This window comes from Rhipicephalus microplus, chromosome 9 (genome assembly GCF_043290135.1).
Source record: "Rhipicephalus microplus isolate Deutch F79 chromosome 9, USDA_Rmic, whole genome shotgun sequence".
In the NCBI taxonomy this organism is placed as follows: domain Eukaryota; kingdom Metazoa; phylum Arthropoda; class Arachnida; order Ixodida; family Ixodidae; genus Rhipicephalus; species Rhipicephalus microplus.
Window position 1 is genome coordinate 23080015 of NC_134708.1, and position 72089 is coordinate 23152103.

The following is a 72089-nucleotide window of genomic DNA, read 5'->3' on the forward strand; positions in this document are numbered from 1 at the left end:
TCTAACCATTTTAAAAATTTATTACATATACAATCTATATAGAATCACTTCCATCTACTTATTCCATCTACTTATTAATCCCCCTGAGTGGATCTGAGCCATACATATAAGCCATCATCATCATCATCACCCGGTACGCAAATTGCCGGCTCGAGGAACTCGTTTCACTCGCTGATTGGCAGTTTTGGTATCGACGTCACTTGCACTGTGCCTTGCGTCACAGTCTCAAGAAGACATTTTGAAGCGGTAAGGAGAGCAACGGTAAATACTTACAGTGGCCATTTTCAAGCCAAATAGCCTGCTTTGGCTCTCGTGTCCTATGTCCGCCATGGTGGAACACTGGTTAAGGTGTTCGGCTGCTGGCCTGAAGATCGCCGGTCCGAGAACAGCCACGGCCGTCCCATTTCGGTGGAGACGAAATAGTAGAGAGCCGTGTAGAGAGCGAGGTGGTCAAATTTCTCGGAGCCCTCCACTACGCCGTCTCTCTTAACCACATCTTGGGTTTACGACGTAGGACTCCAGATATTGTTGTCGTAATACTATTCGCCTATCGCCCGCGGTATTCGGTCTTCCGATAAAGATTTCGGCACTGGGAAAAATAAGCAATCGTGACATTTTCATAACGATCACTCATCGAACTTACGCTGTGAATAACGGCCTCGTGGTGAAAATTTGTGATGGTAAATTACGGTAACACTTTATTTGCGGGATCTCCCTATTGCTATCCTTACCCACAGCCCTGCGCAGAGAAGCAGAGAAGGGGAGGGTGCGGGAAGGGCTCACTTCCTCCGCATGTCTACCCTTTCTTGTTTACCCTTAGGCGTGCGCGCATACCCCTCCCCCCGTAATAGTTTTGCGCTTCGTTCTGATCGTGATGACGTCAGTGGGGGAGGGAAGTAGGGTGAGACTACGTTCCCCTTCCTTCATACCGGTTGAACCCTGAGCATGCTGATCTCCTTATCAACTGTGTAACCTAAATGAGCTTCCAGGCATACTTCACCTGCGAATATCGAGAAAACCAGTAGTAATTTATCTGTATTGCGGCTGAGCTTTCGTTTTTTTGTCATTATTTCAGGCACTTTCCCGGTTTTCCGAACTCGCCTGTTCAAGAACACAAGGGACCATATAATAACGGCCTATCGATGAGCCAAATAGAATCCCTGATTGAAGTCGTCCTTGAAATAGGCAACTTCACTTTTGCTACGGACGGTGTTGACGGGTGAGTGCGCTGCATCAAGGACCGGGCAAAACACCTCGTTCACAAATGTTATGGTTTAATTGGCTGGCGTTTTACGCTAATGATATGCCGAGCGACGGGATTGGCTGCAATCGCGACTTTATACGTGTCCACGCGCTTCGAGTTGTCGAGTGAGTCGCTCTCGTGCTGCTATTTGCTGTCTTCCTAGTTAGCTCAGTTGGTAGCGGGACCGTCTCGGAAAGGTGCTGGTCACTGGTTCGAACCCTACAATGTGACGAATTTTAGGGTCAAAGCCTCTTAGCGCCGAGCCTGGTTGTGCACAATGAAAACACGTGCGCAATGAAAACATGTGTGAAAAACCGACTTTATGTGTGCATCAATCAGGTACATGACAGCACAATACATGATCACCTGAGCCGTCCGTGCGTCGCGCTTGCCCGTGCGCGCTTTCCTCCATCTATCCATCCGTGCATCCGTCCACTTGTCTGTCCATCCATCCATCCATGCGCCCCTCCGTCTGTCCGTGTGGCTAACCATGTGACAGGAACGTTGAGTCTACTTAAGAAAGTAAATGTAACTCTTTCAAGATAGTCAACGTGCTTCAAAAAGGAAATGCTGCTCATGTATCACATGTGTAAAAGAAGAGTCAGAGCTTTTAAGAGGGTTTCTGAAAAGTCTGTCAATTAGGACCTATGCTTTACAACACCGACATTGCATTCGACAATCTATTTTGCGTTTTGATTGATACTTTTTATTGAAGCCCTTCTATTCCATCTCATCAGAATAACCCCAGCCTTATTTGTTTATTTATTTCAGGCACTACAACGTTCGCATAACGCCGTACATAAAAAAGAGCAACCGTCATCGCATTGCGTGGGATGTCCTCCTCACGGGGAGCGGTGAGTTCTAAGTGACAAACATTTTTTGACAACTTGAACTGAAGAGCGTAGATACGGCTTCTTTTTGCCACGAAAAAAAAGAAAAGCTGTGTGGCTGCCGAACTTGTTGAAAGGATTTCGCAGATTCAAATGAAGTTAGAAGTTGTTTTTGTTTTTCAGGGAGGTAACATTACACACTAGCTTCTAAACAAAACATCTTGTCTAAATGGTTACAATCAAGGGTGGATACGGCGGAGAGGGTTTAAGATATCCTAACACCCCCCTCTTTTTTAAAGATCTATACCCCTCTATAAGAAGTTCTTTAAGGTATTCCCATGAGCTACAGTCCCCGCTCTCTCTTCCATGCTGATCCTACCACTTCTACGCCCCTCTTCCTTCCGTTTCGATAATGGGACGAAACACAAAGTTGACCCTGATTGCCATTATGAATGCTTTGTTGCTACATGGGTTGTTCAGGAGAATATACCGTACACATCAGAGTACACGTACACTGAAATCAGAGTACCATTACCATGCACCTAAAAGAATGATTAGAGTTGCTTACAATTAGTTTCCGTACTCGTGTGTTTAGACAGCCGGTATCGCTTGGCAATAAAGTGCCATTCTTGTTACGAATACATATATAGAGTGGCAATCTGTTGAGGCAAAAGCCTCTTATGGCTCATACTCGCGGTGAGCGTCCGTCCGTGCTCTGGAACGGCGACAGCTGAGGCCTCTCCCTCTCACACTCTTTCAGCAATGACATGATAGCAAGGCGGCGCATAGCAACAGTTGCGCCACCACAGCCCCTCTGTCGCTTATACTATTTCATTAATCACGTCATTACTAAGAAAGTGTAAAAAAAAAGACACGGAATAGACGTTCGAACAGCCCCAGGCTTTCGCCGAACACAGTTTGGAGTTTACAAGGTGTCTTTCACTTTTCTTTATAAATAACAATTTTTTCGGCGCTGTTTTACCAGAGGTGCAGGAGGGGTGCAGCTTTCCTGCCGGCACCAACAGCGGCACCGGCGTGAGCAAGACTTGTTACCTCAAGCCACACGAACGCAGGGTTCACTACGGGGACACGTTTTCCTTCCGCATCCACCTCCTGGAGTATCTGCATCTGGTGCGTATACGTATTTGATTTCTCTAAGATTCATTATATACCGCACTTTCTCGCGTGTAACCCACCTCTGCATACGGCAGCCGACTCCAAATGTGACCCGAGGAAAAATGCAAAATGAACAGATTCTCGCGTATTGCCGTGAAGCCATCCTCTTTGCACCGCAGCAAGCTTTGCTTGTGAAGCTACCTTGCAGATTAACCGCGACGTATGACTCTGGCACCCTGACTTCAGTTCCAAACATGCTGCTCCGCCACAATGGTCTAGTGGCTAAGGTACTCGGCTGTTGACCCGCAGGCCGCTGGATTGAATCCCGGCTGCGGCGGCTGCATTTTCGATGGAGGTGGAAATGTTGTAGGCCCGTGTGCTGACATTGGTTGAAATTTCCGAAGCCCTCCACTGCGACATGTCTTATAATCATATGATGGTTTTGGAACGTTGAACCCCACATATCAATCAATCAATCAATCAACCAATTAATTAAATATTCGATCGATCAATCAATCAGTTACGAACATTCTCTCGTGTACCATGGGTCTTAAAGGGCATACTGAAATTAGTAAGCGTGTATATTGTGTCTTTTGTTCACTGCAAAAATAATGGTATTCTGTCTTGCTTGCTCTGGTTTGCATTATCGCCGCGATCACAATTACTTTAGGTTCACGAATGGATTGCGCGCTATGAGCATGACGTAGAACTCTTGATAAGAAAGTGAGGAGAGCCGAATTATGAAAAAAAACACGTAGTGGTAATATTTGAAGTTTGACGTGCCCAAAGTACGATATAATTACGAGGCACGCCGTAGTGAAGCAGAGGAGTATAGGCAAAAATGTTTTTTTTTTTGGGGGGGGGGATGGGTAACCTATATGAAATGTTCATTTTTCGCTCTCTATGTCATGGTGAAAATAAATTCGGGGGGGGGGGGGGGGTTCTCGGGCCGGCGTGCCAATGCCTGGTTACTCCCTGTAGTGGAGGACGGCGGAAATTTGAACCTTATGGTGTTCCTTAAGGTGCACCCAAACCGAAGCATACTGGCTTCTAGCACATCGCCTCCCTCGGAAAGCGACGGCCACGGCCGGAATTTTTGGGTGCACGTTAAAGAACCCCAGGTGTTCGAAATTTCCGGAGCCCTCCACTACGGCGTCTCTCATAATCATATGGTCGTTTTGGGACGTTAAACCCTACATATCAATCAATCAATATAGGAACAGTCAGTGGTGACAGCGCATCGTACAGTACTCACAGATTGCAAAGTAAGAAATTTTAAGGCCAGGTAGTGCACGTGCTTTCGTTTCTGGCGCCTACAGTTTGTGCCATATCAGAATAATTTAGATTCGAAGCCTTACATTAGAGGCAACATTGCCTTCGCCGGCCAGATGTACTGCGACATAACACGATTATTGCCCACGGCAGTGGTTATAAAAAAAATTATGGAGCGTTTAAATTAGTTGGTGCTTTACAATCAATACAGCGAGGTCTCTAAAAGTGAGTCAGACAGTCCATTGCGTTCACTAATTTACAATGCGTCAATACGTTTTACTCTTTAAGACAGTTCAACCGTGCTTACATGAACTGTGCAGCAGGTTCTAAGATGGAAACCCGAAAAGTTTGCAAGTCTTATGGCCATTTCAACACTCGGCCAAAAGTAGAAACTTCTGAGACAATAGCGACAAACATTTATTTTCTGGTAAGCAGGTTTCTTTTAGCAGAGCAAGGGACACTTCAGCTACGAACTCTCCAGCTAGCGGAGCTTTTTTTAAAAAAAAACAGGAAAAAACGAACGTATAGAGTACACCGCGTTTTTGAGGGCATTCCTTTTGCTGACTTCCCGCAATCGCCATCGAGGATAGCGCGTTGCGGGATCAGTCAAGCATGGTCCGCACTAAATACCTATCTAGCGTACATATGTGCCGTTAGCAATGTATCTATATATGCGGACAATACCAGTGGCTTTTGTTTTGTTGTTGTTCCAGCTGCGACAAGTGTACGAAACGTTCACGTTTACCTTCAAGGTGGAAGTCTACCGCTCCCCTGTGGCTTGCAAGTAAGTGAGTCTGACTCTGCATAAAGGTATCTTGGTGTCATCATTCACGGTCGTAGTGCAAGTAATGTGCATGCTTGGAAAATGAACGAACGAATGAGTCATATCACGAGTAGAAAGGAGACAAAAAAAAATCACAGAACATGCACGGAGTGAATGATGATGAGGGGGGCGAAGCGTCCGTCCGTCTGTCCGTGCTTCTGTCTGTCTATGCGTCTGTCTGTCCATGTATGTCTGTCTGTCTGTCCGTCTGCTTGTCTGCCCGTCCATCTGTCTGTCACTCACACTAGCGCCACCTGCTGAGCGAGTTATATAACTAGGTGGTTACGAACCAGTCACAAACACGCATGGACAGACCCATTGCTTTAGGAGTTTCGCCCCTACAATCTCAGGAAGGACGCTGTCTCAGTTCAAACTTGAAGCAGCGCGAACGGCGAGGACTGTCCGCCGTGATGGAGCAGATCGGTTGCTCACTAGAAGATCGCAGGTGTGAACCCGGCTGCGGTAGTCACACTTCGATGGAGGCGAAACGCCAAAGGCCCGGGTACTGTGCGATGTAAGCGCACGTTGAAGAAACTAGATGGTTGAAATTTACAGAGCCCTCCACTCCGGCGTCTCTCATAATCATATGGTGTTTTTGTGACGTTAAACCCCACACATTCATCAATAAATAATCAACATATATAAGATGAAAACTGCATGCACGAAAATTCGTGTATGTTTTTGTTCTTTAGATTCATGTTCACTGGCGCAGAAAACTACGCAAATATCTTTTTTTTTCGATGAAGAAGCGCAGAGGAGGACACAAGACACCCCCCGCCCTCCACACACACACACACAAAAAAGACGCAAACACGAATATGCTCTCCAATTCAAACCAGGGCACTGGTTTCACTCTCATGGCCACTTCGGCCGCATTTTGATGGGTCCTAAATGCAAGGAACCGGGGGATTAGATATAGGGGCCCGTGAAAGAGCTTCGGAAGATCCGCCGTCCATCACTATGTAGTCCCTCATAACCATGTCCTTATTTAGGCACATAAAAGCCCAGAAATTATTAATATTATTGTTTATTCAATCCAAACAAGAACGAGGTATTATTGTCGCAGATTGGCCCTCTTGCACCTGTCGCGTAGTTCCGCGTCGGCTAGCAACTAAAGAACCCACAAAGTGCCTTATGCATTCACTTTAGGCGACTTTTTTTTTAATGCGAATGCATTTCTTAGTCGAGGAATGTCAGGCGTCTGGCGGTGTCCACGCGCCAGAAGGTGTTATCTCTCCGATTTCACACCCTCTCCCGTAGCAACAGCTGCGGGCGTGCGTGCTCATCCTCGCCCCTGGCAACCGGAGCAGGTGGTGCGAGAGAGTGTAGGAGAGGGTAGGTGCAGTGCTTCGCCTCTGCTTCTCTCACCGTTCGCTCTCTCTCCTCCCTGTGCCCTACTCTCCTGTCCGCTCGCTTGTACGTTTATATATAGAGTGAAGCGCGTACCTCACTCTCGACCGTTCGCTGGGTGATGAATACGTTAATGAATGGTTATACAGTAGAAATCCTCCCCTCGTCATTAATATACGGCATTAAAATTACTACGCCATGTACTCTCGGTGGAAGAAATTGCTTTGCATTTTCTCACGATATTCTTCGGGTAGGTGGGGACAATTCTTTAGGGGCGAAGCTCCTTAAGGCGTGGGCTGCTCGTCCCCTGTATGTAGACACCTCTCGTTTAGTTGTTGCAGTGTTCACTAGATGACGGTACCTTCTCCTGTATGTAGCTACCTCTCGTTTAGTTCTTGTAGTGTTCACTAGATGGTGGTTCTTGCAGCTGATGATGAAAAGATGCAAGATGTTATAAACTAGATGGCGGTACTTGTAGTTGATGAAAGATGCGAGATGTTATAAATTAGGAATGATGTCACATATGGCGCGTGTCATTGGTTGAAGGCAATCGTTCGATTTAGTGCGGTGACGTACGCTAGGGGGAGCGATGTAATAAAATCGTGTGGGCAAAATGTACAGAGAATTCGTGGTTTACCAGGTTTACCTCCGGAGCTTCGCCCACTCGTCATCATTCACTTCGTGGATATGGTGGCACTCTTTTTCACTCTCAGCCAATATATTGGTCCTGCGGAAGCGTACTTCGATAGCTATGTGCACCTATAGGTGCCTGGTTCTGCACAGCCTCCAAGATCGGAGGTGCCTCACCTGGTTTCGCATCGCATCCGTGATTGGACTAGTTTTGACCATGCCACTGTTCCACGTGATGACGTAATCACGTGACGCCAAGTCACGGAATGACACAGTAACGTCAAAAGTTAGCACCAGGAAAATATGTTCTTTACTTTCGTCTTAAAAAAGAGAACGTCGTCTACGTTACTTATTTTTCGATAAATTGCGCAGTCATCAGCGAATATGCATACCTTTGACGAGATGTTAGCTGGCAAATAATTCATGCAAATTAAGAACAGCATGGGCCCCAACACAGAGCATTACACTAAACATTTCAGGCGCTCGCCCCAAGTGACCAAGAAACAGACTGAACAATTCTTTTCAGGACCAAGATAACCTTATCAAACGAAAGCGTTCGCTCTCTTTGTCACCCTCACTGTCAGAGCTCACGCACTCCGAGGATCGCATTTCTGTCGTCCAGCGCCGTACATGCGGCCGCAAAATAGAGTTTTAGTACTGCGTACGCTGCGTACGTGGCGGCGTTGCGTACTTAAGGACGCCACGTTTTTTGTAGTGCGCATGCGCAGACCGCAACGCGCACGTATCGCATTCCGTACGCAGCCGCTACGTACGCACGCATGAGATGCGTGCGTGCGTACGTATGAGGTGATCGCGCCGCTCTCGAACAAGTTCGCGAAAGCGCGAGACTTCGTTTTGCAAAATGGTGGCATCGAAGGCAAGCACCGACCGGCTCTGTGGCTTAAAATATGGCCATAATCTGGCTATAACATTTGGATTGGCTCACATTGGCTGTAAACAACACGTGCTTCTATTTTGATCTGCCAGATGGCGCAACACGCTTCACGCTCATTACGTACGCGGGTACTACAGCGTACTAAAAGCCGATTAGTGGCAAACGACGCACGTAACGCAAGGCGCTTGCGTGATGCGTACGTAGCACCATTCCGCAGTACTAAAACTCTCCAATGATACGGACCATGCGAGCGCGTGCCACAATAATGACTGTCTGCGCATTCTTGCGGCGAGCATCCTGCCGCGGAAATCAAATGCGCGGTCACATCTGTGCTCTCGGCAACGTACGGCATGCGGTCCGTATATTGTGCATGACCGTAGATGAATGGCTAGCTATGTATCATTTTTGGGAGCTTGTTTGACAAGCGTCTTATATGCTTTCGCTTTGTCTGGCGGCGGCGGTGGCGTCTACACTTCTCCGGTGATTTCAGAAATGCTCACTATAGACACCCGGAAATGCAGTTTACGAGATCTGATTGTAGCGCCAGAACACGTAGCCTATAGCGAGTAGGCGCAGCAAAACCGAATTTTCGAATGCGTAGCCTAGCGAGTAGGCGCAACAAGACCGGACTTGCACGTGCAAATCATTTTTTTTTAGTGGTGACCAGGGGGGGGGGGGGTCACTGCTGATTATCTAAGCGCCCAGAAAGCGTTCTTTGAAAACGTGCCAAAAGGGGCACTGATACGTCAACGTGTCACTGTGATAAGCGAGTGTTTTATTTTCTCAGTATCCCTGGCGGTCGGTACCAACAATGTTGAGGCGGCCCAAAGAGCTTCGTCGTGCCGTCTAGTTCACTGTCGGGTGCCTATGGCGCACCGCCGCTCAAAGCATCGCCTCTCCGGTGCTTTCAAGAACGCTCCCTTGATGGGGCGTCGCCGCAAGTGCCGAGAGCTCACGCAGTGAACGCTATTCGTTAGCATTCGGCCGCATGTAGCGTGGTGGTCTCGCAACGCGGCAGTCACTCGGGCTCGCCGGCAAAACCCTGTGGTGTACAGCCCAGGGTTTATAACAACGTTGTCACGTCTATACATGATGGTAGGAGATATGTACCGAAGGTTGGTGGGTCACCCGACCATCTCAGAGGAAACCTCATCTAACAGTGATCACTTTGTGGATACGGCGGTGATTTATTTTTACGGACAAGCCATTGTCGGGAATGAACGAGTGTATGTTTTTTTTTCCATTTGTCGCAGAGGAAACTACTACGACAAGTTCCAATGCATCAGCTCGAGGACACTCGTTCTGAACTTCGATCCGACCAACGTCCTGTGCTCGCACGTGCCGCTCATGATGTGCTTCGGCCCCGTCACTCTCCTCAACATCACTTTGTTCGCAGCGCTCGTGTACATCTGCCCGCCGATACCCAGGTATCTATTCAATTCATCTGCCTGGTGAAGCCACCCTGCGCATGCGCTGTAACTCGGCTGAAACTAAGTTATGCGGTACTTACTCATCCTACAAAGCGACATGGTTCCTTGATTGATATGTGGGGTTTGACGTCTCAAAACAACCATATGAATATGAGAGATGCCGTAGTGGAGGGCTCCGGAAATTTTTCACCACCTGGGGTTCTTTAACTTGCACCCAAATCTGAGCACACGGGCCTACAACATTTCCGCCTCCACCGGAAATGCAGCCGCCTCAGCCAGGATTCGATCCCACGAACTGTGGGTCAGCAGCCAAGTACCTTAGGCACTAGAGCATCGTGGCGGGTCGACATGGTTCCTTATGCATATTCGTCTAAGATGACCAGAAGGCGAAAGCCATCTTGAAATGGAAAAAAAATGTGGTGCAAGCTTACAACTGGGAATAAACAAGAAGAGCTTCAAAGTTTCAGCTTCTCAGTTGTATTCTTGCGCCAGGTCTCCCTATAAATGATGCATCAATTGGCCCAACATAACCTGCTGTTAATGCTGTTAAAGCCGTCTTTCTATATTTTTATGGTCCACGCACTGATCCATGGTTGTAACTAAGGTGGAGTCGAGGGGATTGTGACACACTCAAAATTTTTTCGTGCTTTAAATTGTCGGGTGATACCGAAATATTTACGGTCCTTCACATCGACCACCAGATGCCAGAGTTGGACGTTATACTCATAAGGAATACTTGAAAAAGGTTTCTGGGTCTCGACCGAAAGCCGTCTGTGCCTAAGGTGGTTTAGTATTGCCTCCGGGATCGGGGCCTTTGTAAGCTTTCTGCACCTCTCGCCGTTTTGAATTGTATCCGAGATCTACCTTTTTAACCAAGCTTTTATTTGATTGATGGGTGGAGCTTACCGCCCCAAAACCACCATATGACTATGAGATGCGCCGTAGTGGAGGGCTCCAGAAATTTTGACCACCTGGAGTTATTTATGGTGCACCCAAATTTGAGCACACGGGTCTACAGCATTTTCACTTTCATCTGAAATGCAGGCACCACAGCCGGGATTCGACCGCGCAACCTGCGGGTCAGCAGCCTAATATTTTACCCACTAGACCACCACAGCGGGGTGCTTTTAACCAAGCGACGATATCACACGGTGATGTCACAAAATTTCGGCGATCTGTCACGTCCTGATGACGCCATATTGTGACGTCGTCAAATGATGATGAATAATATATCACTCGTGCTGACGCCAGCATTCAATTTTCGCGTATGATGCGTCACCTAATGCTTTCTTCCCAATAATGATAATTCATAATGTTTATTGGGCCAATAGTAGGATATGATCATGTCACAAAACGAGCAGAACCTTGCGCCATCGCTCGCGTCGGATGCCAAACTTTCTTTGTTTTCCTGTGGCATTGCATTACCAGCAGCTTTGCTGACAGCCTAAACAGTTGTATACGTGGTGATAACCAAGCGAAGCAAATATTGCAAGGCTTGTGCGTCTCCGGAAGTCATGCACGCTAAGGTAAGGCCTATCTCAAACCCCGTGTTAGCCGTATAGATAGCGGTGAACCGGGGTTGTTGGATGCATTTATGCACATCGAAAAGGATTTGTAATGCAGGAAACACAGGCACGAAAGTTCTATGTCATCTCTTGTCTTCTGTAGGGTCTGTGTTTTGAGTAGAAACATCTGCAGGTCAGAAGCAAATTGTTTCTCACCGGTAGTTTTCACCAGCGCTGTACTGAGTGTGATACTCCGGCGTCGTAAGCGAGCGTGTTTTCCTCTTCCCACGTAAGTTAGTGAGCTTGAAAACCTTTACAGCATCCGCGTTCCCATTCGTATACACCGGTTGAACGCGCTTGGAACAGATTGAAGTCCCGGTAGCAGTAGACCCGTCATCGTTACGCCCTTTTCGCGCAGGTTGGCGCCGTGGAGCAAGACACCTTGTCAATTCGAGGACATCCTGTTCGCTTACGTGGTACGTGAATATTTTTTTTCGTCTACAGAATGCAAGAAATACAGCATATGTCGGAAGCTGTGGTTGGTTACGGTGCATGGCTTCTGACCTGACGGCCACAGGTTCCATCTATGTCGCGGCGGTCACATTTCCATGGAGGCGACATTTAGTAGAGGCCTGTGTACTATGTCATGAGAGTGCACGTTAAAGAGCACCAAATGGTCAAAATTTCCGGGTCGCTCCACCAAGTCCTCTCATAATCGTATATATTGCCACATGGTTTGCTTGGGTGAGATCGAAGAGTGAAAGAAGACAAAGACGATCTCTCTGAGCCGCTGCTTGAGTAGTCGACTAAACGAGCCCATTTGTTATCAAGTTTGTCGAGAGTAACGGGACAAGACTGGTGGAGTTGCTGTGTACAACGTCTCGCAATCCACCCGATGCCCAAGACCCCGTCCAGCAGCCGGAACACAAGCCCTGCACTCGTGGACCCTCCTGTTCATAGAGTAAGCCGCCGCCAACGAGGCCTACCGCCTGAGACACCAACCACTGACGCAGCGACTATGACTTCGACAAAAGATCCCATGCAAGTTCCGACACCTTCCACGCCGATCTACTGCACCGTCCAGAACCCGCTCATGCCTAGCCCCTTTCACGGAGAGCAGCATGAAGATGTTGACGACTGGCTGAGTGAGTTCGAACGTGTCGCAGCGATCAATTACTGGGATGATGCCGCGAAGCTCTGGAATGTGTACACGTGCCTAAAAGACGGTGCCAAGACGTGGTTTTTGAACAGGGATGATGTTCTGACATCTTGGCGCGAGTTCCAGCGTCGCCTCCTGGAGACCTACAGGAGTCCCGACCGCCGCGAACGGGCGGAGCGTGCACTTCAATCACGCATCCAGACGCCCAACAAGACCGTCTCGATGTACGTCGAGGACATGACACGGCTTTTCAAGCGAGCGGATCCTGCTATGGCGGAAGAAAAAAAGTTGCGTCACCTCAAGCGTGGTGTGAAGGAACAACTTTTTGCTGGTTTGGTGCGTAGTCCCCCCAAAAGTGTTGCTGAGTTCCTTACTGAAGCGGCAACAATGAAGCGAGTACTGCACCAATGGTCTGCCCAGTTTGACCGTCAAGTGAATGCTGCCTCAACTCCCGAAATTTTCGCCACCCCTGGGAGCAAGAGCCCCGAATGGATTCGCGAGATCATTCGATCTGTCGTCCGGGAAGAAATGGAAAAGATGTACGGGACAAGGCAAATCGATGTTGGTTCTATCACCAGTGTCATCCGCGACGAGGTCCAGCAGGTGCTGCACGCCCATCGTTTTCCGCCCACGTCGGTTGATTCGGAAATGGCTCCTGTGTCTACTGACAGTCGCCGTCGTACGTACGCGGAAGCCTTGCGATCTGCCACTCCTCTTTCGGGTCAAGGAGTCCCGATTCAGCCAGTGCCGCACGTCCCGATCCAGACAGTGCCGCACGTCCCGATCCAGACAATGCCATACGTCCCAATCCAGACAATGATGCCGTCAGTCGCGATTCAGTCAGCGCACGCTGATTTGGACATCGATAGTCGCCGTACACCGACGCGCAAGTCTGATCTCTGGCGTACGCCAGACAGACGACTCCTCTGCTATCATTGCGGTGAGGCTGGTCACATTTACCGCGAATGCCCATACCGGCAACTTGGACTGCGCGGATTTTCCGTCAATTCCCCTCGCCCCCGAATTGGTGAAAGGCCAAGGGATATCGAAGAATATCTCGCGCAACAGCGTGCACCCTTTACACGTCGGCAATCGCGGTCACCATCTCCGAGGAGACCCGCAGCCACTGGGCCACGTTTTGGGGTGACGGCACGGGAACGCTCCCCGAGCCCTCGTCGGGAAAACTGAAGGCAGCGGCCTTCGGGGGCAAGGTCGCTGGGACTCAAAGTGCGGAAGACCTCCCATCGATGCTTGCACGCAACGCCGAAGGCCATTCGTCAGAGAATAATCGCAGTGCCGAAGAAACGCCGACATCCGCATCTGAACTTAATGACCGCGTGTCGCTCGACATACCTGTGCTGGTTGACGGTCTTCAGGTCAGTGCATTGGTAGACACTGGTGCAGACTATTCGATCATCAGCGGGAGGCTAGCGAAAGATCTCAGAAAAGTGATCACGCCGTGAAATGGAACGCGAATTCGAACAGCTGGAGGACACGTTGTAACACCGCTGGGTCGCTGTACCGCAAGAGTGAAAATTCGTGCGTCAACGTTTGTGCTCAGCTGCCTCATTCTTCCCGACTGTTTGCGTCAGCTGATTATCCGCATGGACTTCTTTCGGGAATACGGCCCCATCATAAATCTCCGTGAGCGCATCGTGACCTTCTCGACTCAAGGCGCAACAGATCGAGACGCTGATAACTGCCGTTGACTTGCGCTGCGTGTTGCTGACGACAGTGTGACGCTGCCACCTCGAGCAACTGTTCCCATCGAAGTCACTTGTAAAGACTTCCAAGACGGCGACGTGGTGGCTGAAAGCAACTTATCACTTCTGCTGCTCCAAGGTGTATGCGCCGCCTGAAGTGTTGTGCGCGTCCGTGACGGACAGTAAACAATACTAGCTACGAACTTCAATTACGAGCACCGGCATCTTTTTCATGGAACCACCCTAGCTTATGGAGAACCTGTTTCCGACGTCACGGAGTGCTTCGCGTCCGAGGAAACGCATGAGGATAAGGAATTTATAGACCACATCGACATTAATTCGACGCTGTCAGACGAGAGAAAGGCTGCACTTCACGACCTTTTAAGGGAGTTTAAATCTTGCTTCGCCTCTTTTTCTAAAGTCCGTCAAACACACCTTACGAAGCATCGAATTATTACCGACGATGACGTCCGCCCCATCCGGCAGCAGCCTTATCGCGTTTCTGCCGAAGAACGCGAGGTTATTCAGACACAAGTAAAAGAGATGCTCGATGACGGGATTATTCAACCATCCAGCAGCGCTTGGTCCTCGCCAGTCGTTCTAGTAAAGAAAAAAGACGGAACGCTGCGATTCTGTATTGACTACAGGAAGCTTAATAGCGTCACAAAAAAGGACGTCTACCCGTGGAAACGGGTAGACGACTCCCTCGACAGGTTACGACGTGCGAAGTATTTTTCGTCCATCGATCTAAAGAGTGGCTATTGGCAAATTGAAGTGGATGAACGAGACCGAGAAAAAACCGCGTTTGTGACTCCAGACGGACTTTACGAATTCCGAGTTGTTCCCTTCGGCCTCTGTTCTGCACCAGCCACTTTTCAGAGGATGATGGACACAGTTCTCGCTGGCTTGAAGTGGCAATGCTGCCTTGTCTACCTCGATGATGTGGTCATCTTTTCCGAGGGCTTTGAAGAACATCTGAAGCGTCTGAGAAAGGTTCTGGAAGCCATTCGCACAGCTGAACTTACGCTGAAACCTCAAAAAATGCCATTTCGGCTATGAAGAGCTGAAATTTCTGGGACATGTCATTAGTGCAGATGGAGTGCGACCAGATCCAGACAAAACTGCTGCTGTCGCCGCCTTCCCTGTCCCATCAGATAAAAAAGCAGTACGCCGTTTCTTCGGCTTGTGCGCGTATTATCGCCGATTTATCGCGAACTTCTCTAAGATAGCTGAACCTCTTACGCGACTCACCCGAGATGACGTGCCCTTTACTTGGGGCGCAGAACAAGATACAGCGTTCACGGAGTTACGACAGAGAATGCAAACAGCCCCTGTTCTTGCCCATTTTGATGAGGATGCTGCTACAGAAATTCATACAGATGCCAGCAACGTCGGACTTGGCGCTGTCCTTGTACAACGACACGGCGGCGTTGAGCATGTGATAGCTTACGCCAGTCGTACTCTTTCTCGAGCTGAGACCAACTATTCTACGTCAGAAAAAGAATGCCTCGCAGTCGTGTGGGCGACGACCAAATTTGGGCCTTACCTCTACGTTCGGCCCTTCAAAGTGGTGACTGACCACCACTCGCTCTGCTGGCTGGCAAATCTCAGAGATCCATCCGGCCGTCTTGCACGGTGGAGTTTGCGTTTGCAGGAGTTTGATATTACGATTGTGTACAGGTCAGGGCGCAAACATGAAGACGCCGACGCGCTTTCTCGAGCACCTGTGGGGAACGCTGTCAGGGGCTCCGAAGATGAAGATGCCTTTCTCGGAGCAGTTAGTGACTCCGAATTTATGTCAAAGCAGCGGGCAGACGATGAATTACGCCCAGTCATTGATTCCCTCGAAGGCCGCAACTCTCAGGTCCCTCAACACATTGCTCACGAACTGTCCTCTTTTTGTCTAAGAAGATGCATTCTTTACAAGAAAAACGCCCGTGGTAGCGACAAAGCCTTCCTACTCGTTGTTCCTACCGACATGCGTGATGAAATCCTCCTGGCGTGCCACGACGAGCCCACGTCAGGACATTTGGGCTATTCGCGAACTCTCGCCCGAGTACACCAACAGTATTACTGGCCGCGACTATCAACTAGTGTACATCGATATGTGAAAGGCTGCCGTGAGTGCCAGCGCCGCAAGACTCCGCCTGTGAGACCCGCGGGCCTGCTCCAGCCGATCGCACCACCACGGACACCGTTTGACCTCGTGGGAATGGACCTTCTCGGGCCCTTTCCTTTGTCGTCCTCTGGGAACAAATGGATTATAGTTGCGACAGATTATCTTACGCGTTATGCTGAAACAAAAGCGTTACCCCGTGGCACGGCCCCTGAAGTCGCGCAGTTCTTCGTGCACAAAATCGTCCTACGGCATGGTGCCCCGTCATGCGTGATTACGGACAGAGGGACGTCGTTTACAGCACGAATGATGGAGGACATTTTTAAACTGAGTTGCACAAGTCATCGAAAAACAACGGCTTATCATCCGCAATCCAATGGACTGACAGAGAGGCTTAACAAGACCATAGCGGACATGCTGTCAATGTACGTGGACGTACAACATAAAACCTGGGATGAGATTCTTCCATACATCACGTTTGCTTATAATACGGCAACGCAAGAAACAACGCGATTTTCGCCTTTCCGACTTGTTTACGGACGCAACGTGCGAACCATGCTCGATGCTATGCTTCCGTGCGACGAAAGCAATGAACTTGCTCAAGATGCTGAGCAATACACTCAATACGCCGAAGAAGCTCGTCAGCTAGCTCGCATAAACACCAGTCACCAACAAGATGCAGACGCACGACGTTACAACCTCCGCCATCGAAATGTCACCTACCACCCTGGGGACCGAGTGTGGGTATGGATCCCTGTCCGGCGACCAGGCTTATCCAAAAAACTCCTAAGCCGTTATTTTGGACCGTACAAGGTTCTTAGACGAATCACAGATCTTACCTACGAGGTATTTCCGGACGGCGCAGCGTCTTCTCGTCGACAGCTTTGGCCCGAAGCCGTGCATGTCGTTCGGCTGAAGCCCTACTTCACACAGTAGCCCTTGTGGTTTCACGTGCTACGATATGCCGTGACATTGCGTTGCTGCTGCTGTTTGTGTTCTCCTGTGTTTTTATGCCCTTTCTTTTTGCGCTTGGCGGAAGCGTTGGCGAAACTTCCTCATTTGCGCTGCGAGTAGTGGCACTCTCCCTCGTTTGGTTCTCTATATCTGCGTGTGTATACCTTCATTTTTTTTTATTTACGAGCATCGAGTCGATGCTTTCAAAGGGGGGGACTATTGCCACATGGTTTGCTTGGGTGAGATCAAAGAGTGAAAGAAGACAAAGACGATCTCTCTGAGCCGCTGCTTGAGTAGTCGACTAAACGAGCCCATTTTTATCGAGTTTGTCGAGAGTAACGTGACAATATCTTGATTTTGAGGCGAAAAACCCCAGATACTACTTTACTAAACAGCGTACGTCCAGACTGTGAAATAGATATGCAGCAGCCGAATCCCACACCATAGGTGCCATGTCCTATGCACGAGCCTTGAGAGTAAGCGTTTTTTTTAAAGCAAACACAAGTTTTACTCTTGAAATATGTGCGAAGTTGCAAAATCTAGCGCTTAGACGACCACTTTGCTGACTTGAATGAAAATTGCTGAATTGGAAAGAATAAACTGTCTCCTAGCGACTGTGAAAACATGAGTTTGAATTAGGGTGTCTGGATTTGGATGGTATGGTAGGCAAAATTGGCAAACGTTCATTCTGTCTGCCTACGTTTACGTAGAGCTCTCACGTTATTTGCGTACTTTGGAGACAAATAATAAATCACAGGTTCTTACGGTTGTTTGAAACGTTCGTTTCAACAGCGTTCTTTTTCTTTTTTCTAGTGGACAAAATATATCCTACGTTGAACCATGACGCTTGCCCGTGGTGTGGTGGTCTGCCAACTTTACACTACATATCTTAAAAGTGTGGCCGAAAGCCAGAGAATTTAAAATCATTTTAGGCAACAACGTTGTAACCACTTGGGAGCAGTGGATGACATAACTTCCCAGCTTGCACGGAGAAGTGCACCAGCGCTTCCAAGTGACGTTAGGAGAGTGGCACAAGCCAGTGGGACCTGTGCTTGGAGGCTCCAACCAATGTTCCTTAGAGTTCCTCCTTTTCTATTCTTTCCTTTGAAACAAAGTTTTGTGCTTCTTCCTAGAGGAACAAAAAAGCGGACGAAGGCCTGAGAGTCTCTTGTGCTCGACTGGTGCTCAGAGAGATGTGCTACCTCATGCTCAACGTTCTTGGAAACATCCACATTGCGGCGCTCGGCATGTTCCAGGTGCTGCACCCGTTGGACGACGCAGACGTCTTTGGTAAGGACACTCATTTTGTATTGCATGAGTACCGTGGCCTTATGGGGGAATTGCAAACACTTTGGACTAGATTACTAGCGGATTCAATTGCGATAGTGGGGGAAATCCGGTGGCTGGCACAAGGAGCGCCACCCGTGGTGGTCACTCTACCCGTGGGTGCCGACAGAAGCAAGATGTGTCATCCCGATATGGCGTGCGGTTGCGAAAGCGATGTCGACTATTTTGCCATCGCGCTTATTACTACTTCCGGTCGACATTGAGTTAGAAAGAATAACAGCACGTACGATACGGATAACGAGAAAATTATAACACAAGAGCTAACTAACAACGTTTTTTGATGTCGATGCAATAGACTTGGACACCTCGTTAAACGTGAACATTGACCGTTGGCGTATCACGTCAGTAACGTCAACAAAAGTAATGCGTAAAATTTTTCATCACCTGGTGACGTCATCATGACGTCAATATGACAGGGGCGTAGACATGAATCTTTTTTTGGGGTGGGGGGTGGGAGGCACGTTTTATTTCGACAGGCAGATGAGGTCCAGTGTGGCCTTGTGCTCTGTCTGGTATGAAAAAAAAAAGAACGTTTTGGGGAGCACAGAGGCTTCCAGAACAGATGCTTCAAACATTTTGGCCTCCCGGCCATGGCGGCCGGGATATGATCCAGTGACTTGCGGGTCAGTAGTCGAGCACAACATAACAGCTAAACGACCGTAGCGGGCCCTTCAGTGTTTTTCTAAGTAACCTTACAATGGCTTAACAAAAGAAGTTCGTTGCCCCACGAATTGACTGCCACAAAAAATATTTAGACTTTGCCATGTACAAATGGAGTTAGAGATATTTTTTCGCATGTTGTAATGGTATCTCTCTTCTCTCATCCCAACGAGTGAGCTGGAAACTAAGGGAGAGATAGCTGAGGGTAATGAAGGCTCGTCACCCGCGCGTCATGATATCAAGCACTTAGCTTTTTTTTTCTTTGAACGCACAGCTTATGTTCTGTGTGATCGCGCGCGTGGCCTCGTGGCGGCCTCTCGAGGCGACCGCAGTAACTACGCAGCCCACGAGGCTCAGATCAGCCAATGACCGTCAATTCGGTTATATGGAGTGATCCTATGAACACACGCATACATTTGTTGAAAAGAGGGGGGGGGGGATTTCTAGCCGACTTTGAGACTTATGTGTGAATTCTAGACCGCGTGCTGCGCTAAAGCGTTTGGCTGGCGTGTTCTCGCGAGTCCCGACTACCAACGGGCAGCGTTTCCTTATAATTCATGCGAAAAAGCGTTCCAGGGCCCTTTTATATTGAAGCCGAGTCAAAGAACTCTTTCCATAATTCACGAGTTTCCCTTCTCGACAGTGCACATTTGCCCAAATAATGGCAGCACCTGTCGTACTTCAAGCGAAGACGAGGTCCTATGAACGTGCTAGGGCTTGTATACAGGACTGTTCATACCAAGAGAGCCCGCTCTACATTTTTCCACGCCATTGCGTAAGCGGACTGCGCTTGAATAGGCTATTTACAGTGAGTGACTGGCGCCATTAGTTGTTCAGAGCGAAAAAGCTAACTTTAGAATAAAAAAAAAGCGTCTATTAGGTGGCCGCATTTCTGCGAAAATCAAAACACCAGACGCAGAGAACGTGCTCGGAACAAACTAAGCAATCGACGTTGCTAGCGAACGTTTGAGGTATGATTGCATTTTATTTTCTCGCCTTACCTTGATATCCTGCTGTTCGCGCGTTACGCGCAGAAAGTGCTACGCTAATCACGCTGGTCTTTTTTTGTTTTATCTTACAGACAAGATCAGCGCCAAGGACACGTTTACGAAGATACAGTCTGTATCTCAGGTATAAGCTCTAGTCTGAATCACGTAATACTACGTTAGATATGAATATTCGAGCTTTCGATCTTGTGTAATTCCACTGTCTGATAATAACATTCCAGATATGATTGCTGCTGGGGCTTTGTTATGTATCTTACATTATTACCCACCCTATAAAAAATGGCGGGGGGAGTATGAAAGGAGAAAAGGTAGTGGACGAGACGAAGGGTGGCATATTATTCAAATACTTAATTTTTATGCTCACAGAGCCAAAAAAAAAAACAGCTCCCTCAGACTCGCTCAGAAAAAGTATTTTTCTCTGAGGGCTCGCTTAGTCTCGGCAATATTTTCTTCAACGGGACTCATTCAGACCCAATCTCACCAACTTACTGCTCATACGAACTTACTCAGACTTATGACTTGTCCCGAGTCTGGGACCCTTTAGGTGAGCCTGAGTGAGTTGACTAATAAGACTGTTGGCGTAAAACTGCCTTGCAGTGTGGCTTGAATGAACCCCTCGGGGGTTCTCCGTCCATTTGTTTCGGAGTACATGGCTGTTCTTTTGCGCTTAGCCCTAATGGGAATGTGGCTGCAGGGACCAGGATTCGATCCCATGACCTTTCACTTATAGCATTGCAACGGCGCAGTCACTAAGCCGCCACGGCCTGGGCAGGTTTGAACTAATAATGCTAAGCCGTTATTTCTGTACCGCTTATTATGTTATTGTCTGGCGGCTGCAGCATTCAGGAGGGGTGCGAGACCAGGTGATTTCGTCATTTTTGGGTGTCTTCTAATTGCGTTACCACGTATGAAAAGTGCCTCAGGAAGGAAGTCAGAATACGTATAAGCTACTAATTGCTCTTTAACTCGAATGTGTGTACTAAGTTCTGGCGTTTCATTTCGGCAAGTGCGTTGCGGTGTGAGCATGAAAGCGCGAGAGAATATCCGAGTTCAGGTTGCGCTTGAGGGCATATGTCGAAGCAGTAATTAAAGAAGGTGGCACGTGTCTTTCTTGGAAAGTGTTCGTTATAAGTGTACAATAAGTACAATATTAAGTGTTGAACAGGTCACAATAGTGATGGGTATGTCATAAGTATACAAACATTTTGCAAGAAACAAACATGCATATAAACTGCTTAGCTCATCTGGACTCAAGTGCCATGTGAACGCGTATTTCTTCGTGGATTTTGTCACTTACACTGCAACGCGGATTTGGAAAGAAAATACCCAATCTACAACTGCTTGACCAGCTGAAACAAGGAAAGCGATGAAACATTAAACGGGCACCTTTTCGGGCACACAAGGCCTATTTTTAATATGTATAAACTTCTATCTGCAAAAAAAAAAAAACGCTCATTTCGTGACGAGTCATTGGAGTTTATAACCTTTATGAGTTTCTTAAAGGGGCCCTGCAACACTTTTTGAGCATGGTCAGAAAACGCGGCCGATCAGTAGTAAAGGCTCTCGACAACACTAGCACAGCACGCTGTCTGGAAATTACAATAAATTATCGAAATCAGCTCAAAATTACTTTATCTTCTCTTGACAAATCACGTTATATGCCCAAACATCACACGTCAACGACCCATCTATTAGCTACTGGCTGATTTAAACATGGTGCGCTTGTTCGTTACAGAGATCGCCATGGGAGGCCGCTACTTGTCCACGCGTGCGCGCGCGATTGCACTGAGAAGCCGCGCATTCGAAGAAAAAAAGTGCTGAAGGTCGCGAAGCACGCGGCACGTTTTTTTTTTATGTGGCCCTACCACCCCTCCCTGCTTAGCTTCCATTGCTTTCGTCGGGACGAAAGAAGAGAGAACGCAATGGCAGCGGGCAACAAACCTTTGTAACTCCACTCGCACTGGACGGATTCTTAAGACTTTTGCGGAGTTGAATTCGTGAGGCAATAAGCTCTTCCAGCGAAATCATTTTATGTCTATTTGAAAAAAAAAATGTTTAAGGGCCCTTTTATTTGAACCAGCTGCTAGCCACGTAGACCATTGGTCCAAATATTTTTGTACGCATTTTGTAATTAATGTTTAATGAACTCATTTTGATTTCACTTGATTCGAATCGCTCGCAGGTTGTGAGCAGCGAGCGGGCGTTCGTGGAATTCGCTCGAGGGACGGTGGCCACGCTGTGCTGCCTCAACGCCCTCTTGTGGGAAGCCTTCCTTCGTCTCGTCGTCGGCAGGACGAGGGCCAAGCGCTTCCTCTGCTCCGAGTACTACCGCAAGAAGGCCGAGCACTTCCAGGAGCTGTACTTCAGCTGCGAGAAGAACCGCTGCTCCTGCGTCCTCACTTCCCAGGACTGTCTGTGAGTGTGCATAGCCATTCAATACTTTCGGATACACTGAGTACCCTTGGCAGAGTGTACGTTAGACGCATGGTACAGGGTGAGGGCGCGTTAGACAGGGACACAGAATAGGGACTTGTTGGGCGAGCGGGCTCAATCTTAATGAGCTCATGGTGCGAAAAAAAAACACGAAAGAAGGACTGCGTCGTAGTCCTCCTGCTTTTTACGTTCTGTTAATCGTCGACTAATAGAACGGCCTGTCCAGCCTATTGCAGTTGTCCTTCTTTCGTGTTTTTTTTCGCGCCATAAGCTCATTAAGAATGAACCAACTTGGCCAACAAGTCACTCTGCGGAATTACACTACTAGTTCTTTGGGCTCTTTTCAGTGTCTAAACCTGCCTTTGCGCTTGTCCATCTTTTGTATGTGTTTTTTTGGCCCCGCCGCAGCGGTCTAGTAGCTAAGCTACTCGGCTGCTGACCCGCAGGTCGCGGGTTCAAATCCCGGCGGCGGCGGCTGCATTTCAGATGGAGGCGGAAATGTCGTAGGCCCGTGTGCTCAGATTTGGGTGCACGTTAAGGAACCCGAGGTGGTCAAAATTTCCTGAGTCCTCCACTACGGCGTCTCTCATAATCATATGCTGGTTTTGGGACGTTAAACCCCACAAATAAATCAACCAAATCTTTTGTGTTTTTTTTTCGCGCCATAAGATCGTTAAGACGGAGAAGAGGCTTGACGCGCACGAGCGCTGACTTACAACAGTATTTTTATTTTGATACAAGCAACCACACAAAAACCACAAAATGTTGTAGGTCAGTGCTTGCGTGTGTCACACTGTTGTTCTCGGTCCTCGTCTTAGGCGCTTTCATTCTGTATCTTGTCAAACCAACAAGCCCAAACAGCCAGCCTAGTTAGACGCACCCACTGGGAAAAAATTTAAAGCTAAGGCCACATTATGAGACAGATATTATCAATTTCATGGCGGAAATGCACTGTCGTTGCAATTGTATTTTTAACAAAACGTCTTACTACCCATTTGCACTAAAGAAAAGTAAAAGGAATGAAAAAAATCTAAAAGACATCGCATTCATCGAAAAGAGCCCATATTTTGAAGCAAGCGAAATTTTCGGACGCATAGGGAAAATATTTTATCAGTGAGCCTGAGACAGGCACGAAAAGAAAGCATACAGGACGTTCTAGGGATCGTCCTGCACGATCGTCCCATGCACTTGTCCTGTGCGCGTCCTTTGTGCTCGTCCTGTGACCACCCCAGCGTTAGTCTTGTGTGCTGCTCTCTCTATCCCGGTCTTACTCTCACTGCTAAAATGTTTGCAATTCAAAACCAACAAGCCCAACTTGCAGTTCCAGAATGAACGACACTTTTGAAGTCACCATTGTATTTCAGATGTAGCTGCATGTACCCAAGCACATCTGTGTGAATGATATTAGAGACATGAAAGTAATCGTTAGAGTTTTTGTTTTGATGTCTTGAGAAAATAGTGTGTGTTTGCTGCAGTAATTTCACTCACGTAGTAGAATTATGCTACAGAGACACGAGGCAATACAATGGTGCTGTTTAAAACACAAAAAATCACAGCATATTCACGGTGTGAGCGATAATGAGTGGGGCGAAGCTTTGGAAGTTTTTTCGGTAAGCCGTTATACGTCCGTATGTCCGTCCGTCCGTCCGTCTGTGTTTCTGTCTGTCCCTTCGCACCTGCTGAGTGAGTCATCGAATTGAGCAGTCAGGTACGAGCTAGGAGGGACAGACTCACGGCTTTAGGAGCTTCGACCCTAAAACACCTCCTGCATACATTGTCACGGGAACGTGACGTGGACGAAGGGAGCAGACCGTGAATTCAAGTTGAAACTGTTCATTTGACCAAACTTGTGGTCTGTGAGCGGAAAAACACATTACAGAGTGATACACTTCGGCACTGACAACGGCGAACAGAGCGCGGCCGTCGATCAACTGATCATCGTTCGGACGCGCCCTGTTTTATACATCAGACGTTGAACTTTCCAGGCTTATCAGTGGTGGTCGCAGCAACTCTGAAATAATCATGAGTGTTCACTTCTTGTGCGCACTTCTTGTTCACAACTAACTTGAATAGTCTTGAACACTGAGACGTAATCTGTGCCGAGGATTACTCATACACTTTGTGGGTTTAAACCGAGATACTACCAAAATAGCACTTGTGGCAATATTGTCATGAGTGCTAATTGTTTAGCTAATTGATTGCTATGCATTGTGAAAGAAACTCAGGCGTGCAAGCGGGTACAGTAGTGAGCCTGGCAGCTGGAACTCCCAGTGGAAGTCTATCTACACGAAATTATCTGCGCATGCTCGTCAGCGACAGCGCCTTCCTTTAATCTTCAACCGTGCAGGCCAGGTATACGTGAGAGAAATGTTTAAGCAACGCAATTCTTCTTCATACAAGGCAGCGGATGTCTAGTTCACCCACACACTACCACTAATAATGACAAGCCGGGCCTCAACCTTTACACGCGCGTCTTCGTTCTCGTGTCTTTATAAAACGGCACGTCAATCGAGCATTGGTATGCATTTGCAATAGAGAAAATGCTACGAAAGACTACATGGTAGTCCTCCTGCCTCTTACGTTCTATTAATCGTCGACTTATAGAACGACCTGTCCAGCCTATGTAAAGATGTCCACCTTTTAAAGAAACTTGATAAGGTAGACGCCCCGCCGCGGTGGTCTAGTGGCTAAGGTACTCGGCTGCTGAACCGCAGGTCACGAGTTCGAATCCCGGCTGCGGTGGCTGCATTTTTGATGGAGGCGGAAATGTTGTAGGCCCGTGTGCTCAGATTTGGGTGCATGTTAAAGAACACCAGGTGGTCAAAATTTCCGGAGCCCTCCACTACGGCGTCTCTCATCATATGGTGGTTTTGGGACGTTAAACCCCACATATCGATCAATCATTATTGATAAGGTAGACCAGCCTATACTGTGTTTCGCGAAGTACATGTCTGTACCAGTTTATGAGTATTTAACCTCGTCTGCGTGTTTGCGAGGGGACGCATATTTTTTACGGATAGGGCGATGTGATTGGCACATAGCGCCAACGTTGGGGATGGTTCATCGCGGGAGAACGGTGAAGATTGATCGACCGTAGGTGCACAGAACATTAACAGCAGATGTTTTCTGGGGCTGGGCTTGATGACACATGAGGGTCCACGCCGCTAATGCCATGCTCTTGTTTCCAGATACCCCCATAGATGGCGTTACTAACTTGGTCGTGGACGAAGTGGTAGCGACACAGTGGCTGTGTTCCAATTCTAAGACAGAGTCGTAGACAGTCTACGGAGACAGCTTAAAAGACAACACTGAGTCTAAGTTGTCTGAGAAATGGAACATGTCTGGACGGTTTCTACATGACGAGACGCCACCTCGCGTCGAGAAGAGAAAGCTAAAATAAACAATTGTAACTGTTGATTCCTTAGCTTATTTCGAGTTAAAATATGAAAAAAACTTGAACTTTACTCACACTGACTGTGTAAAGAAGTGTTTGCTTGGGCGAAGACGACAATTCCGGCGAGATCCGAGCTATCCGAGAAATTTGCTGAGCCGACGTCTTGTTTGCACAGCAAAGTAGCTTGCATCGTATTTGTCTACAATGCGGTCTTCTAGAAGCTGACCATTTGCCGGCTACGTGAGAATTGGAATCGGACTGTAGATGGCCGCCGTTCACTTAGCTGTATATTTAGCAGTCTACGGTGAGTATTGGGTACACTCAGTGAATTGGGCGAGGGTGGCTTGATCGTGAATAAGGACTAAACTCACCATGGCAGCGGTGGGCGTGGCAGGAGCCGCTGCAGTTTGCTTTCCCCTGCATCTCTACTTTCGAAGTAGCGTAACTACAGAGAGCCACACAAAATCACAGAAAATTACAAGAAAGTATACCATCTCCCGCTAAAGGGAACCATTGTGGATGCGAAGTAGCTGAGAGATGGTTCGCTTTATAGCGGGAGACAACTGGCGCTGGCGTCGACGCTGGCGCTCGTCGTCGCGTTGCGCAGCAGAGTATGAGGTGCGCGCTTTCTGTCATTTTACACCGTGGAACTACCATGTCGCTCCCAGTGTAGTATGTAGCCATCGAGCCACCCGTCATGCGCCCCTCTCTGTAGAGTAGAGGATTCCTAGATGAGAGAGAGGGGGAGGGGTGCGCATGCGCGGTAGGGGTGTGGGCGCTACGTGAAGGGAGAAAGGAAAATGCGTAGGATAAGAGAGAGGAGGGCACGCCTATGCGCAGTGGTGGGCGGACGCCACGGGAAGGACGAGGGAGGGACACATCCCCGCCATAAGATGCTTCACATCTAGAACACAGGACACTCTTAGCTCATCTGTTTTTTTTTTTTGCAAATTTCACACTGGGTGTAATTGCCACTATCCTGTCTGCCACTAGCTGCTATCCTGTCTCCTTTTCGTTTTCTGAGTTCGGTATTTTATTGGCTGGATATATTTTTTCTGGTATAATTGAAATAATTTCTTCATTGCCTTGCAGGACTGGATCATATCGCCCGTTGTCCAGGGCGATCCGCGAGCTCCAGTTTCCGGCCATGATTCCACCGCTCGAGGTGTTCTGCCCCGAGGTCGATGAGTGTCCCACGCGTCCCGTGATCATATTCGAAGAACAGTACGACTGCTTCAGTGATATTTGTCCACTGTGCGGAATCTCAAACCACGACGGTGAGGATTGACTCTGAAGGCATCCTTCCGTATTTCGGAGCATTATTCGACGCTAACCTATAAAATTGGCCAATAATGATGCCCCAGAAGCTTATTTTTCAAAGCCTACTGGAAAGCTATAGTTTTGGTGACCTTTCTCGAAAGGCATGTGCGAAATCGCTTTTTTTTTCGTATCGTATGTCATCTATTCTTCTTTCATGTCTTGCTGCTTAGTCCCAATACCATAACCTTCAAATAAAATGGAGAGAATAATCAGTGATGACGCCGATAAACGTACATAATTAAATAATTATTAATTAAATAATTAGCCAAATCATTATTAGAAACGTGATTGTCAGGACCATAATAAGTATGCACAGAAATATTAAGACCATATACCTACGAGAATAGTTATTCGTCCAGCCTGACACACATGCCTACGTTAGCCAAGTCAATGAACTGAGGTGTAGTGAGTTATTATCGTGCGCGTCCACGAAACCTTGGACATTCATGCATCAAGAGACGGCGTTCTTCGCCACCTCTGGATCAGTTTTGGTAGAATGACCCGTCATCCTTGCACCCCATATTTAATGCAGCGCAAAAGCCTGGAGCACAAGACAAATTAGACAGCAGGGCAAGACCCTGCGCTGCGGCCTTCTTTGTCTTGTATTTCCGTCTTTTGCTCTGCTTTAAACAGCGAACGCTAACAGTCTCACCGAGTGTAATGGTGGATTCGAAAGGCAGATTCGGAGCACTCCCGGTAGCAGTTTCTTCTGCTCCTTACGGAAGAAACGTGTTTCACTAGCAAATTGAAAGTGCTCCCTGTATGCTTCATTAGCAGATACGGAGAAGCAACGCCACCAGGTCCACTCCACGGAGCAGATCTCTACACCGCGAAAAGCGTCCGATTCGAGGAAAAGTCGCAAGCGCCCTGCGCGTGCGCAGAGCTTCATCTGAATTCTCCACAACCTCCGAAATCAAATCTGCCATTAAAATTCCTCATTACGTAATTTGCACTTACCTGCACCAACGCAGCCTCTATAGGAGCCACTAACCTCACACGCTGTCTCTAAAGCTCTAGTCACACCACGGACTCACGTGATTGCGGACAGATCAGTCACGTGACATGCGACGTGATTCTGATCCCTACCCAGCCAGCATTCACACGACAGGGGATGATTCATGCCAGAAGCGAGGATTTCGGCATTATTGATCCCCAAGGATCCCGAATATGATTTCGGATCTTCCGTTGTTTCACAAATCGCTCCGCGCGAACCGAAGTGAGGACGCTAAAACGGGTGACGTATGGTGACGTAGTACGCGATCCCCGGGTTCGTATCGCGATTTCGTCCGTCGTGTTAGTACGGCTTAACGTGAGCCCCATCCGCACTGTCTTACGAATTGCAGCAGGGTCTGAGGCGCACGTGGGCGGCCAATCCAGCGTCGCCCATGGCACCGGCGTGGCGAACGCTGCGGTCCACACTCCACACAGGACGGCGGACAACGCGAATCCTCTGCTGTACTGCACGCCCATGCTTTTCACGGACTCGACGGTGGAGGACGCCGAGGCAGCGCCGGTCAGGAACAAGCCGGTCGAAAGCGACAAATCGGCCCATAAAAGGTGTCTATAGTTTCATCTCTATTTACAAATATCTCACTGGCTCCACGCCGGGGTGTTATATTGGAAGTTTGAAGTTTATTTTCCCAATAGACTTACACATTTACATTTTTTGAAAGCCACACCAGAGATACGGTATGTGACGTGGAATGTGGTAAAAAAAAAAAGCTGCGATACAAACGCAGCTTGACTAGCCCCCACATCCCAACAAGACAAGGAAGAAAAAGTGGCAGTATTCATGAGGTCAACTAAACAAGTAAAGAGACACAAATACATAGTTGAATGTGACACAATTTGAAATATTTCATACATGTAGACAGGATCGCACTCGTTAAAAAAATTACGAGAAGTAGAAAGGGGCGAAATACAATTTTTTTTTTCTGTCTTAAGACATGTAGCTAACAATAGATTGGTCATGATCTGTCGCGAAAGAAGGCGCAATCGCTGCAATGAAAAACTGAATTTATTTAGAATCTGTGGAAGTGAACTTTTCAGCACTTGTAGACCATAGTTTGTTTGGCGTCGGCATCGAGCTCTGTCTCGTAGGTCAGGGCTACACATTACCTTTTAGCAAGAGTACAAAAATAGACAAAAACAATTATATATAACAGGTGCTATACAGTATAGCAAAATGCGAGAGATAAGGTTTGTAATACAGGAATAATGAAATATGCATCTTTTACTGTGTATTTCTTGTGCATATTTGAGTACTGATGATGTTCGAATGCTGACCCGAAGGTCGAGGGTTCGATTCCGGCTCCGGTGTTCGCGTTTAGATGTAAGCGAACTGGCTAGATGACCGTATACGCTTAGATTTAGGTACATGTGAACGAACAGCGAACGGTCCAAACTGTCAGAGCCCTCCACTACGGCGTTTCTCATAACCTTATTTTGGTTTCGGAACGTAAAACCCCAGCAGTTGTTGTTATCGTTATTATCAACAGACCTATACGGCAACGCCTATGTGCGGAATGGGAAATTCATGTACCGATTCGCCCAAAATGAAAAAAAAAAAACGGGTCGGAAGCATTGCGCTCACGTATTCTTTTTTTTTTGTGCGCTTACGAATCTAAATCTTACCTTGTTCTTTGAAGTTCACGTTGTTGGGCTAGTCGGTTCCTGTTCAATCAAGAGCCACAGATGCGGCTGTTTTGCGCAAAGAAATAATGAAGCAGGGACACCGCTGGTCGAAAGCTGTTAATGCTTATCACATAAAAGCAGGAGGCTCATTATGCATTAGTGACACCTAATTGTTCCTGTTGCAAATTTTGTAGAGGACGAGGAGCAACATTATCATCATCGGGGATTAGAGGAGGGCATTCGAAATAAAGAAGAGGTCAACGGGTGGGCTTTGCCATGAGGACGGTGGCTCGGCCTTTTCTCCACAAGATTTTGGTGCCGAAACCCGGGAAACGGGACATTCAGAAGTGAGACTAAGCGAAGTTTACGACTTTCAACCGCATTTGAAGCCCGGGGGACTGTCCTGATGCCGCCGTTGGTTTAAGCTCATGTGCGAAGCCAAACTGTTCTCGAGAACCAGATGAAGAAGCACGACACCTCGACATTGCTTAAGACTTCGTGCTGGGAAGCGTTGCCTCGCCGCGGTGGTCTAGTGGCTAAGATACTCGGCTGCTGACCCGCAGGTCGCGGGTTCGAATCCCGGCTGCGGCGGCTGCATTTCCGATGGAGGCGGAAATGTTGTAGGCCCGTGTGCTCAGATTTGGGTGCACGTTAAAGAACCCCAAGTGGTCGAAATTTCCGGAGCCCTCCACTACGGCGTCTCTCATAATCATATGGTGGTTTTGGAACGTTAAACGCCACATGTCAGTCATGTCAGTGCTGGGAAGCGTTGGTGATGAATACTGTACGTATACTGCGACTTCACCTAGTGATGTGACCAGCCAGTGATTTCTCACGTTTCCGACACTGGACTGGATAATGGAGGCCCTATTCGCAAGGCGGAATGAAGTGCGTGAGGCCGTCACAGAAGCCATCGCCAACATTGAACGTTTGATACATGTAGAGCGTCCATCACTAAGTGAGTTACGAGATAGTCATAGAATTTTGATTGAGCATTACGAGCTTTTTAAAGAAATCGACAAGGATTCGCGTTGTATCAGTAATTTATAAAAAGGGTGACAGAATTCAATTGGGAAATTACAGGCCAATATCTATACTACCAATATTTTCAAAACTGTTTGAAAAAGTTATTCATAAGTGCTTCGTGAGCTTTGAATCTAAGCATTCCCTAATTAGCGACTCTCAATTTGGTTTCAGAAAACACTGTTCGACAGAGCTCGCGTTGCTGGAACAAAAAGAACACATTTTAAAGGAACTTCACAAAAATAAAATAGTTATTGGGATCTATGTCGACTTTACGAAGGCTTTCGACTTAATAAACCATGAACTATTGCTGCGCAAGTTAGAGCGTTGCGGATTTCGTGGACATGCATCTGCACTCGTAAAATCTTATCTTGAATTCCGTAGGCAGGCAGTTGTTGTAAACGGATTCTTATCCGATACACGGCCTGTTCAGTGTGGCGTTCCACAAGGCAGCATTTTGGGCCCGTTTCTTTTTAACATGTTTATAAATGATATTGTGCAGACTATACCCTTCGCAAAAATTGTATGCTACGCTGACGACACGAGCATATTTCTAGCTGGAGATAATATAGGCGAGTTGACAGAACAAGCAAATGACGCCCTAGACAAACTTGATAACTGGACACGAAAGAACGCATTACAGATAAACAGCTCAAAAACTAAAGTTGTCATCTTTAGAGGAAAAAACAAAAAAGTCACATTAACAAGAGATATATGTTTTCAGCGTATTCCCCTAGAAATAGTGCCATCGATTAAAACATTAGGAGTTATGATAAATCAAAAACTGTCCTGGGACGACCATGTAAGCTATCTTGGTAGCAAGCTGTCGCAGATAATAGGCATTGTTTACAGAAAACGTGAGATGCTGCCACTGAACGTGATGATCCTAATCTATCAGTCTTTATTTTATTCTCATCTAAACTACTGTCACTTAGTCTGGGGTACCACGACACAAGAAAACCTAAACAAATTACACGTCCTACAAAAAAGCTTCTTACGCGTAATGGAAAACCTTCCTCGCTGGCACACAACAACCGAACTTTTTACCAAACACAAAATTGTGCGGGTAACTAAATTATATGAGTATCGTCTTTGTCATTCCTTCAAGCGTGAAATCAAGTATAGTACATTTCTACTTCGTAAGATTGCTCTGCTAGAGCCGCGAAAACATATATGCAGAACAAGAAATACAGATATATGGCACGTTCAAACATACAGAACAACTTACGGCACGCAAACCCTGAAAAACCAGCTTCCGCGACTGCTCAATAGCTTCGCAGCTAAAAACGCACCCCTTGAAACATTGACAAATAAAGAGTTGTTATCATTTTTTCTTTCATAATTCCTGTTATCTGTTTGCTCGCGATTTCTGTGCCTTAAAAGTGTACTTCCTTGTATTGTGTCTTTCATTTTTCTTTTTCTGTTATATTATGCACATTTGGTTGTGTTATATTATGCACATTTGGTGAATCCTTGCTGTTCGCCAAGTTAGGGGTCAGCAGCTCAGTCAAGCTGTACGATCATCGGATTTTGCAGCTTTTACTGCGGGCCCCTATCATCATGTACACAATGATGATGAAATAAACGTATTATTATTATTATTATTAAGTAGAAGACACAGTTCATATCAATTGCTTGGAAACTGAGATGAGCGAAGCAGAGCTTTATGAACACCAGATAACTGTAGCCAAGTTCAGAGTGGAATGTAAGATCGCGGATGTATTAAATGCTCGCTTGGAGGCCATGAGGCAAAGACTTAGGACAGCAGCACAAGCTAACGTGCACTCACCAGCTGTGGCGCCGTCATCTAGCCTCTGCTTATCCAGTAGCGATCTCGCACTACGGAAGCTAGACGACTCCGACTCACGACGAACGGCTGAACGTGCTGGAAGTTGAAAGGTCGCCGATTTCACCACCGTAACAAGCATCCAAGTATGCACAGAACCGCTACTTTAAAGAAACTGGCCCACGCGTTGAGAACTCCCGTCAGCGTACACTGTATACGAATGAAGCAAAGGACACGACAGTTACAACAACTCAAGTGCATATGGTGGAGGTACTAAGTTGTATTAATGAAAAGCTGGAAGCCGTTGAAGATCTAAAAGGGCATTTATGCGATATTAGTAATGGGTGCAAGCCAAAGCCAACTGATTCAGATGTGTTAAAGTCCTCGCAGCCACGCGTAGAAATGTCTGACAGAAGCAAATCAAGGTGCATTAAAGCGAAAAGAAGCAACAGAAAAATTGCGAGGGCACAGAAGCCATGCTGCCTGTATTAGTCCTAAGAGCTCTGCGAGTAAGCTGCAAATATCATGGCAGAGAAAAATGCGGACCGTACAAAATACCTCACTGCCGATTAAGTATATCGAGACAGCACCACAGTGCTGAATGAAGCAATAAAGTCCAGGGTGGAGGCAGAAGGATGGTGCTTCCAACGTCAACACAGCAAAGGCAACAAATTCAAAAGCAAAACTTCTCAAAATAGGCTACACTGGAAGCTCGCAGAAGAAACCGTGTTTCTGTCAACGAAACCCGATCATAGAGAGTGCGAGTTCACCGAAAGCGATGCGTTCGAAGGCACGTATATGGAACAAGCGTTGGACGTACCGTTGGAAAATCCGGCGCAAGAGCAAACACGGATTGTTCCACGTGGATTGATTTGGACCTCATACTATTAGTGAAGAACATTGTATATTTAGTGTTTATAGCAACTGTGATATGGTTCATCACAAGGCCACTCTGGGGGGGGGGGGGGGCATGGAGGATGTTGAAAATTGTGTAGAGGGCGAGGAGCGACATTGTCATTATCCGGGAATTAGATCATTGTTCGGAATGAAGAAGAGGGGTGAGCTGCACCACGGGGACGGTGCGCTTGACCTTTTCTCCACAACAGTTCCTTTCGAAGGCAGAGAGCACGTTTTTGGATGGCAGGTTTTGATTAACATGGTATCCGTTTGATGTGGGCCTTTCCCTTTTTGCGCACCTCTAAACTATGTTTGTGGTGCACTGAGCGCGTTATCTGTGCGATTTCTGCCTTGCTGTCCATATATATATATATATATATATATATATATATATATATATAACGCGGCGGTAATTTTGGAATAAACAGTCGAAAGTTCGCGCTCCCTTTGAACCCTTCCCAAATACTTCGCGTGAAATACCTGCACCTGTGGCCTCTAATTGTCCTGCTCTTTGCTCGTGAAAAACTGGCACACTGTTTGTAAGTGCAAAACCGAAATGTTCAGCAAATTTATCTATCAGAACATCAGATGTTCATCTGTTCGGCTAAGATGATTCACCGATGAGACTACCGGCACGTAAAAAATGCGGGAAATAACCAACTACGCGGGGTTGTATGTTCCTCCAGTCGGAGTGTTCGCGGCATTCTACGCTGTTGACCGACGATATTTGTTTTTCGTTTCAGGTTTTTAAAACTCAAGAACCGTATCAGCGTTTACAAGGGAACGGATTGGATCATGTAAGCGAAATAGCGCTTCAGTCTCGGAAAACAAGATTTTCTGCATGTTGTAGGGTAAAGCTTTCATGGCGAATTTTTCTATATTAGAGGAAAATTGTGTTGTGACAAGCAGTTTGGGAGACTTAAAGGAACGCGATTTCTCATTTTATTACACGCGGAAAGCCTTTAGCTTCTTGTTGAAATGGGAGGAGGGGCGTAAGCTATCATTTGTAGGTCTAATTACGACGATGCATAGAGTTTCACACCAATTAACTTCAAAAATACAAAATTTTACAGCCTCTCATATATTACCTTTATTTAGCAATACCGGCTCGTATTGGCGGGTTGTTCGCGAGTGTCAGTCTGATGGTGGCTGTCTGCTGTTATAACAAAAGAATTAAAGTTTTATAAAATTTGATTTTATTAACTTTGTGGGGTGCTGCACACCTTTGCTTGACATCAATAGATGCTCCTCGCATCACATTGATTTCCTTTAAATAAAGCAGCAAAGAACATGTCTTGTTTAACGATGGCCTCCGTTATTACCGCTGCCGGAGCTGATCGCGGGGGCTGTAGTGTTTGATCTACATTCAATCCGAATGCGCAGGCCGGAACCGGAGTTTGTCGGTCTCGCCGATCGGACGCTCGTGTTCCGGCAGCTCCAGGGAAGCTGCGAGTCAATAGGAGCCGTCTACCGAAGTTCGGAGCCAATCCACTTTGTCGTGTTCGTCAATGGTCTCGGAGGTATGCGTGTGACGCCTGCCTGTCTCCCACGCGACATACTTTTGATACGTTACTCCTAATGCAGCGGTTCCATTTTCGGTGTATAGGCATAGGATCCGATATCCCGGCTGTGGCGGCTGCATTTCCGATTGAGGCGGAAATGTAGGCCCGTGTACTCAGATTTGGGTGCACGTTAAAGAACCCCAGGTGGTCAAAATTTCCGGAGCCCTCCACTACGGCGTCTCTCATAATCATATGGTGGTTTTGGGACGTTAAACCCCACATATCAATCATAGGATCCGATAATAAAAAAACAGTTCTGCAGATTCCCGCTGGGTGGCGCAAGGGTTATGGAAAAGTACACTCAGCTGTTTCAGGCACTATGTCGCAAAAAATCCGTAAAGTTTGTCAGAAAGGGGGCTTGTTAGTTGACAAAAAAATCGCCCTGGTCCAGGGTTCGACTCCGGAAGAACGCTTTTCCAGTGAAGTCCACATAAGCTGTGCTAACGAGGAAGCGTCCTATAGCCAGTACTAAGGGGAGTGACAGTGGCCAACAACTGGGTTAAAATTGTCAGTCTCTATTTCAAACCCAGGACCAGTACAAGTTTTAGCCAAGTAAGAGGCTTTCCTGCTTAGAAATCCTTAGGCATATTGATTTCCCTGTGTCTTTACGTATTAAACTGGTAGTAGGTAGTTTACCCTTTCAAGACTAGCTAATGCCTACCCAAGAATCGCTTGGCCGACTTGAATTGGAACAAAGTAAGTCCAGTCACATGTGTGACCGCGTTAAGTCTTGCACATATTTTTTTTATTTTTAAGAGTGAGCTGCTTGGTTAAATAGCAACGCCGAACATCAGCATAAGCCATGATCCGCAAATACAGGGAAGCTTGCAAAGAAACTCGCTTTGAAACGAATGATACCCATCCAAACGTGCCTCTGAACTGTGCCTTCAGAATATTTTACATACGGGTAAACATGAAACCCGACGTCTTTTTACACGGCCACACGTCTGGATACATCTAGTTACATCCGTAAGCCGATGATACCGGTTACGCCGAATCGGAATGTAATCAAACCCCTGAATGTCATTGAACCCGTCACCAGCTGTTACCATATAAATGATATCAGGATTTAATTAGATTCGTAACCAGATGTTACCGGATGAACCATTGTGCTGCAATGACCAGTTACATCTTTAACCGGATGTAACTGGACGTTTTCTTACACGGCCATTTATACGCCCGGGTACATCCAGTTACATCCGTAGCCGAACGTTACCTCATATACTGGATCAGGATGTAACCGAATCTGTAACTGGCTGTTACCGTATGCAGTTTATCAAGTTGTAACCGATTCCGTAACCAGATGTTACCATATGTAGTATATTTGCGCTACAACGCTTCGTTACATCTGTAGCCGCATGTAACAGGAGGTTTTCTTTACATTACTTTCGAAGTGGCATGCGGAGTACTGGAGACTTGAAGCTAACTATAGTTGCAGTTAACTATAAAGTGAGGCTAAAGCACGAATTTCTCATTGTGCTGAGAGTCTGTAGATGTCATCACTTCATTTCTTTCCAAGGCAAAAGCAGCGACTTCTTCTGGGCTAAGAGATGGATGAAGCTATTGATAGGCGCGCCCAAACATATCCTCATCTGGTCCCAAGCCAACGAGGTAAGCTTAACCATTTCGCCCAGAAGAGTTTTGATTGGTTGGCCGCACGCGAAGATGAGAAACCTAAGAAAGAACTCACACTGTCTCTATTGCACTTGTCTGAGACAGCAGACTTTCTTCCCAGTCAATTGTAGTCACTCCCTCTCCCGCATAGGCTTCCTGCGCTCAGCGTTTTGTATGGCTTCCGGGATCTCAGAAAGCCTCAGAGGCTTTCTGCACCTCACGGGGGTTCGCAGAGCCTTCAAGACCGGCTCGCCTTTGACCAAGCGACGATGTCACGCGATGATGCCATCGTGTGACGTCACTAAATTTGGTCACCTGTGACTTTATGCTGACGTGATGTGATGGCATCGTGACGTGATGACGATATTTTTTTCCCCATCCATCGTGTTGACGCCTATGGTCTCTTTTTGGGTTCGATAAGGCATTTAAAGGGCCACTCACCAACACGCGTTTCAGGTTGACGGGCTGGTTTTCCACTCTCCTTCACTACGCTTTACACACGCGATGCATCCTCCTCTGCCCTTAGATTGTTGAAAACACGTGAACAATGTCAGCACTAAGCCTATCAGAATTTCGTGCTTCTCGAATTCATGCTGTTATTGCCGCTTTTGCTGTTTCAAACACACAAAGTTAATTAATAACTTATTTAAATACTCTCAATACCATTTGCGGCGTCACACAGAAAAGCGGTGTTGTAAGTCAGATGACAGTCTAGAATAATACATGATCAGGGTTTCTGGAGATGTAGGAAGGAAGGTGGTTCCATTTAGATGCAGTCTTAGGCACGTAGGAATGGAAGTAGATGTTCGTATAGCAAAATGGCGCATGAACTTTGAAGTTGTGGTCAATGCTAGATGAAAAAGAAGGGGGCGAGAATAATGTGTGTTTTAGTTCAGGATTTTCAAAAAAAATTCTGGAAGAAGAATATATGCAGGCCTGCTTCTTTCTGTCAGAAAAGGTATGGAGGTCGTGATAGTTTTATTGTTGAGATACTAGCAGTGCGAGAGTAATTAGTGACGGTGAAACAAGCTGAACGATTCTGAATGGCTTCTAGTGCGTTAACAAGGGTGCAAGAATGCATTGATGAAGCGTACTTGAGGTAAGATCTGAATATAGTGTTTGAAATGAAGTGTGGCTGATTGATCCTGCACGATATTCATTCGATACGAAGAAAAACGGATGAGCGGCAGCATGGCAAAGCAGTGTAGGAGACAAATTACATTTGATATTTTGCTTATGGGCCGATCGAGAGCATCCCCGCTACTGTAAGCGTCAGAGAAGTGTGCTAGAACGACAAGAAATATCAGGAGGGAATGTCGCGTTCGTTTTTGCTTTTGTATTTTGAGAACCTTGTGAGTGGCTCTTTAAAGCTTCCGCCTTCACAACAGGCGATGCAGGAACGCGGGGTTGTTTTTAAAGACAAGGTGGCAACCACTGCCTGTGAGGATTTTCTTTTTGATGTTAATTTCTATTCCCACATCGCTCACGTGAATACGGACATGCCGAATATATGGTAGTGTTAGAAAAGGGTGCTGGAATTTGAACTGTTTTTTTTTATCCTGTTGTGTTCTAGCAGGAGCAGACGTTTCACGAAATATCTGTTTGCGGCTTGAGATTGGCTGTTGAGGTGGCATCCTACCTCGACAACATAGGAACGACCGATTTCAAGCTCAGGTGAGAAATGTAAATCAACTCACTCATCGATTTGTTCTCTTCGTTTTGCTTCGTTTATTAAGGCGTAAGGCTAGCGAGCGGTTTCGTCAGACGTCTCAATTCCTGTGTGTCCTTCTCCGTTACTACGGTATTACCAAATGAAAACGACATACCGATACGCCCTGATCGCTAGTCTTACCGTTTTCCAATTCCTAATGTGCCATTTGTCATCCTATTGTGTGATCCTAATGTCCCATTGTCATCCTAATGGGTCAACCTAATGTGCCATTGTCATCCTAATATGTGATCCTAATGTGGCATTGTCATCCTAATGCGTGATCCTAATGTACCATTTGTCATCCTAATGTGTCATTGTCGTCCCAATGTGACGTTGTTATCCTAATGTAAACTTCGTACCCTGTCATTGCTTCTTGTTTTTCAGCTTTATCGGTTTCTCCCTGGGATGTGTCATAGTGCGCGCCGCCCTCACATGCCCCCAAATGAGACCGTACGTGAAGAATCTTCACACCTTCTTTTCCATAAACGGTCCGCACCTCGGCGTTGCGTACGTCAAGAACAGGTTTCTCAGGTTTCGTAAGTGTCCACCATTCCTATGCATCTCGCAGTTTCTCGCAAGTGTTACAGGTGGTCGAGAATTGAACGGAATTTCGATGGAGGATATATGGCAGACGATCGCGTACTGTGCCACGTCAACGCACCTTGAAGGACGCCGAAGAGAAACAATGGATTTCTTTAAATTGACAAACTGAACTCTGAGAAATATTGTGCCGTATGTTTCACTATAATGAGTTCATTATTAGCGTAGAAAACGAAGGTTGAAGTTTCATTTTCAAAATTTTGCGCCGAATCTGCCACGTGGTATGTCAAAAATTCCGAAATATATTTTTCGCATTTTCGCAAGATTGGTTCCATGAAATATTCTGAAACATCGTATGTAGGTTTATGGCACTTACAGATGACAATGTGTTTCGTTTTTATTGATTAGAAGCTACGTAGAAACCAGTAAGCGCTTTCGAAATGTATGACGTCATGGTGTTTGGTGCGGCAATCTCGTGGTGGCATCTCCAGCAGCATTTGTTTTTCGCGCGTTTTCTCTCTTACCTAGCGTGGGGTAGAGGTATACGATCGGCGTTTTTGGGATTGTGAAATTGTTCTCTACTAATAAGGAAAGAAACAATGGTTTAGCTCTTTAGTGTCCTTTAAAGAACACCATATGGTAGAAATTTCTGGAGCACTCTACTACGGCGAGCCTCAGAGTCAGTTCTGACGCCATATGTTTTTATTACTCAGAGTTGGACGGAGCCCCGCTTGGTCGGGGAATAACATGAACAAATGAAAATACAGCGCTGATCCCAGTAAAATTAAGTTTATAAAAGGTGACGTTTGGTGAGCAAGACTACGTTTCTACTGCCTACGTTTCTTCGCCTACGTTTCTACTGTGATCGGCGCTGGGATAATGCAGCCGTCAAAATCTCTATATGATGTGCTCGAGCAAAACCTTTATCTGCATGTGCGTGTTTGTGTGTGTGTGCGTTCAGCACAATGTGACGGAGTGGAATTACAAACACAGCTATAGGGTTAGCGCAAACCCACTCAAGGCGCTCAGCTGGCCCATATAAGCGCACTTTCGTGGAATGGTGTTTTTTTTTTTTTTGGCTTATTTCATGAGGTATGTGACGTATATTTAGATTTTATTTTCTTGGTCCTTTCTGGCAGCGTTCATTGTAGAAACACGAATTTCCGGTAAAACTATTGACATCGTAGGCATGCGGCAGGGAAGGGGGGGGGGGGGGGCTTCCTATTCACTTAAGAGAGGGGGGAGGCGCAATATCAGCCCCCATACATTGACATAACAGGGAACGAGAGGAGGCTGCTTCGCCACGCCTCCTCCACTTCCTGAAGGGGAACTCTATGCACTCCTGCGGTGTCTGTTTGTCTGAAGTACGCTGGTGTGGTGTGACATCTCTAAGAAGGTACAAACTAGCAGATAACCACAGCTGAGCGCGCTTTGTCGAAATGCGCACACAGGCACCCTCTTCGCAACTTGACTTTGCACGACGGCACTGACGCGCAGGTCGCGGGATCGAATCCTGGCGCGGCGGCGGCTGCATTTACGATGGAGGCGGAAATGTTGTAGGCCCGTGTGCCCAGATTTACGTGCACGTTCAAGAACCCCAGGTGGTCGAAATTTCTAAAGCCCTCCACAACGACGTCTCTCATAATCATATGGTGGTTTCGGGATGTTAAACCCTACAAATCAATCAATCGATCAGGCCAGTTTTGCAGTAAAATGACGGGGTTATTTTGCGCAAATGCGGGTGCCGGTCGTCACACTGAAAGTTCTGATGTTACGTCTTAGTCTGTTAGGACTGCGCTATCGGCGTCACATGAAACGCGAACAGCTGCTAGCATTAGCTACCGTATGCCTGGCGCTCTGTCATCACGATGGACATGCGCATGTGCTTCAAAACCAGAGTGCTGCGCACCTGTCCACAAGGATGATTGGATGGTGTGCCCTGTGCCGTTTCTAATGCTTACCGTTGTTCGTGTTTCATTTGACACCGACAGTATACAGACGTAATCACACTTGCATAAGCGGCCAGCCGGCAGCTTGAGCTGCTGTTTCCTGTAGAAGTAGGCAAAAGTATGAACCTGTAATGATACTGAACATTGTCATACTGTATGACAGGTCATTGTAATATAAATGAAACATGAACTAAAGCTTGTAGCTAACGTTAGGGACCTGCTTCGGACAGCCACAGCGTCCACGTGCTCCGCCGCTATAGAGTACATAACGGATGTGTTTAAAAGCCGCCATATTAGGGGTTTAATCTTCGCACTTTGTGTCTTTAACAGCGAAAGGAACAGTGTTACATACGCATGAATATGTACGGTGGGGTTTGTGCCTAGATGTTTCGTGGCCTTGATACTTCAGATTACAATATGAAGTTACCAGAAAGAAAACATGGAGTTGTCTTACGGAAAATATAGTCTATAGAGAAGTGTTATTCCGTGTGTGAACCTTACCGGAAAGCGGACGATGTGACTTCGCTGTTTCCCTCGCGCAGCCTCTTACGGTCGCATGTGAGATGATACAGGCAGCATTCACAATACTGGTTTGGGCTTGACGAGGTTGTGTTGCTTTTGGTTCCAGAGATTTCTGTCTTGTCCAAGATACACATGAAGAGTTCGTTGAAGGAGCTCACGCTTCAGGATTCGCCGGACCTGCGCAGGTGCTACTTGTACATACTGAGTCAGGCACCAGGTGAGCTTGGCGTGCAAAAGTCCACGACCTAACGCTGAATGAATTTCGTTTCATCGGTTGCGAATGAAAGGCCAGCTGCGACTGAATGTCAGTTTGCCTATAAGTGAGGAAGTGTTGAGATTCGACTGCTTGGTACACTGACCCCACAGCTTCTGATAGCGCACAAAGATATACAAGAACGAAATACGCAATGAAGCGCTTCTTTCAATTAGTGCAAATGTATGGTAATGCACGCTAGACAACATGCTTCGGATAGCTCTCTACCAGCCGGTAAGCTGTTTACACACATATCGTAATTACGACGTTACAGTTCGATGACTACATAAACGCCCATATTCCTTTTACACATTGTTGTCGGTTTCTTTTACTAACTTTTGTCAAACAAACAAACAAACAAACAAACAAACAAACAAACAAACAAACAAACAAACAAACTGACAAACAAAATCAACCCATTGGTTTATTCTCCTCCTTTCGTTCACTAGAAAAGCTAATGATGGCGTTAATTTCATCATCATCAGCCTGGCTACGTCCACTGCAGGACAAAGGCATCTCCCATGTTCCGCCAGTTAACCCGGTCCTGTGCTTGCTGCTGCCAATTTATACCCGCAAACTTCTTAATTTCATCTGCCCACCTAACCTTCTGTCTCCCCCTAACCCGCTTTCCTTCTCTGGGAATCCAGTTAATTACTCTTAATGACCAGCGGTTATCCTGTCTACGCGCTACATGCCCGGCCCATGTCCATTTCCTCTTCTTTATTTCAACTATGATATCCTTAACCCCCGTTTGTCCCCTAATCCACTCCGCTCTCTTCTTGTCTCTCAAGGTTACACCTACCATTTTTCTTTCCATTGCTCGCTGCGTCGTCCTCAATTTAAGCTGAACCCTCTTTGTGAGTCTCCAGGTTTCTGCTCCGTAGCTAAGTACCGGCAAGATACAGCTGTTATATACCTTCCTCTTAAGGGATAATGGCAATCTACCTGTCATAATTTGAGAGTGCTTGCCGAATGTGCTCCACCCCATTCTTATTCTTCTAGTTACTTCAATCTCGTGGTTAGGCTCTGCGGTTATTACCTGCCCTAAGTAGACATAGTCTTTTACAACTTCAAGTGCATTAACTATCTCGAAGCGCTGTTCCTTTCCGAGGTTGTTGTACATTACTTTCGTTTTCTGCAGATTAATTTTAAGACCCACTTTTCTGCTCTCCCTGTGTAACTCCGTCATCATGAGTTGCAATTCGTCCCCTGAGTTACTCAGCAATGCAATGTCATCGGCGAACCGCAGGTTACTAAGGTATTCTCCATTAACTCTTATCCCTAACTGTTCCCATTCTAGGCTTCTGAAAACCTCCTGTAAGCACGCGGTAAATAGCATTGGGGAGATTGTGTCCCCCTGCCTTAAACCCTTCTTGATTGGTATTCTGTTGCTTTCTTTATGAAGCACTATGGTAGCAGTTGATCCCCTGTAGATTTCTTCCAGAATGTTTATATATACTTCATCTACGCCCTGATTCCGCAGTGTCTGCATGACGGCTGATATTTCTACTGAATCAAACGCCTTCTCGTAATCTATGAAGGCTATGTATAGTGGTTGGTTATACTCTGAGCATTTCTATATTACCTATAGTATGAATGTGGTCAATTGTTGAGTACCCTGTTCGAAATCCTGCTTGTTCCTTTGGTTGATTGAATTCTAATGTTTTCTTTACTCTGTTAGCAATTACCTTTGTAAATAGCTTGTACACTACAGAGAGCAAGCTGATCGGCCTGTAATTCTTCAAGTCCTTGTCATCTCCTTTCTTATGTATTAAGATGATGTTAGCGTTCTTCCAAGACTCTGGTACCCTTCCCGTCAGGAGACACCACGTAAACAGGGTGGCTAGTTTTTCTAAGACAATCTGTCCTCCATCTTTCAGCAGATCTGATGTTACCTGATCCTCACCAGCAGCTTTGCCTCTTTGCATGCTCTCCAAAGTTTTTCTGACTTCTTCTATCATTACTGGTGGGGTGTCGTCTGGGTTACTGCTAGTTCTTATAGTATTAAGGTCGTGGTTGTCTCGGCTACTGTACAGATCTCTGTAAAACTCCTCCGCTATTTTAACTATCCTATCCATATTGGTAGTTATTTTGCCTTCTTTGTCCCTTAGTGCATACATCCTACTTTTGCCTATCCCAAGTTTCCTCTTCACTGCTTTGAAGCTTCCTCCGTTTTTCAGAGCGTGTTCAATTCTCTCCATGTTATACCTTCTTACATCGCATACTTTACGTCTATTAATCAACTTCGAAAGCTCTGCCAGTTCTATTTCGTCTGTTGTACTTGACACTTTCATGGTTTGACGCTTCTTAATTAGGTTCTTCGTTTCCTGGGAAAGCTTGCCAGTGTCCTGTCTAACTACCCTGCCTCCAACTTCCACTGCACACTCCATAATGATACTCGTCAGATTATCATTCATTGTATCTACGCTAAGGTTGGTTTCCTCACTAAGAGCCGAGTACCTGTTCTGCAGCGACACTCTGAATTCCTGTACTTTCCCTCTCAGTGCTAGCTCATTGATTGGCTTCTTGCGTATCAGTTTCTGTCGTTCCTTCTTCAAGTCTAGGCGAATTCGAGACCGTACCATTCTATGGTCACTGCATCGTACCTTGCCAACCACTTCCACATCCTGCACGATTCCTGGGTGTGCGGTCATTATAAAGTCTATTTCGTTCTTATTTTCGCCATTAGGGCTCCTCCATGTCCACTTGCGGTTTTCTCGTTTTCGGTAGAAGGTATTCAAAATCCGCAAATTATTGCGTTCTGCGAATTCTACTAGTAGCTCTCCTCTGGCGTTTCTAGTGCCGATGCCATAATCTCCTACTGCCTGGTCTCCAGCCTGCTTCTTCCCTACCTTTGCATTAAAGTCGCCCATCACTATAGTATACTGTGTTTTTACCTTACTCATTGCCGATTCGACGTCTTCATAGAAGCTTTCAACTGAAGCGTCATCATGGCTGGATGTAGGCGCGTAAGCCTGTACTACCTTCATCTTGTATCTTTTTTTCAGTTTAATTACAATACCTACCACCCTTTCATTAATGCTATAATATTCCTCTATGTTGCCAGCTATGTTTCTGTGAATTAGGAACCCCACTCCCAGTTCTCTTCTGTCTGCCAAGCCCCGATAGCAAAGGACGTGCCCATTCTGTAGCACCGTATAGGCCTCATCTGTCCTCCTAACCTCACTGAGCCCTATTATATCCCATTTAACACCCTCTAGCTCTTCGAATAGTACAGCTAGACTTCCCTCACTAGATAAGGTTCTAGCGTTAAACGTTGCCAAGTTCAGGTTCCAATGGCGGCCTGTAGTCCAGAGATTCTTAGCACCCTCTGCTGCGTTGCAGATCTGACCGCCGCCGTAGTCAGTTGCTTCGCAGCTGCTGTGGACTGAGGGCCGTGAGTTATTTGGCGTATCCATGTGGGAGGTAGTGGCCAGATACTGCACCAGGGTGGCCAATCCTTCTCTGGTGAGGGAGTGCGTTCCCGGCGGTGGTTACCGGTGAGGCCGCACCTCAGGCCTCTTATTGTAGTTCCATCATTTCAGTATTGGTATAAATAATTTTATTTTTCCGAGCTTTTCATGACGCTTTCGTTCGTATGCCTAACTTCGTAGTTGGGCGGCATGTTTAAGTGTGTTAACACTGTTCAGAACTACAGACCACATCGTTTTACTTTTACACCCACGTTCAAAAGAAACACGTCCTTGACAGCCAGTTATCAAAATGTGGGCCCGGCCAGCGCAGGCGCCGCGGGTTTGGTTTCGTCACAGCTGATGGTGCACGGACACTGGCAGCAAGCATGCAGTCGGGACAGGTGGTCGCTGTCGTGGTCGATCACTCTGTTCATAGAGCTTAATTATAGTACTGTCGCCTAGTGAATGTTGGAGCCACACAACCTTACAATTCAGCCAGTACAGAAACGATGGTTAGAACATGGATTTTCTTGAACTTCGTTCTCTCGATTGTGCGTGACTTCATATATAGCCTATAGCCGCTTTGTTGGCACGTCAGGTTCTGCTAAAGTTGAGCAGTGCCACTTCACAATCTTGACCTTTTTAGGTTGATCAATGCAAACCAGCTCACTGAGGTTCACAAAAAGCCATTGTTTTATCTGAAAAGAAAAGTCAAAATGCAACGATAAACAAAGCCACGCGTGCGTTTCAAAACGCAAGCACGAAGGATAAGACAATCCACGCATTGTACTCATGCTTCCCATAGTGGCGGAACGATCGTAGCGCCACAGTTTTGCTCTGGTAAATATTGTAGGAAACTTTATGGCTCCGCCTGACCTGCAGCGCCCTGCTACAGATGGCTCGCCCTTACAAGCGATAGAAACTCTGGTCTATAGGCCTTTTGTGAATTGTAAACTCCGTTGCAGTTGTGTTTGAAAGAGGCCCTGCAACAATTTTTCAGCATAGAAAAGCCGCCGATAGGTATTCGAGGCTCCTGCGAACACTCGAGCGAAGCATTATAGAACAGCACACGGCCTGCAATTTACAATGGATTCTGAAAATCGGCGAGAAATAGTCTACCATTCTCTTGACAAATGATATAATGAAACCAAATGACCACGTTACAGACCAATGTCCGTGGTCATTGCCTGATTTGAGCGTCGTGAGCTGCATAGTTACCTTGGCCGCCGCGGGAGGCCACCGAGAGTCGTCTGGCGAGCCTTGCGCTCGAAGAAAAAACGAAAAAAAAAAACGGCTGCGTATCTGCGTGCTTTGCGGCAAACGTCTAAAGACACTAGTATTCTGTATGGTGGCGCTGCTTGAAATATGGACGCCATCTGGCAGTAGTTGTGCAGGGGATTGTGCAGAACTTAGGGCCACCAGCACCACATTGTCGGCAGTGTGCTTTTTCGGGCATAGCGTCACAGTTTGAGTGCAGAGTAAAAAACACTAGGGTCTATAGAATTACGCATCTACAGATTTTCTAGTAAAGGAGCACACCACCTAATACTTACGCATTGAGGTTGTGCCTCATATATGCGTAATATTTGCCTTTTGATCGACAATGTTCACTAGTACAAACGCAGCCACCAGATCAAGATGGCTGAGCGATGATCAAGTACTTTAACTTTCGTCGGGTGGGGGGTGGGGCTCAATCGTTTGACAGACACAAACACAGACAGACAGATAGACAGACAGACAGAGGGAGTGACAGATAAAGAGAGGGAGAGACAGACAGATCACAGATATACAGACAGATAGACCGAAATTTCTGCTTTCAAGTATCCCAAGAAATACTATTTTCTTTGAAACAGTTCAGGGTCGTGGCGCGCGCTGGCGAAGTGACGTAACTTTTTGCCTCCTTGTCAACCCCGTCCTTGCGTAGCTTTCGGCACGCTCGCTGGTATAAAACGAGAGATAAAGCTCTTGGAGCGTGCCACGAATTCCTGTAACTGCGCTCTTACTTGACGGATTCTAAAATTAATTTGCGGCTGTTCATTTCTGAAGCAGTGAGCTTTTTTTATCGAAGTCATTCGACTACTACTTGGAAAAACGTTGTGCGGCCAGTTGAAAGGAACGCTCTGTGAATGCTCGTTAATTATACGAAAGGATGCATCTCGAGTGACTAAGGTTTCTCGCGTTTTCGCAGGTCTTGAGTACTTCAAGAACGTCTTGCTCGTCGGTTCGTCCCAGGACAAGCTCGTTCCGGTGAATTCCTCCAACATACAGCACTGTTCGGCATCGGTTGCCGACAAGACTGTCGTAGGTGCGCTTTTGTTTGCTGTCATCATTGGTTGCTTGCTTTGCTTGAATAGTGGTTTTCGTGAGGACTAATACAAATAAATCAATGATGCAATGAATGAAATTGGCAGTTTTGCTATAAAGGCGGGGTACAATATTTTTGATATAACGACAATATAAGTATATATTTCTGAACCAATACAACCAGTAGTAATGAAATTAGCTTGAGCAAAGCAATGAGCTTGTTGAAGAAGTTTGCTAGGATGTATATTTGCGCAGAGAGAGAAAAACAACTTTACTTAATCACCGGCAAATGAAAGGGATGGGCAGTACCCCCAGTGTATAGTGTCAAGAACGGGCTTTTTGGCTCTGATAAGGTCTTTGGCCCGATAGATGGCCCGAAACTTATCCGGGGTGACAAAATTGAGCAGCGCGGCATCTCACTATGTGCTACCCTAGGCTATATCATACAAGGAAAGACTATGTTTTATTTAGTAGCAACTATATAAACCCTCTTGGCTGTTGTTTGGCGTCACCGTCATGCTCTGTATAAAGTCTAAATTGATGACAGCACATCGGTACATCGTTTGTTACACGCGCTAGTAAAAAATCATGGAAACACTGGGGATTATCACGGCTGAAGCGGAAATGAAACGAGCAGGCCATCTCCGTCGCCCATATGGTGCATGCAATAACGTCAACCCGCGTGTGCGAGGCTGGCAGTTAGGGGCAGGGTTCCTTTTAAGGGTGGGGGGGGGGGGCAAGGTACGTCGCAGGGTAATCCTCCCATTAGGTCAATGTATAACTCTGGCTTAGCCCCCCTCCTCTCCAGGCACAGCGCCTCCCCTCCATATTGTGTCAATGTGTGCTACTAACTTTGCCCCCCCCCCCCCCCCTTCTTTCTTCCTGTACACATGCCTGCGCTCCTTAAGCAGAAAGGTAGCGCGCCGGTCGTCTTTTGTCGCACAGAAGAGCGAAGGGGCATAGGTAAGGGGTAGGGAGGCGGGGATACGTCGCCGGCCATGGCCTCCGAGATTAGTCGGCGGTGCACCGTTGCTACGGCGCGCTGCCGGCTACTCTCGGAGGCCACGCGCTGGCAAACCAACTTAGAACATTGTTCATAAGGGCGTGGTAGCGACCGCTGACGCGCCTGATATCTCGACCGGCATCAGAAGACGACGGCTCATTAACTTGCTGTGCTGTCACTGCTTCACGCTGACAGGAGGGAGGAGGAGAAAAACTTTTTTTTAAACACAAGTGCCCTCGTACGATCCCACTGAGCTCAAGCGTTCAGTTCGTGGTGGTTCAAGGCGCTGGCAGCCCAGTCGGCAGCCATTATCTGCTCAAACGGGTCCTCTAAAGGACAGGCAGCAAGGAAACCGCTTTGGTCGCTAGAGCAGCCGCACGTTCTCTCGAACCGGCGTTTTGTAGAGTTCTGCGAGCACGGATCGGAAAGAGTTAGCTGCTACAGTTGCGTCGTATAACATCGCAATTAAGTGCCATCGCATTCACTGCTTCACCCTTTCTTCGAAACTGGGATTTATTCTGTTCGTGTCACAAATCAAATCAAGATGCAAGTGAATACGTTTTCTGAAATAAATTTTACCGTTCGCGTCGCTCTGGTAATCGCAATCAGCGTTCGCGTCGCTCTGGTATAAAGACGTATTTGAGGCGTCTCTTGTCACACAAAAATAATTGTCATCTGGCCTTTACAAAAACTCTGCGCTCGGCACTTTCCTATGCCGTGTCACGCTGATAGCGCGTGCCTCTTTGAGGACCTGGGGTGCTATTATGGATATTTCCGAATTCCGCCATGTTGTCAAATTCGACTATTCGTCAACTGTGATTGGTCCAGAGGGCTACTAAGACATCCCTGATTGGTTTAGAATGCCGCCATTGCGCAATTAAGCAGGGGGAGGAGTCTGACAGTGTCCGGAATAGCATCTCTGGAACACAAGTCTTGGTTTTCAGTCGTATGGGAAGGCAAGAGGAATAGACGACGATTATTATTGTGACACGCAAAGAAGCCCCAAATGCACCAGTTATTTTAGAAATATTTCTTGTACTGATACCACGTGGTAAACTACTGATCGCGATTGAGCCTGATAAGAATCAAATTGGTCAACTCTGATTGGCTCCTGTACAGGCCCTTATCCAGTACTTATTTTCGAAAGTGGGCGGGGGGGGGGGTTATTAGTATCGGACTAGTAGAGAAAACTACCCATTTTCATTTTTTCTTGTAAAAAACACCCACGAAAGTTTTGGGGGAAGGGTGTCGGGGTACTCCTGGCTGCGGCCTTGCTCCCATCTGTAGCTTGCGTGAAGCACCCAATGACGGTTGTAAAAGTGGAACTGGGTCAGGCCCCATTGCTGTCAAACGCGACCACTAGACACTGCTGTTAAAGAAAGTAAACTACATATGTCAAAACTACTCCAAAAAAGTAGATAAGTTAAATTACTAATAACAGCTGGTACAAATTGACCTCGCTCTTTCTTTTGGAAGGTAACGAAGTAAATAAAGAATTATTTTAACAAAAGTTCATCACTCTCAAGGGTTTTTAGTCATCCTGATAAACTCTGGTTAAGAACAAAAGTTTGTGCTTTTTAAAAGCATGCTTCTGTCGAAATAAAAAAAAAATGTTCTTGTGGTCAGATGTGGGAGAGGACGTGGTATGGACAGAAACTCCTCAGCCATCTTAAGTTGTGCAAATCGATGTGCTGGCTTTGAGAAGTTCTATGAAGTCGGGCTTTTCGATTACGGCACTCCAGCCAGTTTCGCTGTTAACATCATGCAGTGTCCGCGACGTTAAGTCAGTGAAGCTAAGCTAATTTTGTTATCTTAACCTGCGTCCATGCGACGACCAACAGGCAAGACGTACGACGAGATGGTCAAGAACCTCCTGGGTCCGCTGCTGAAGCGCGAGGATATAAACCTGAGGCGTTTCGACATTTTCTACGACACCGGTCGACTGCGATACCTGGAACCGGTGTTCCCGAGCTTGTCGCACGTGTGTGCCCTGATGTCAAGGAACCTGTTCGAGAAGTTCATGCTCCTCTCCGCCGCCGAGTGCTTCAAGTGAACACCGTGGAATCTTGACAGACAGGCATCGGAAGTACCTCTCGGTGTTCCACGGAACATTCCGCGTAGAAAACTTTGTATCAACAATTTATGTAGCGTTCCAGAAATTTATGCGAAAAACTACTGCGTTCTTGTGTTCTTGCAAGTTAATACGTCTCGATGTTTCATGGAACATTCCTCGCGGAAAACGTTATGAGATATTGGTAGTGTTCCCGAACGCACTACGAAAAATCGCTGCCTTCTTGGGAGTTTACTTCTTTAATTAGTTCTCGACGATATACCTTAATATGCTGCTGAGTACTTCAAGTGGTCACTGCAATATTATTTGCTAGTGAAATTGGTGACTTGCATTTGTGTCACGCCTTAATACCAACTTTTTACTGTTGCCAGCCTATATTTCTGAGTGTAGTATATGAAAGCATTAAAGTTTTTTTCCCCTTTCCTCAGTAAGCGAAGACTAAAGGTCGCATGAGTAAGTGTAGGACGTCAGTGTTTTTTTTTTGTTCGCAGTGTTCATAGCATCATGAACCGCACTGCACGTCTGTATATGAATGTTTGTTTACGCATCCTGCAACTTTTATGTTGCAAAATATTTGTTTATTTGTAATACAGTCAGTCGATTTTGTCCACGCCTTCTGAAGCCGGTGCGAGCCGTACTTGAAGGACAACATCAGCTGCAAAAGTAAAAAAAAAAGGGTGAACTTGTTGGCTACTTGGTTTAACATATCTTGCAAGATAGCGTGATACAGCGCGATAGATGAGGACAACAGAGGCACAAGCACAACAGATGATGCGCTGACTGGCAACTGAACCTGTATTGCAGTGAATAACGTAAATAAATGCACACCCACGTATCAGCTCTCGTCAATAAAATCAAGCACATGAAAAATAACGATCATCAAAAACGTCAAAAGTAAGGGTGCAAACGGACGCCGATGTTAGAAAATTAGAGCAGGTGACGTCAATTGCGAATTTGATGCAGCAGCAGATTGGCACGCATTTTTTTTTGTCGGATAACAAAACTAATGGAGCGCTTACACGTTCTTTTTTTTTTACCCGAGCAATCCTGTGAGCCTCGATTATCTCTCGCGTTAATTGTGTGTCCCCCTATGCTGTCCTCGTATTTCGTGCTGTTTTCCTAAAAAAATGATAAGGTTGATCTAATCATGTTCTTTCTTTTCCTTCACGACGTCTTTCCTGCAGCACTTGAGTAGCATTCGACATTTCCTTCACTGTGCACCAGGGGTCGGCAACATGCGACCCGCGGGACAGTTATGTGCAGGCCCCGGCACGATATGAGAACTCTTACCTGAAGGCTGACATTGCGGTTTCGAGCTCAAAAGGGGTTTTCGCTCGCAACCTACGCTTGTAAATTGCAACCTTGTGACAAACGTACAGAAAATAAACACGATAGCTATTAAAATTTTTGCACAATATTGACAATTCGCTCGATGTTTTTGTCGCCAAATTTATCTCCCTCCATCCTCCGATAAGCCGTTCATTCCGTGCTTTGCCGACTTCATAGAAAACTTGGTCCTCCGCCTCAAAAGATTACCGACCCCTTCTCTATACAACGCAAATTAAAAACAGGTGAGGATGAAACCATGAAGAGATGAAAAATTCTAGGACACGGGGTGTCGCTGCAACAAGTGTTCGTACAAGTTGAATTGTCTTGATGTCTTTGAACAGTCATCCTGCCTTGTCTTAAAGCAAGATCATTGCCTTGAAGAAGACAAGACCAATATTATTCTTCGCCAAGTTGAGTTGTGCCAGGACACAGCACAAAAAAAAAAAAAAAACCAACTAACACGTCTAAGCTTTTCCTTCTACGCACGTTCACATCGTGATGGCCGAATCTGCATTTTTCAAGCGTCGTGTCGCCAGCGAACTGCACGAGACACTTGTGCAGCGGATACAAAAAAAAAAAAAAATCCCCCCCTCCCCCGTTAAATGATCGGATCAGGACTCAACATATGAGAATCATCATCATTGACACTGCACAAGGTTATATACAACTTGGTGTCAGCAGCTGCTCGATTTAAACAGTTACACTACGATGAATAGAGGATACATTCAACGACTTATCTTGACATAGGAGTGACGGTTATGGAGGCGGGGCTCCCGCACATTTCTGTTGGTCCAAAGTAGTGCGGCACCTTCCAACTGATCTAGGTTTTGTTCGCTCGCATCGTTAACGCGTTTACAAAATTACATACACGACAAGGTGGATTGAAGAAACATTTTGATTATTCAGTGTACGTTTTAATGCCCTATTACTATAGCGTATTTTTCTTGAAGAACTAAACAGTGCGATTGCGGACGCACACTCGCCCACGACGTCACTGACGCCATGTTTACTTTGGAAAATGAATGTGCTGAAAAGGTGGTGCTATCTAGAATAAAGAAGAAGGAGCTTTACCTACAAAGCGATGCGTAACAATTAACGTTGTGCACGTCACTGAGTTCTATGTTTTGTGAGAGGGCTAACACGATGTTTTGCACAACGTCTTGTCTTTCGAGAAGGCCAATATAACGTCTCAAGAAAGAAGATGAGAAAGGAAAATTAAAAGAAGGTACTTCTGCAAAGTGAGTAATAGCTGTATTTTACCTACCTCTGTCTGCAAATGAAGAAGCATTTATTATAGCCTTTATTATTACTGTTTTTCATCCATCCTGAAGGAGAAATCTGCACACACTTATGCCTATGCGCTAAAGTGCTGTGCAAATAAAACAAAATGCAGTACGGATGCATTTTCCCTGCAATACGTAAGGATTGTAACTTAAGCGAAAATATAAAAAAGAAACGCCAATGTGGTTACCGAGAACAACAAACGTCAGCGACTTTCAGGTAACACATAATGGCATGCCAGCAGTCGTAGTTCAGTGACACAATCTGCGTGACGTCTGCAGGCCAGCAAACCACGGAATGCCGAACGACACTCGCAGGGACGAAGTACTTCTCTCGCCGTCGGTTCTCGGCTGCGAAGATGCGAACTCGTGCCCCGACATCCCAGCGATTTTGGTCAGGTCGGCTATCGGACAGAAGTGGCCGAAAAACAGCTCGAAGCACTGAGCACAGTGCCTGTCATTTGGGTGCTCGAGGATGAAGTCCAAGGCAAGATTTAGCACAGCTCTATTTCTTCGCACCGGTGCCCAAAAAGTTAGCGAATTGTGCGTGCCGCCTGGCACACAGTACCCAAAACTTAGGATCAACCTGTTGCTTGACAGTTCTTGAGCGTATGCCTCCAGGTATCGTTGAGGGTCACGTCTTGGAAAATCCACAAAAATGCTCTTTATTGCGTTGTTGCTTGGCGAAATTTCGGACAATGCTGCACATGTTTCCTCAGCAGCGTCTTCTACCCAGATCTTCAGCTTAAGCTTGATTGAGGATGCGTTCACAGCTAATGCGCGTAGTATCTGGTTCGCCTGCATTGCCATTGCAGATTTGTATGGTCAGTGATTGAATCGATCGATTGTTCTTCAGTGTCTTGCACAGAAGAGTGACTCCGTGGTCGAACTCGCGCGAGATCACAACATTAGATGCTGGATCTTCTCGCTGGAGGCAAGGGCGCTGAACAAAACGCTGGCGGTGTCATACGACAGCTCAGAAATGTTCGATAGCCAGAGCTCGCTGACGCCAGCTTCGGAGGACGCCAGCTCTCGTCGCAGGACTTCGAAATACGGCGCTGCACGCAGATCCAAGAGTCACACTCTTTCGTAACATGCGCGCTGAAGCAGCTGACGTATCAGCGATATTCTGAAACGTGAATCAAAACGCGGCAAGATAGTGAGCGTTCATGTTGAAGTGAACGACCGAATATATACAATTGTGTAAGTAAGAGGGAGAAGGCAAGGACGCACCAATAAATAATGCACTCGGCATTGGTAATGCATAATTGTTTAGGTTTTACATTTCAAAACCACACTATAAATATGAGAGACGCCGTACTTGAAGACTCCCGAAATTTTGACCACGCGGTGTTCTTTATCGTGCACCTAAATACATAAATACTGGGGCCTCAGGCGTGTCATCCTGTGGAAATGAGGCCACAATGTCCGGGATTCTATACCGTGACCTTCAGGTACGTAGCCGAGAACCGTGACCTGTACTCGCCCAAGCTTGGCTAGCTCTAAATGTAGCAAATAATACTGCATTTCTTAAGAACGCTCTTCTCCCCGTTTGGACGTTGCCTACCGGTGCACATGATGAACGCGTTAGCAGAAAATGCAGCTGTGAAAATCGTGACCAGAAAAAGCGTGACCAGAAAGGCCACGCGAGCACTCACTTCTCCTCATCTGATCCAGCGATTTGAGAAAGCTTCAATGTCTTGTCACTTTTGTTGACTTGTAGAGCCTTGCACAGCGTTGAAACTTGGCTCACGGGAAAGCGTGAGCAATGCATGAGAAGAAGTTGCAATGTGAAACTTTTCGATAAGGCTTGCGACTACGAAGGCTAGCAGACGCTGGTTCGAGGCCCACGGGACGGCTCTAAGCTCTCCCATAGTAGAGTACCTCGTACTCCAAATCGTTAACAACTTTTTCTAAACACACAACTGATCGATCCCCCCGTTAGAAAAATGCATTTCTTTCATGCTGGGAGTCTGTAGACAATGGTTGCCCTCCAAGGCTGAAGCCACGGCTAGCGCGCATCTTGTGGTAAGGCTTACCCATGTGAGGCTGGACAGAAAAAGTTCTTTCAGGTGTTTGTTGATTTGAAGCGCTCCGAACAGTTCTTCGATCGAGTGATGCCACTGTACCTGCAGCGCAAGCTTCGTCAACCAGCGATTCGTTTCGAGGGCTTTGGCGATGAGTACAAGCTGCTGCGCATATACCGGCTCCACGACGGCTCCCTTTAATGCAGACGACCACCGCATGAGACCCAGCATTCCTAACAGGAAAGGGAAAGGTGTCGCTACCTTGGAAACTTGTATCATCTAGGGACCTTAGATAGAACTAGGTAAAACTCGCCGCTCGCGCCCCCATTCGTCAAGCGCACTCACCTGCACAAAAAAGGTTCATTTAAGGGAAAGCCAACTTTACAGCCACGTGGGTGTTGGCGGCCGCCGCCCGCCGTGCCACTGGCGCCACCACCACCACCGCTCCCCAAGCAGTCCAGCGAGGCTATCCCGCTGAGTGCGGAAGTGCTACTTCGTTGGTGTAGTGATTGCGTATTGTGTTATACATTTTTAGTGAACGTCAGTGTGATGGTGTCTGTGCGGTGCAGCGCCATGTCTCTGACGATAGTTATAGCGCGAGAACAGAACGACGACAAAGAGACAAGAAGGACACGAAGGACACTTCTCTTTGTCATCATTCTGTTCTTGCGCTATAACTATCGTTATGTCATACCAACTAGCCCAAGCTGACACACTTCGCCATGACTCCGTGCTGCGTAATTGCCACGATGACAGGCTGCTGCGCTCCGCACTGCACGAATCGACGAGAGAACGGAAAGGCTTTCTTCACCATTTCATGTGGCAAGTCCATCCCCGTCGTTCGTTGCCGTCTCAAGTGACTGCTGCGCATTTTCGAAGTTCAAGATAAATGTGCCTTTTTGAACATGTGTCAGAAAAAAAAGCTACAATGCGGTTTGTGGCTCTCCCGTTTTATAGAGCCCATTCATAGTAGTTGGCATCAGCAAAAATGTTCATGACACTAAATGCTCAAGCGAAAGGTAGCTCTGTCAATTATGTACGCACAGCTCAATTCATTACATGGCAATTAGTCGAATAAGCATGAAATATACTTTCCAGCTCATATATTGCTCTCGACAGTACATCCGTCAACCATCGAAATCTTCACTGCAGGTAGAATGTGTCGGCAGTCCCATACGACTCGCTACTTATTCCAGCGTTACACTACGTTCCGGAATTCAGATCACCATGGACGCCATGTTTGACGGACATATGGTTATGAAGTGTACTTATACTCGTGGCGATATTCTTTCGACTAGAGCTAGCGATAACAAGCAGGGTATGTATTCTTTTGCGTGAACTCATTGACAAACATCGAACGGGACGGAACGATAAAATTGTGCGTGAGTGAATGGCTGAATATGCACTTTACAGGTCTATCAAAACGGCTTATTTCACTCCGAGCACTGTGCGGCATCGAATTTGGAGCCTCACCGGGTGTTTACATTATGCTACAGTCACGTATAGATATGCCGAAAATTCTTGTTTGCTTGCATTATTGATAAAACAGGGAAGAATAGTTCTAGCAATTATTTCATCGATCCATCTACCTAGTTTTTTAAAGTGGCCATAAACTACGTGAAACCAGCGATTTGCGGAACTAAGTTGTCGCGAATTGTGTACACGATTCTCGACAAATTAAGTCAAGGCTTTCTTGTTCGTTAACTGAAGCAAATATATCTTTTTATGGCGACTGCCATAGAACAAGATAGAGCACCAGTACTATTTAAAGTGATTATTTGTTCGAGTTTTCCATTTTATATTTATTCGAAGCGAAAGTAACTGCGCCAGCGAAGGGTTATGAACGAGCGAGTAAACGTGCGGAGCCGCTGGGCTGCGTCGGCTCCTCACTCGAAAGGGGTGGCTTCCCTGCATGACATGGACCTCACAGCGCTCAATATGGCGGACTTATGCGCAACCATGCTACCGAAAGGCAGCATACACATAAGCTTAACGAGGTGAAAATTGAATTTTCGAACCACTCGCACCATTTCCCATAGTAACGTTCGGTGGTTCTTTTTCCACGAATCAAACAGAAATGAACAAGCAACATTTTATTACGTCTCTTGATGTACAAAAAGTTTTTTATGTAGGGCAGCTTGATCGATTACTAGAGATTAATTGTAGGCGGAACGTCTGACGTCATCGGGATCAATTTGCGAACGTCCAACTGGGACTCATTTGTTCACGCGTGCATTTACCTTAATTTCTCTGTAAGTAGGGCGCTGCTGTTGATAATATTGTCGTTTCAGACGTTGTCATACATGGAGCCCTCTCTGACGTAAATTGTTATTTGACTTTAGTGTCCCTTAAATGCCTCCAGTGTGAGAGGCAGTGGATAACCACGTGAGATGCTGATAAGCTTCTGAGGGTAGGGGGAGCGTTACAACCAACCGATAACAAAAGTAAAAAGGTGCAGACAAAGGGTAATATATAAAAAAAGTTTTCATGTTACTCTATGGTACAGCGGCAAGCACGTGACCAACGGCACTATCGGCGCCGTGTAACAGCCATCGTGGGAGTGCACATGCACAGCATGTGCTCGGCGATACACTATCCCCCGTATTCACAACTTTCAACCTTCACTTGACAGAGTTGAGCACTGCGCCGTTGCTCGGCTGAGAATAGCGCTGCGCTACTCAAGAATCGCAGCAGATTATCGCTGATATGCAGTGACTTGTCGTGACTAGAGACGGCGCTCCCATCGGCTGTTTCAAGTGAAGGCAAAGCGTTGAGTGAAGGGACGTTCTAGAATACGGGGCTATTTCATGCTATTTCCACCATGCGCACTACGCCGTGGATACGGTTTTTCGTCGTCTGCTAGCCGCATTTTTGTCTGCTAAGCTGATGAAGTCTCAATTTAAAGTTATTTCTTTCTTTGCAGTTTTCTTCATTAAACAGTTCAAATGCAAATACTTTTAAACTCATTTTTTTGAATTCGCACACCAATTTTTAAACCAGATGGTCCTTGATGCACAGGATGGGCCAGCTTAGCCGTCAAGCAGACGGCGAACGAGCATACCCATGACGTGATAGCCGAGGTGAGGGTTACGATTCCTGTTACGGGGTGCTGACAGGGCTGTTGGCCATGCGCTCGCGTTTTCACACTAAAAGTGCTCACCACGGCACCTGGAATCCTTCATGTCAGTTTCAGTTCAGTGCAATTGAACGTACAATTGTCGGCACCAAAAATGTACATATATGCAGACAAGGGTCGCAAAGTCAGTGACTCAAAACGGGACCCTCGGTTAAAATACAAAAATGTGAGGGTGTACAATAAAAAGAATAAAAAAAAACGTAGGACGCAATTCGAAAGAAAAAAAAAGAAAATATTAAGAAGCATTTTAGGCAAATGCGTAAGAAGAGAAGCTGTGGGCTTGTTGTGGGGGGCGGGGAAGTATTTTTCGCTGTATTTTATCGCTTCTGCTGTAGTGATCTAGGTATCGATGCAAATGACGCGGCAAAATTACTCTGTTCGTGCTGTTATCATACCTTTCATCAAGCGCCATGCTGAGTCATTCCACGCCCTTTTTTGCTTTTTTTTTCATTTATGGTGCTACCACAGTCAGTGCTTGTGACAGCAGAACAAAGTTGTTGTGGCCGCGATGATTATTAAAAGGAGAGAACATGCCAGGCAGGTGCGTCATCGGTTACCGCGCATGCTCAGATGGGGTCTATGTCGAACCACGCGTTATCGGTGTGGGTGTCGCCTGTGCAGTCACGAGCACATGTCAGAGCGTGATGCTTGTTCATTATAGGCATCCGTGTTTGTTTGTGCACTGTGCACAAACAAACACGGATGCCTATAATGAACAACGAAGTTCTCGTGTTTTTAACGCTGAGTGCTCTTGCAATGTGTCGACGACGGACCGATGAAACAGTGCGACCCCCCTCAGGAAGGAACAATGGACGGAAAATCTTCAGCGTACATTGAACGACAGGCAAGCACTCTGTTCTCTTTCTTTGTGATGGTAGAAATCGTGACAAATGTTTGAGAGCTGTTAGGATAGCATCTAATGCTACTGTCAAATCAAACATTCGATATTCAATGGTACTGATACATTTCGTCAAGCATGATACTGAAAGCAGTGCTAAGCACTGCCACAAATATTGCGATTCAAGCGTTTTGAAGGCCTTTCCAGTCTGCTCCGGCATCAAAGTGCCGAATCGAACGTCAGTACGACCCGGCTCCTTTCGAGTGCACTCACCGAAGTACCAGTAAATCCGAGCGTATATCAGTGTTCCATAAACGGTTAGAGTGCGAAAAAGCGTACCGTTATCAAGCTGTAGATACACTGGAACGGCGCTGGTGATTGCAATAGGTATAAGCTCTGTTAGACACAACTAAGAGCCAATCAATAGCCAACGCCTAATTTGTGCGCGAGCATCTTCTTACATGGGTAGCTGTCTGGGCTTGTTGGTTTGGCATCTACAGGGCGAAAGCGCTAAAGACGAAGACAGAGAAGAGGCCATAGAAACACAGGAGCGTTCTTTAGAAACATAGGCGCTTTTCGCACCCCCTAAAGCGTATTCTTAAAAAAAAAAAGGTTCCAAATCTGCATGTTACACCCCAAATGTCGTCGAAAGACGATAGTCTTGCGTCTGGAGAGAGTGAACAAAACGTTTATTTGATGTTCTGCACAAGAAAATCGGTGAATGGTATTATGGAGGAGCTGCGCTAGAGTGCTTCGAGTCTGTAGCGGAGGCGAACGACCGCATCGAGGCACGTTAGACACAAGCGCCATCAGAGAGCCCCGTGTAGTTAAATTATGTGCACATTAAAGAACACCAGATGGTCACCATTTGCGGACCTCTCCATTACAGCGTCTCCCATGAAGCGTGCTCGTATAAGATGGCTAAAAGAACAGCAAGAGCTGACAAAGGATCTTTTATTAGGCGCAATATTGTGCAAATTATTCCGTATCCAATGGCCGCTAATCTTGATGGTCAAATGATTATCTTCACGTTCGTTTGCGTAGGTCTAATTAAAAGCTTAAAGCTGGAAAAGCAAATAAACATGCGGTACATTGGCACATCAGCATTCTTCACCCATTAGAATTTGTGTATCGTTTCTTGTGAATCTTTTGGTTGACAAGAAATTATGTTGACAGAATATAACAACTATTCACTCTACAATAAAGATATTCTAGCTATAGACAGACAGATACAGAACTTTATTTAGACCCTGATGAACGCTAGCGCTCAGGCCTCTATACTACAGAAATATTTTGCATGTATGAGATTTTTCGCGGCTTCTCCAGTTTGCCGAACGAGGAATTCTCTTCGGTGAACTTCGAGTCTTCTACGTAGATGGCAGCATCATACCGTGGTGGGCCGCGCTGCCGGAAATTCAATTTCTTTGTTTTTAGAAAGGATGGCGAGAATAGACAAGTTGAGGTTTATGTGGCTCGTACTGCGTCCACTGAATTGGTTTCGCCATCATTGACGTCAAGACTTAATACTACGCATGCGTTTTCAGCGCGCAATAGAAAAACATGGGCGAGTGAGGCGCCACATTTTTTTTAATAAGGGCGCGAAATTATGCGCTCAGACGTGAAGAACACACCAGCATTGCAAGCTCTTTGTGGAATGCTCTAACTGCACAAACGTATTGATCAGAATTTGAATTGAACCATTCGAAACAGGATGCCTTTGATGGGTGATATTTGTTCGAATTGGTAGTGCTTCCTGCCGATCATGCTGAACTGCAAAATAAAGGCAGCCTAATTTTCAGTTATATATGAAAAATATGAAAAATGGACTACGTTAGGGTTGACTACGTCATTCGAACATTAATACTGATAAAAAAAAACTAAAACACGTACCTGACCGGAAATATAAGAAGTAATAGAAGAGCAAAATATAGAAAAATATATAATCAGAAGCACCTGAATCACATACCGTGTCTCATGCTAATGACTTTACCTCTTTCTTTTTCTATTACTTTCCTCCCCTGTATACTTCCCCCTTGAAGGGTAGTGAACCGGGTTTAACCTGGTTAACCTCCCTGCCTTTCCTTTTCTCTCTCTCTCTCTCTCGCCTACGTCCACCGTTGTGGTCTGGTGGTTTCGGTGCTAGGCTGGTGACCCGAAGATCGTAAGTTCGATACCGACCACGTTGGTCGAATTGAGATGATGCTGAAATGCTGGACGATCGTGTACGGTACCATGGCGGTGCCTCTTAAACACACCAGATGGTCCGAATTTTCTGGAGCCTTAAGCTAATGCGTCCCTCCTAATTATACCCTATTTTCGCGATCTATAAATCCAATAATTTTTGTGTGCACATATAAAGAACGCCTCTGAGGGCAGAGTCCAGTATATTGTGAGCAAAGTTTTCTGGCAATGACAGCACTGTTTGAAATCTAGTGAAAGCTCCGCAAAACCCTTTCGCTCTACATACATGCATATCTACCACTGTGCCCAAGTCTTTTGAAAGGCTTTGTTAAATCCGAGCTTATAACTCTCCCATATTAGTTTACTGTAAGCGACGCATAACGAAGCCATCCCTACCGGGTGTGGCTTCGTTGCCTACGCCACATTCTTCCACGCCATGCATCTCACGCTATACTTATTATATCGCATGATTGTCTCGCATGTTGTGGGGACCGCAACTTCTGCTGCAGTGTTTTCAGAGTTGCAGAAGCTGACATGACAGACGTGTTCAAGATGCCCCACTCTCTTGCCTTGATAAATTATCTTGAAAGAACCCCTTAGAAACCTCGGAAAATACTGCCCCGCCGCGGTGGTCTAGTGGCTAAGGTAATCGGCTGCTGACCCGCAGGTCGCGGGATCAAATCCCGGCTGCGGCGGCTGCATTTCCGATGGAGGCGGAAATGTTGTAGGCCCGTGTACTCAGATTTGGGTGCAGGTTAAAGAACCCTAGGTGGTCGAAATTCCCGGAGCCCTCCACTACGGTGCCTCTCATAATCATATCGTGGTTTTGGGACGTTAATTCCCACAAATCAATCAATCACCTCAGGAAATACTAATAATCAGTGCGTTATTATCTCCTACAATTTCCCATCTTTACGGCGCACAATTCGCGTAGCCAGCAGTCCGTTCACGTGACGTCATGAGAAAAAGAGCTCTCTGTTGCTCCACATGCAAGGGTTATCAGCTGTGAGTTGTTTTCTACCCTGCTTTGTGATGTTGTCTCCCGCCGGTTACTCCTCGTCTCGCACGACTATTGTGCGTGATCAACTGATTTCACTTCGCCTCGCACAATCCGCATCGAATGAAACACTAACGGTGAAGCGTGTGCCAAAATCATTAAAGGCCAACTCCGACAATTTTTCGAAGTCAATGGATCTCAATGAAACTTTATGGGTACGTTCCTTTGCACAATTACGTCATTTATGCCAAATTAGTTTTGAGAGATGCACTGATTGTTTGCAAATGAATTTCAAAGATTGCCTCGAAAAGCTCACCTCGCTTGCCAGAATTATTGACAACTCTGTCAATGGAAGTGACACAGCCGATGGCATCGCTATTTTGGCAGCTACAGCGTTTATTGTGCGGCCACAAGGCGACGACGGTGGCATTTGGCACGGGCATAGCACAGGAAAGCTTTTTTTTTCCTTCCTCTGTTCTCTTTAGCTGGCGCTTCGCTAGTCTGGCTTTCAAAGTTTTCATACTCCGTGCCGGCGGGACTCCGGTTCTTACCAAATAGTACGTCATAAGAACACAGGGTGCCCGGTTTGGTTTTGGTTTCGGTATTGCACTTTTTTGCTCATTAAAAATTATTTTCAAATTTTCTGAGAATTTAAGCTGTTTGGCTCATGACAAGAGTGTCTCAAGAACATCAACACCATTACCTTGACATGGTCGTAAAATCGCCGGAGTTGGCCTTTGAAAAAGGTGTAGTGCGAGCTCTCCTGTCATCACCGTAAACTCCTCACACCCGGATACGACAACACAGCGTGATTACACTATGGTCCGATATTTTCGCTTCTGTTCTACTTCTGGTATTCCAAAGTAAGGAAACAAAAAATAAAATATAAAGAAGTGAAACAACTAAAAGCGCTCAGCATGCCCATGCCGGCCCCTATCAGCACCATACCAGAACTGGAACGTGAAAAAAAACATTACATTATATAGTGGCATCGCGCAGATCTCCCAAACCGGATGTGCGCTCCTTTCAATTTTTTGACTGGATTGGCAGCACCCTACTGTTGCTAATGCTTGGGCCACGTGCTCCACTGTTCGCGTTTCATTTGACGCCGGTAGTACGTTTCCGACTGTGCCAGCGGATATTATCAGCGTGTAGCCGAAGAGACCGAAATCTTTGTAGGGTTGGCGCTTAGTGCCGGGTTTGTGCACGTGGTTTATTAAGAAATGAGTGGCGAGGAGGAGACGGCGCCGATAGGGAATGCTGGTGAAAGCGAGAAAGAAGCCAGTGTCTCGTTTTTTTTTTAGGTGGCGGTGGTTTAGGGGGCTCTGATGAATGTCATACGCAGCTTAAACATGCATGAAATGGGGATGCTGTTTCGGCGACGTATAGCGGAAAAAGCCGCGTCCACATATAGCTTAACGGTAAGTATAGTTTAGACAACCAGGACTGGCGTGATCGACAGATTTCCCGCAGGCTAGGGTTATTGCACAGGAAACGTGACAGGACGTCCGACGTGGTAGGGTGGCAACGCTGGGGGTAAAAAAAAGGCGAGAGGCTGCCGAAAACATTCTTCGAGAGAACTCACCTCTAAGCGTGTTGCTGGGTGCCTCTTTTTTTTTTTCTTGAAGCCCCTTGTCGTTTGAGCATTTTCATTTTTCTTTCTTGTCTATCAGCTTTCCCCGCTTCCGTTCTACGTTATTGAGAACTGTGCGCAGTCTCATTTCCGGCAACCCTAGATTGTGTACGCGTGGTCGGAGAGGCGTGTAATCAACAAGGATGAGAAAGAGACCAAGAATGAGAATGAAACGAATAGATATGACATAGGAACGAGAAGAAGAAAGGAGAAATGTTTATGGGACAAGAGTTTGGCTTGTGAAACACTCCATTTATTAGATGCGAAGCAGCACTTTGAGTAGCCTGTGTAGCGCTGTCCGTCCGTGTCTCCGTGCCAACGCGCCACACCACGTTCATCCCACCGCAGTTGTTGGAACGATGCCAAGTAGGTCAAGTCGGAGCTGCGCGTTGACGTTACTCTCTATCGCCCGCAGCAGCTGCCGGCTCCTCCCAACACACATAGGTGTTGCTCCTATATACGCCCACTTGCAACTAAACCCCTAAAACTTAGTAAAGTAGCGACGTACTTGGTTATTCACGCACCTTCCCTCTTTTCCTTCTCCTGCCACTTCTCCGAGGCCGGCGTTGCGCCGGTATTGGACAGATGCCGTCTCTTGGGATCTCTCGCAGTGTTCGTTTGTTTACAATCGCTCGCGACTGCCATCTTTGCTCTGGAGGCGCGGACTCCTTGGGGCGAGGCGCATCTGTTTTGACGGATACGGACTTGTCCTTTTGTGCGCGCTGTGCTGTGAGATATTTTTCACCCAAGAATGCCGTCGTGGTTCGTTGCCTTGAGTGGTTGTGGCGCCTTCTGGTACAAGTCGCAGTTCAGCGAGTGGAGGACATCGCGATCTCTCATTTAAGGTTCATTAACACTTATTGGGGGGCTGTTTTTTTCTACAAGACGTGCTTACGCGTTCTGCTCGCCGTTACGCGCCGACTGGTTTGAGTTTACGGTACTGGCTTGTGCGCTTAGAATGTACGCGGAAAGTCGCTCAAAATTGTGATTACGGGACATCAAAGATTTCGCGTTGTTGTTTTGAATAAACAAAACTGGAGTGCAGCAATTCAAATGAAGATTGGTACTCTCCATTGGATTTTGTATCATGCTCGTATATTTCAGAGGAAATTGCTCTCTGTGTCTCTTCTACGTTGATCGATTAGCCGGGGGACTTGTCATGCAAGTGCACGCAGCTATGCAAAGCGTGCATGCCTTCAAGTCATTGGGTGCGTGCATCGTTTAGGAACCTCACACATACATGCCATTTTGCGTGATAGTTTAGTTGCTGTTTCGTGTTACGGTTTATATCAGCAAGTGGAGCTCTCGCAAAGTAATCACGTATGGTGGCACGCTAGTAGAATCATACGCTAGTTTATTCCTTAGGCGATATAATACGTCCACAAGGCGCACTTCTGAAAAATGATTGGAGCGTCTAGCCACTTCACGAACCAACCACAGCTGTTTGAATGTATCAACTGTGCGCCTTCTGACACATTATTAAAGCTTTTGATACTTCACCAAACGCTCAAATTGGCCGTCGGTGACATCGCCGTCCCGCGTTGACGTCGTCAACTCGAGTTGTTGCTTTCATTGGATGACAGTCACTGTGAATGCTCTCTGCCCATACTGTGCACCCAATACACGGTGAAGCTTGCACCACCAGTGCGCTGAGTAAGGAAAGACGGTCGCACTGTACCTTCGGGTGCTATTGCACGAGCTGACAGATAAGTTAGCCGTAGCAGCCACACATGAACGTTTGAGTGATGTTACTGTGTAATGCTTATTCAGAGACGCACTAAATGATGGGCAAGAAAAAATGGGTGTCCTCACTAACGATCAAATAGTAGTTTAAAATTACCCTGCCTGTTGAAGAAAAAAAAACTTTCCTGCATGAATATATACAAACGCACTAAACGTATACCAATAGAGTAAGGTTGCAGTGCCACTGTGCGAGAAATGTTATTTATAAAACAATAAGCGAGAAAAAAAGGTTTTTCGTCTTCAAAAGACTAACATTCTGCCTGTTTACCTCCTGAACAGAGTTGAAATATATAAGCCGCGACTTGTTTTGAATACCTATATGCTCATATATATCGTCCATTATTTACGGGAAAAATGTCCAGTTCTGGCTATAACCACACTACTAACAGAATGGCCACGAAATACCGCCTTTCCGTTCTACGTATACTACCGCATGCACACTTTCCCTGCTTGGGCCTATTTCATAGAATTCAAGGATCGGGCAGACCGATGTAGCGCGAGGGCTTCAGGATATACCAGCAAAGCGTGCTTACGCCCCACTTATTTTTTGACTGCTTAACGGGTCATTCCGCTGGTTATCCTTCTGAGCTTATTGTGTTTTGTAAAACCAGAAGCTCACTAGTCTGCTGGAAGTCTGTCCACTGTTATGTTTTTCTCACTCATTCTGTCCGTTTTTTGCTTGTGTTTTGTAAGCTCTTCTGAGCGATGTTGTTTGCGCAGCACGCCATTCGCTCTCGATACGTCGTGAAGTAGTTTATCTTTAGTTTTAACGTTGGGACTTCTAAAGCACCCGTGCGTGTTGCTTTTTTGACTCCCAGAGTCAACTACTACTACTGCCGCCTCTTTTCCCACATGTCCGGCCCAGGACTGCGAATGTGGCTTCTTCTATGTGCAGAGTAGCTCTACAGGCAAAGTACGCTTTACGGGATGCCGTGGTTCTCGTTGGTATGTATGTATGTATGTATGTATGTATGTATGTATGTATGTATGTATGTATGTATGTATGTATGTATGTATGTATGTATGTATGTATGTATGTATGTGTGTGTGTGTGTGTGTGTATGTATGTATGTATGTATGTATGTATGTATGTATGTATGTGTGTGTATGTATGTATGTATGTGTATGTATGTGTGTGTATGTATGTATGTATGTGTGTGTGTATGTATGTATGTGTGTGTGTATATGTATGTATGTGTGTGTGTATGTATGTATGTGTGTGTGTGTATGTATGTATGTATGTGTGTGTATGTATGTATGTATGTGTGTGTATGTATGTATGGGTGTGTGTGTATGTATGTATGGGTGTGTGTATGTATGTATGTATGTATGTATGTATGTATGTATGTATGTATGTATGTATGTATTGTCGCGACGTGAAAGTAGCAGGATACAGGACGTGGGTGCGACCAGGAAAAGCAAGGTCTGTATTGACAGAACAAAGGAGCAGCCGCTTCGACGTCGTCTTTCTTGGAGCAACCGTGGGTGCTGCCCACGCTCACTACTTCGCCATCCTCTTGCCCGGCCTTTAGCCGTGACATTAGCCTCCCTTTCAAGAAAGCATCGTCCCGATGCTTTACAGTCTAAGTGGTTCGTACGTGCTGGAAACGCACGAGTTCATTCGGAGAAATAAGGTTTCATCCGAACAACATGCACGATTTCTGGAGCACACCATCGACGCCCTAATGAGTGCGCAGTATCAGGTACAACCCCATAATTATGTCACTGAGACGTCGTAAAACTTTATAGGGCCCAAAGTACCGTCTTATGAGTTCTTTTGAGAGGCCACGGCGCCGAATAGGAGTCCATACCCAAACTTTCTCTCCTGGCTCGTATGAGACTAGTCGGTGACGAAGGTTGTACCGTCTTGAATCTTAGTCCTGCGGGTGACCAATACGTAGGCGTGCAAGTTGTCGGGCTTCTTTGGCAAGCTGCGTGATATAATCAGCATCCATCTCGACGTTTACCTACTCGTGTGGCAGCATAGCTTCGAGCATATTGGTGACTTCACGATCATGAAGAAGGCGGAATGGCGTTGTTCTTGTTGTTTCTTGGTGAGCCATGTTATAGGCGAACGTGACATACGGCAATACCTCGTCCCAGTTTTTGTGCTCCACATCGACGTACATGCAGAGCATATTCGCAAGTGTCTTGTTGAGAGGTTCCGAAAGACTATTCGCTTGAGGATGATACGCCGTTGGTCGCCGGTGGGATGTGCCACTAAGTCTTAAAACTGTCTGTAATAGCTCGGCTGCGAATGCAGTTCCTCTGTCAGTTATTACCACTGACGGAGCGCCATGCCTCAGCACTACATTCTCCACGAAAAATCGGACTGCTTCACTTGCCGTGCCCCTCTCCAGAGCCCTGGTTTCGGCGTAACGAGTGGGGTAGTCGGTGGCTTCTATAATCCATCTGCGACCTGCCGATGAGGTAGGAAATTGGCCCAAAATATCCATTCCGACTTGAGCGAGTAGAGTTACAGGCACGTCAATAGGATGGAGGCTGCCTGTTGGTTTGACAGGTGGGACTTTTCTGCGCTGGCAATCAAGGCACGTCCAAACATAGTGTTGAATGGTGGCCGCCAGTCTTGGCCAGTAGTATTTCTGCCTCACTCTGCACAGCGTGCGCGTGTAACCCAAGTGGCCGGATGTTGGTTCATCGTGGCATGCCTATAGTACTTCACTCCTTAAAGATGTTGGCACGACAAGCAAGTAGTCGTTTCCGTGTGACGTGTAGTTCATCTTATACAGGACGTCGTTGCGCAAGCAAAATGACGAAAGCCCTCTCGCAGGCTGTCTAGGTACAGCTGAAGTGTTACCCTCCAAAAACTGAAATATGGGTTCTAGTTCCAGGTCATCCCGTTGTAGCTGTGCGACAGTAGCCTTGTTTACAACTCCGACAAATGCTGTATCATCTTCTGCCGTTGCAAGTTCGCATGGCACACGAGAAAAGCAATCGACGTCAGAATGTCGCTTCCCCGATCTGTAGACCACCGTCGTGTCAAATTCGTGAGGCTTCAGGCTCCAGCGCGCCAACTGTCTTAAAGAGTCTTTTAAATTTGTCAGCCACCAGAGGGAGTGATGGTTGCTGACAACATTAAAAGGACGACCATACAGATATGGGCGGAATTTCATAACGACCCACACTACGGCAAGGCACTCTTTTTACGTGGTGTAATAATTTTCTTCCGCTCGTGAAAGAGTTCTGCTCGCGTAAGCAATTACTCGTTCAGCGCCATGCTGACACTGCACGAGTACAGCTCCTAAGCCGACATTGCTAGCGTCGGTGTGCACTGTTGTCGGGGCGTCATCATCAAAGTGTGCGAGGACAAGTGGCTTCTGAAGGTGTGGCCGCAGCTCGTCGAATGATTTTTTGATGCTCTTCATTCCATACGAAGGCGACGTCTTCTCTGATAAGGCGGGTAAACGGCGAGGCAATGCGCGGGAAGTTCTCAATGAAGCATCGGTAGTACGCACACAGTACTAAAAAATCGTCTGACCGCCTTTTTGTCAGTTGGCGCAGGAAAATTTGTAACGGAAGCTATTTTTTCAGGGTCAGGCCGTACACCTTCAATGCTGACAAGATGCCCCAGGAACAGAAGGTCTTCGCAGCCGAAGTGGCATTTTTCTGGCTTAAGTGTTAGTCCGGCGGAACGAATAGCTTGAAATACTGAGTGCAGCCGCCTGACGTGTTCGTCGAATGTGGCAGAAAATACGATGACGTCATCTAAATACACTAAGCACGTCTGCCACTTGAAGCCTGATAGTACGGTATCCATTAGCCGCTGAAACGTTGCCGGTGCTGAGCGCAAGCCATATGGAAGTACCTTAGATTCAAAAAGGCCATCAGGTGTCACGAAAGCTGTTTTCTCCCGGTCTCTTTCATCGACTTCTATCTGCCAATACCCACTCCTTAGATCCATCGACGAGAAATAACGCGCATGCCGTAGTCGATCGAGTGAATCATTGATACGCGGAAGAGGGTAGACGTCTTTTTTGTCACCTGATTCAGCTTGCGGTAATCCACGCAGAAACGTAAGGTGCCATCCTTTTTCTTCACTAATACAACCGGCAAAACCCAAGGGCTTTTCGACGGCTGAATAACGTCATCTTCAAGAATCTGTCGCACTTGGTTTTCGATGGCTTCACGTTCCCTCGGAGCTACCCGGTACGGGTTTTGCCTGATGGGTCTGGTCATGTCGTCCGTTATAATTCGATGTTTCGTCTGTGGCGTTTGATGGACCCTGGACGTCGAAGAGCAACAATCTTCAAACTGATTAATAAGCTGCAGGATACTTTACTTCTGCGCCGGCAGCAAACTTGGGCCAATATCAACAGATAGAGGTACGGGGTGCAGATCAGTTGAATTATCTTTCTCAAGAGTTAGGCAGTCTGTCATCTCGGCGAGCTCTTCAATGTACGCGACTGCCATGCCCCTCGTCAGATGTCGGCGTTCAGAGCTAAAGTTCGTAACAAGGACGTGCGTGTGTCCGCATTTTATGCTCACGACGCCCTTTGCGATAGATAAACCATGACTGAATAGTGTTGGAATTTGCTCAGCGATGTTTTTGGAATTGCTCGACGTGTCACATGTCACAGCCACGAGTGCACTCGACTGCGGCGGGATGGCCACGTCGTCGTCGAAGACGCGCAAAGGTTTACGTCGCTGGTCTGTACAGGGCTCATTCGAAACTTGACCTGGGGCCATCCAGAACGTAACCGATCTCTCTGGAATGTTGATAACGGCGCCGTATTCACGCAGGAAGTCCCTGCCCGAAATCAGGTCTTCGCAGCACTCTGATAAAATTACAAAAGTAGCGACGAAATCTGAACTGCCGATATTATTTCAAGTGGTACATTTGCCCGTCGGCGTTACTAATTGACCCCCTGCGGTTCTTATGTTCGGGCCCGGCCATATGGTTCTGACTTTCATTAGGCAGTCGGCGAGTTTACGGCTGATAATAGAGAAGTCCGCGCCAGTATCTACCAGCGCTGTTACTGGGCGTCCGTCTATACAAATGTCTAGATGGGCGCTTACGATTTCCGTTGATGTCGGTGGCGTCGTATTGTCCTTGGTATCGTCCGTCGTACGGTCCGTGGTATCATCCGTCGTATCGCGTCGTAGTGAAGATGTTGGGGGTGTGATAGCATCACGACGGGTGGCAGCCTTCCCCCAAAAGGTCGCTGCTGTTGGTTTCCCCGACGAGGGCTAGGGGATCTGCCTCGGGTCACCTCGGCGTAACTGCGCTGCTGCGGCGAGTTAGGTGCAGGAGAAGGAGAGCGGGGTCGACGATACAGCACATCAGGTTGCTGGGCTAGCGGGGCTGCACTGCTGTCACGGCGGTTGTCGAAATAAGCACGAATGGAGGTTTGTAGAAAGTTTTGATGTCTATGGTCACGGTATGGGCAAATGCGGAAAACGTGGCCGGCTTCTCCGCAGTGGAAGCAAAGTGGTCGACGGTCGACGGTGCGCCACAAGTCCGTCCTACGAATGAATGGTCAACTGGCGGGCATTCTTTGCGACCAAGATGCAGATGTCGGCGGAGTGTACGTCGGCGAAGTTTGCATAGGTACGTTAGGCTGTGGATACGGCAGCGGCGGATTGGAAGCCGGGGCCCACGGCTCGTTGTAAGGCCCTTGGCTGACGTCGCGATAAGCCAGTGGTGTATCATGCAGATGTATTCTTCTTCATTTAGCACAATAAAACCTTCTGTTCTGTATGATAAGCCAGTGGTGTATGTATGTATGTATGTATGTATGTATGTATGTATGTATGTATGTATGTATGTATGTATGTATGTATGTATGTATGTATGTATGTATGTATGTATGTATGTATGTATGTATGTATGTATGTATGTATGTATGTATGTATGTATGTATGTATGTATGTATGTATGTATGTGTGTGTGTGTGTGTGTGTGTGTGTGTGTGTGTGTGTGTGTGTGTGTGTATGTATGTATGTATGTATGTATGTATGTATGTGTGTGTGTGTGTATGTGTGTATGTGTGTATGTGTGTGTGTGTGTATGTGTATGTGTATGTGTATGTGTGTGTGTGTGTGTGTGTGTGTGTGTGTGTGTTTTCTTAGTAGTCGGGACATCACAAAGTCGTTTTTTTTTGATGACCTGGCTTTCTTCTCGTGGCCGTATTTGCAAGCACAATGACGAAAATCGATCCTACGCCCTCATCGCATGAGCCGACGTCTTTCAGAATTTTATCGAATTGTTTCACTACGTCTAGTCACGTATGCTTCAACGTTTGCTGCGAGCAAACGCATTACGGCCGTATGTACACGTACGTGCAGGTGCTTTGGCAGGATGATTGAAGTGTTTCAAAACATTCCGTGGCGCCGCAAGTACCGGAACGCTGCGTGCTGCTGGTCGTTTTCGTTTCCTCGTTTCTCGTGTTTAGTCGATCAAAGAAGTGCCGCTCAAAGAACTTTAGTGAACGCGTC

The 72089-nt window shown here is 46.6% G+C and overlaps 1 protein-coding gene across 2 annotated transcripts; it reads left to right on the top strand.

The window, feature by feature from the left end:
- Positions 1 to 1085: 1085 nt before the first annotated feature.
- Positions 1086 to 51304, top strand: LOC142771612 (uncharacterized). 2 transcript variants are annotated; one of them, XM_075873321.1, is made up of 19 exons: positions 1086 to 1219; positions 2015 to 2097; positions 3059 to 3204; positions 5175 to 5245; positions 9413 to 9586; positions 11513 to 11570; positions 18160 to 18316; positions 20115 to 20164; positions 22223 to 22455; positions 26960 to 27144; positions 28531 to 28744; positions 34271 to 34324; positions 34911 to 35047; positions 36609 to 36700; positions 38277 to 38377; positions 38799 to 38950; positions 41532 to 41642; positions 47280 to 47396; positions 50240 to 51304. In XM_075873321.1, the coding sequence occupies exons 1-19, from the start codon at positions 1143 to 1145 to the stop codon at positions 50449 to 50451; spliced, it is 2424 nt and encodes an 807-aa protein (XP_075729436.1). In that variant the 5' UTR covers positions 1086 to 1142; the 3' UTR covers positions 50452 to 51304. The 2 variants fall into 2 exon arrangements, with proteins under 2 accessions (XP_075729436.1, XP_075729437.1); XM_075873322.1 differs by having other exon boundaries at positions 38280 to 38377.
- Positions 51305 to 72089: the final 20785 nt, after the last annotated feature.

Excerpts from the sequence above, each read along its gene's own strand:
- LOC142771612 (XM_075873321.1), top strand. The coding sequence starts at position 1,143 with ATGAGCCAAATAGAATCCCTGATTGAAGTCGTCCTTGAAATAGGCAAC. Across the intron at positions 36,701-38,276 it reads TCTGGTCCCAAGCCAACGAG|CAGGAGCAGACGTTTCACGA; the intron begins GTAAGCTTAACC and ends GTTGTGTTCTAG. Across the intron at positions 38,951-41,531 it reads GAACAGGTTTCTCAGGTTTC|AGATTTCTGTCTTGTCCAAG; the intron begins GTAAGTGTCCAC and ends TTTTGGTTCCAG.